Raw genomic sequence first — 70,607 nt, 5'->3', positions numbered from 1 at the left:
TGCATCAGGACAACTAGGGTTAGCGTCAGTACAACTAGGGTTAGCGTCAGGACAAGTAGTGTTTGCGTCAGGACAACTAGGGTTAGCGTCAGGTCAACTAGGGTTAGCGTCAGGACAAGTAGTGTTAGCCTCAGGACAACTAGGGTTAGCGTCAGGACAACTAGGGTTAGCGTCAGGACAAGTAGGGTTATCGTCAGGACAACTATGGTTAGCGTCAAGACAACTAGGGTTAGCGTCAGGACAACTAGAGTTAGCGTCAGGACAACTAGGGTTAGCGTCAGGACAACTAGGGTTAACGTCAGGCAACTAGGGTTAGAGTCAGGACAACTAGGGTTAGCGTCAGGACAACTAGGGTTAGCGTCAGGACAAGTAGGGTTTGCGTCAGGACAACTAGGGTTAGCGTCAGGACAAATAGGGTTAGCGTCAGGACAAGTAGGGTTAGCGTCAGGACAACTAGGGTTAGCGTCAGGACAAGTAGGGTTAGCATCAGGACAACTAGGGTTAGCGTCAGGACAACTAGGGTTAGCGTCAGGACAACTAGGGTTAGCGTCAGGAAAACTAGGGTTAGCGTCAGGACAACTAGGGTTAGCGTCAGGTCAACTAGGGTTAGCGTCAGGACAACTAGGGTTAGCGTCAGGACAACTAGGTTTAGCGTCAGGAAAACTAGGGTTAGCGTCAGGACAACTAGGGTTAGCGTCAGGACAACTAGGGTTAGCGTAAGGACAACTAGGGTTAGCGTCAGGACAACTAGGGTTAGCGTCAGGACAACTAGGGTTAGCGTCAGGACAAGTAGGGTTAGCGTCAGAACAACCAGGGTTAGCGTCAGGACAAGTAGGGTTAGCGTCAGGACATCTAGGGTTAGCGTCAGGACAACTAGGGTTAGCGTCAGGACAACTAGGGTTAGCGTCAGGACAACTAGGGTTAGCGTCAGGATAGCTAGGGTTAGCGTCAGGACAACTAGGGTTAGCATCAGGACTACTAGGGTTAGCGTCAGGACAACTAGGGTTAGCGTCAGGACAACTAGGGTTAGCGTCAGGACAAGTAGGGTTAGCGTCAGGACAACTAGGGTTAGCGTCAGGACAACTAGGGTTAGCGTCAGGACAAGTAGGGTTAGCGTCAGGACAACTAGGGTTAGCGTCAGGACAACTAGGGTTAGCGTCAGGACAAGTAGGGTTTGCGTCAGGACAACTAGGGTTAGCGTCAGGACAACTAGGGTTAGCGTCAGGACAAGTAGTGTTAGCCTCAGGACAACTAGGGTTAGGGTCAGGACAACTAGGGTTAGCGTCAGGACAAGTAGGGTTATCGACAGGACAACTAGGGTTAGCGTCAAGACAACTAGGGTTAGCGTCAGGACAACTAGAGTTAGCGTCAGGACAACTAGGGTTAGCGTCAGGACAACTAGGGTTAGCGTCAGGACAACTAGGGTTAGCGTCAGGACAACTAGGGTTAGCATCAGGATAACTAGGGTTAGCGTCAGGACAACTAGGGTTAGCGTCAGGACAACTAGGGTTAGCGTCAGGAAAACTAGGGTTAGCGTCAGGATAACTAGGGTTAGCGTCAGGACAACTAGGGTTAGCGTTAGAACAACTAGGGTTAGCGTCAGGACAACTAGGGTTAGCGTCAGGACAACTAGGGTTAGTGTCAGGACAAGTAGGGTTAGCGTCAGGACAACTAGGGTTAGCGTCAGGACAACTAGGGTTAGCGTCAGGACAAGTAGGGTTAGCGTCAGGACAACTAGGGTTAGCGTCAGGACAACTAGGGTTAGCGTCAGAACAACTAGGGTTAGCGTCAGGTCAACTAGGGTTAGCGTCAGGACAACTAGGGTTAGCTTCAGGACAACTAGGGTTAGCGTCAGGACAACTAGGGTTAGCGTCAGGACATCTAGGGTTAGCGTCAGGACAACTAGGGTTGGCTTCAGGACAACTAGGGTTAGCATCAGGACAACTAGGGTTGGTGTCAGGACAACTAGGGTTAGCATCAGGACTACTAGGGTTAGCGTCAGGACAACTAGGGTTAGCGTCAGGACAACTAGGGTTAGCGTCAGGACAAGTAGGGTTAGCGTCAGGACAACTAGGGTTAGCGTCAGGACAACTAGGGTTAACGTCAGGTCAACTAGGGTTAGCGTCAGGCAACTAGGGTTAGAGTCAGGACAACTAGGGTTAGCGTCAGGACAACTAGGGTTAGCGTCAGGACAAGTAGGGTTTGCGTCAGGACAACTAGGGTTAGCATCAGGACAAATAGGGTTAGCGTCAGGACAAGTAGGGTTAGCGTCAGGACAACTAGGGTTAGCGTCAGGACAAGTAGGGTTAGCATCAGGACAACTAGGGTTAGCGTCAGGACAACTAGGGTTAGCGTCAGGACAACTAGGGTTAGCGTCAGGAAAACTAGGGTTAGCGTCAGGACAACTAGGGTTAGCGTCAGGTCAACTAGGGTTAGCGTCAGGACAACTAGGGTTAGCGTCAGGACAACTAGGGTTAGCGTCAGGACAACTAGGGTTAGCGTCAGGACAACTAGGGTTAGCGTCAGGACAACTAGGGTTAGCGTAAGGACAACTAGGGTTAGCGTCAGCACAACTAGGGTTAGCGTCAGGACAACTAGGGTTAGCGTCAGGACAAGTAGGGTTAGCGTCAGAACAACCAGGGTTAGCGTCAGGACAAGTAGGGTTAGCGTCAGGACATCTAGGGTTAGCGTCAGGACAACTAGGGTTAGCGTCAGGACAACTAGGGTTAGCGTCAGGACAACTAGGGTTAGCGTCAGGATAGCTAGGGTTAGCGTCAGGACAACTAGGGTTAGCATCAGGACTACTAGGGTTAGCGTCAGGACAAGTAGGGTTAGCGTCAGGACAACTAGGGTTAGCGTCAGGACAAGTAGGGTTAGCGTCAGGACAACTAGGGTTAGCGTCAGGACAACTAGGGTTAGCGTCAGGACAAGTAGGGTTAGCGTCAGGACAACTAGGGTTAGCGTCAGGACAACTAGGGTTAGCGTCAGGACAAGTAGGGTTTGCGTCAGGACAACTAGGGTTAGCGTCAGGACAACTAGGGTTAGCGTCAGGACAAGTAGTGTTAGCCTCAGGACAACTAGGGTTAGGGTCAGGACAACTAGGGTTAGCGTCAGGACAAGTAGGGTTATCGACAGGACAACTAGGGTTAGCGTCAAGACAACTAGGGTTAGCGTCAGGACAACTAGAGTTAGCGTCAGGACAACTAGGGTTAGCGTCAGGACAACTAGGGTTAGCGTCAGGACAACTAGGGTTAGCGTCAGGACAACTAGGGTTAGCATCAGGATAACTAGGGTTAGCGTCAGGACAACTAGGGTTAGCGTCAGGACAACTAGGGTTAGCGTCAGGAAAACTAGGGTTAGCGTCAGGATAACTAGGGTTAGCGTCAGGACAACTAGGGTTAGCGTTAGAACAACTAGGGTTAGCGTCAGGACAACTAGGGTTAGCGTCAGGACAACTAGGGTTAGCGTCAGGACAAGTAGGGTTAGCGTCAGGACAACTAGGGTTAGCGTCAGGACAACTAGGGTTAGCGTCAGGACAAGTAGGGTTAGCGTCAGGACAACTAGGGTTAGCGTCAGGACAACTAGGGTTAGCGTCAGAACAACTAGGGTTAGCGTCAGGTCAACTAGGGTTAGCTTCAGGACAACTAGGGTTAGCGTCAAGACAACTAGGGTTAGCGTCAGGACAACTAGGGTTAGCGTCAGGACAACTAGGGTTAGCGTCAGGACAACTAGGGTTAGCGTCAGGACAACTAGGGTTAGCATCAGGATAACTAGGGTTAGCGTCAGGACAACTAGGGTTAGCGTCAGGACAACTAGGGTTAGCGTCAGGAAAACTAGGGTTAGCGTCAGGATAACTAGGGTTAGCGTCAGGACAACTAGGGTTAGCGTTAGAACAACTAGGGTTAGCGTCAGGACAACTAGGGTTAGCGTCAGGACAACTAGGGTTAGCGTCAGGACAAGTAGGGTTAGCGTCAGGACAACTAGGGTTAGCGTCAGGACAACTAGGGTTAGCGTCAGGACAAGTAGGGTTAGCGTCAGGACAACTAGGGTTAGCGTCAGGACAACTAGGGTTAGCGTCAGAACAACTAGGGTTAGCGTCAGGTCAACTAGGGTTAGCGTCAGGACAACTAGGGTTAGCTTCAGGACAACTAGGGTTAGCGTCAGGACAACTAGGGTTAGCGTCAGGACATCTAGGGTTAGCGTCAGGACAACTAGGGTTGGCTTCAGGACAACTAGGGTTAGCATCAGGACAACTAGGGTTGGTGTCAGGACAACTAGGGTTAGCATCAGGACTACTAGGGTTAGCGTCAGGACAACTAGGGTTAGCGTCAGGACAACTAGGGTTAGCGTCAGGACAAGTAGGGTTAGCGTCAGGACAACTAGGGTTAGCGTCAGGACAACTAGGGTTAGCGTCAGGACAAGTAGGGTTAGCGTCAGGACAACTAGGGTTAGCGTCAGGACAACTAGGGTTAGCGTCAAGACAAGTAAGGTTAGCGTCAGGACAACTAGGGTTAGCGTCAGGACAACTAGGGTTAGCATCAGGAAAACTAGAGTTAGCGTCAGGACAACTAGGGTTAGCGTCAGGTCAACTAGGGTTAGCGTCAGGACAACTAGGGTTAGCGTCAGGACAAGTAGGGTTAGCGTCAGGACAACTAGGGTTAGCGTCAGGACAACTAGGGTTAGCGTCAGGACAAGTAGGGTTTGCGTCAGGACAACTAGGGTTAGCGTCAGGACAACTAGGGTTAGCGTCAGGACAAGTAGGGTTAGCCTCAGGACAACTAGGGTTAGCGTCAGGACAACTAGGGTTAGCGTCAGGACAACTAGGGTTAGCGTCAGGACAACTAGGGTTAGCGTCAGGACACCTAGGGTTAGCGTCAGGTCAACTAGGGTTAGCATCAGGCAACTAGGGTTAGCGTCAGGACAACTAGGGTTAGCGTCAGGACAACTAGGGTTAGCGTCAGGACAACTAGGGTTAGCGTCAGGACAAGTAGGGTTTGCGTCAGGACAACTAGGGTTAGTGTCAGGACAACTAGGGTTAGCGTCAGGACAAGTAGGGTTAGCGTCAGGACAACTAGGGTTAGCGTCAGGACAACTAGGGTTAGCGTCAGGACAAGTAGGGTTTGCGTCAGGACAACTAGGGTTAGCGTCAGGACAACTAGGGTTAGCGTCAGGACAAGTAGGGTTTGCGTCAGGACAACTAGGGTTAGCGTCAGGACAACTAGGGTTAGCGTCAGGACAAGTAGGGTTAGCCTCAGGACAACTAGGGTTAGCGTCAGGACAACTAGGGTTAGCGTCAGGAGAAGTAGGGTTAGCGTCAGGACATCTAGGGTTAGCATCAGGACAACTAGGGTTAGCGTCAGGACAACTAGGGTTAGCGTCAGGACAACTAGGGTTAGCGTCAGGCAACTAGGGTTAGCGTCAGGACAACTAGGGTTAGCGTCAGGACAAGTAGGGTTAGCGTCAGGACAACTAGGGTTAGCGTCAGGACAAGTAGGGTTTGCGTCAGGACAACTAGGGTTAGCATCAGGACAACTAGGGTTAGCGTCAGGACAAGTAGGGTTAGCGTCAGGACAACTAGGGTTAGCGTCAGGACAACTAGGGTTAGCGTCAGGACAAGTAGGGTTAGCGTCAGGACAACTAGGGTTAGCGTCAGGACAACTAGGGTTAGCGTCAGGACAACTAGGGTTAGCGTCAGGACAACTAGGGTTAGCGTCAGGACAACTAGGGTTAGCGTCAGGACAACTAGGGTTAGCGTCAGGACAACTAGGGTTAGCGTCAGGTCAACTAGGGTTAGCATCAGGACAACTAGGGTTAGCGTCAGGACAACTAGGGTTAGCGTCAGGACAACTAGGGTTAGCGTCAGCACAAGTAGGGTTAGCGTCAGGACAAGTAGGGTTAGCGTCAGGACAACTAGGGTTAGCGTCAGCACAAGTAGGGTTAGCGTCAGCACAAGTAGGGTTAGCGTCAGGACAACTAGGGTTAGCATCAGGACAACTAGGGTTAGCGTCAGGACAAGTAGGGTTAGCGTCAGGACAACTAGGGTTGGCGTCAGGACAACTAGGGTTAGGGTCAGGACAACTAGGGTTAGCGTCAGGACAACTAGGGTTAGCGTCAGGACAACTAGGGTTAGCTTCAGGACAAGTAGGGTTAGCGTCAGGACAACTAGGGTTAGCGTAAGGACAACTAGCGTTAGCGTCAGGACAACTAGGGTTAGCGTCAGGACAAGTAGGGTTAGCGTCAGGACAATAGGGTTAGCGTCAGGACAACTAGGGTTAGCGTCAGGACAAGTATCGTTTGCGTCAGGACAACTAGGGTTAGCGTCAGGACAACTAGGGTTAGCGTCAGGACAAGTAGGGTTAGCCTCAGGACAACTAGGGTTAGCGTCAGGACAACTAGGGTTAGCGTCAGGACAAGTAGGGTTAGCGTCAGGACAACTAGGGTTAGCGTCAGGACAACTAGGGTTAGCGTCAGGACAACTAGGGTTAGCGTCAGGTCAACTAGGGTTAGCATCAGGCAACTAGGGTTAGCGTCAGGACAACTAGGGTTAGCGTCAGGACAACTAGGGTTAGCGTCAGGACAACTAGGGTTAGCGTCAGAACAAATAGGGTTTGCGTCAGGACAACTAGGGTTAGCGTCAGGACAACTAGGGTTAGCGTCAGGACAAGTAGGGTTAGCGTCAGGACAACTAGGGTTAGCATCAGGACAACTAGGGTTAGCGTCAGGACAAGTAGGGTTAGCATCAGGCAACTAGTGTTAGCGTCAGGACAAGTAGGGTTTGCGTCAGGACAACTAGGGTTAGCGTCAGGACAACTAGGGTTAGCGTCAGGACAAGTAGGGTTAGCCTCAGGACAACTAGGGTTAGCGTCAGGACAACTAGGGTTAGCGTCAGGACAAGTAGGGTTAGCGTCAGGACAACTAGGGTTAGCGTCAGGACAACTAGGGTTAGCGTCAGGTCAACTAGGGTTAGCGTCAGGCAACTAGGGTTAGCGTCAGGACAACTAGGGTTAGCGTCAGGACAACTAGGGTTAGCGTCAGGACAAGTAGGGTTTGCGTCAGGACAACTAGGGTTAGCGTCAGGACAACTAGGGTTAGCGTCAGGACAAGTAGGGTTAGCGTCAGGACAACTAGGGTTAGCGTCAGGACAACTAGGTTTAGCGTCAGGACAACTAGGGTTAGCGTCAGGACAACTAGGGTTAGCGTCAGGACAACTAGGGTTAGCGTCAGGTCAACTAGGGTTAGCATCAGGACAACTAGGGTTAGCGTCAGGACAACTAGGGTTAGCGTCAGGACAACTAGGGTTAGCGTCAGGACAACTAGGGTTAGCGTCAGGAAAACTAGGGTTAGCGTCAGGACAACTAGGGTTAGCGTCAGGACAACTAGGGTTAGCGTCAGGACAAGTAGGGTTAGCGTCAGGACAACTAGGGTTAGCATCAGGACAAGTAGGGTTAGCGTCAGGACAAGTAGGGTTAGCGTCAGGACAACTAGGGTTAGTGTCAGGACAACTAGGGTTAGCGTCAGGACAACTAGGGTTAGCGTCAGGACAAGTAGGGTTTGCGTCAGGACAACTAGGGTTAGCGTCAGGACAATTAGGGTTAGCGTCAGGACAACTAGGGTTAGCGTCAGGACAAGTAGGGTTAGCCTCAGGACAACTAGGGTTAGCGTCAGGACAACTAGGGTTAGCGTCAGGAGAAGTAGGGTTAGCGTCAGGACAACTAGGGTTAGCAACAGGACAACTAGGGTTAGCGTCAGGACAACTAGGGTTAGCGTCAGGACAACTAGGGTTAGCGTCAGGCAACTAGGGTTAGCGTCAGGACAACTAGTGTTAGCGTCAGGACAACTAGGGTTAGCGTCAGGACAACTAGGGTTAGCGTCAGGACAAGTAGGGTTTGCGTCAGGACAACTAGGGTTAGCGTCAGGACAACTAGGGATAGCGTCAGGACAACTAGGGTTAGCGTCAGGACAAGTAGGGTTAGCGTCAGGACAACTAGGGTTAGCGTCAGGACAACTAGGGTTAGCGTCAGGACAAGTAGGGTTAGCGTCAGGACAACTAGGGTTAGTGTGAGGACAACTAGGGTTAGCGTCAGGACAACTAGGGTTAGCGTCAGGACAACTAGGGTTAGCGTCAGGTCAACTAGGGTTAGCATCAGGACAACTAGGGTTAGCGTCAGGACAACTAGGGTTAGCGTCAGCACAAGTAGGGTTAGCGTCAGGACAACTAGGGTTAGCGTCAGGTCAACTAGGGTTAGCATCAGGACAAGTAGGGTTAGCGTCAGGACAACTAGGGTTAGCGTCAGCACAAGTAGGGTTAGCGTCAGGATAACTAGGGTTAGCATCAGGACAACTAGGGTTAGCGTCAGGACAAGTAGGGTTAGCGTCAGGACAACTAGGGTTGGCGTCAGGACAACTAGGGTTAGGGTCAGGACAACTAGGGTTAGCGTCAGGACAACTAGGGTTAGCGTCAGGACAACTAGGGTTAGCTTCAGGACAAGTAGGGTTAGCGTCAGGACAACTAGGGTTAGCGTCAGGACAACTAGCGTTAGCGTCAGGACAACTAGGGATAGCGTCAGGACAACTAGGGTTAGCGTCAGGACAACTAGGGTTAGCGTCAGGACAACTAGGGTTAGCGTCAGAACAAGTAGGGTTTGCGTCAGGACAACTAGGGTTAGCGTCAGGACAACTAGGGTTAGCGTCAGGACAAGTAGGGTTAGCGTCAGGACAACTAGGGTTAGCATCAGGACAACTAGGGTTAGCGTCAGGACAAGTAGGGTTAGCGTCAGGACAACTAGGGTTAGCGTCAGGACAACTAGTGTTAGCGTCAGGACAAGTAGGGTTTGCGTCAGGACAACTAGGGTTAGCGTCAGGACAACTAGGGTTAGCGTCAGGACAAGTAGGGTTAGCCTCAGGACAACTAGGGTTAGCGTCAGGACAACTAGGGTTAGCGTCAGGACAAGTAGGGTTAGCGTCAGGACAAGTAGGGTTAGCGTCAGGACAACTAGGGTTAGCGTCAGGACAACTAGGGTTAGCGTCAGGCAACTAGGGTTAGCGTCAGGACAACTAGGGTAAGCGTCAGGACAACTAGGGTTAGCGTCAGGACAACTAGGGTTAGCGTCAGGACAAGTAGGGTTTGCGTCAGGACAACTGGGGTTAGCGTCAGGACAAGTAGGGTTAGCGTCAGGACAAGTAGGGTTAGCGTCAGGAAAACTAGGGTTAGCGTCAGGACAACTAGGGTTAGCGTCAGGACAAGTAGGGTTAGCGTCAGGACAACTAGGGTTAGCGTCAGGACAACTAGGGTTAGCGTCAGGACAACTAGGGTTAGCGTCAGGTCAACTAGGGTTAGCATCAGGACAACTAGGGTTAGCGTCAGGACAACTAGGGTTAGCGTCAGGACAACTAGGGTTAGCGTCAGGACAACTAGGGTTAGCGTCAGGAAAACTAGGGTTAGCGTCAGGACAACTTGGGTTAGCGTCAGGACAACTAGGGTTAGCGTCAGGACAACTAGGGTTAGCGTCACAACAACTAGGGTTAGCGTCAGGACAACTAGGGTAAGCGTCACGACAACTAGGGTTAGCGTCAGGACAACTAGGGTTAGCGTCACGACAACTAGGGTTAGCGTCACGACAACTAGGGTTAGCGTCAGGACAACTAGGGTTAGCGTCAGGACAAGTAGGGTTTGCGTCAGGACAACTAGGGTTAGCGTCAGGACAACTAGGGTTAGCGTCAGGACAAGTAGTGTTAGCCTCAGGACAACTAGGGTTAGCGTCAGGACAACTAGGGTTAGCGTCAGGACAACTAGGGTTAGCGTCAGGACAAGTAGGGTTATCGACAGGACAACTAGGGTTAGCGTCAAGACAACTAGGGTTAGCGTCAGGACAACTAGAGTTAGCGTCAGGACAACTAGGGTTAGCGTCAGGACAACTAGGGTTAGCGTCAGGTCAACTAGCGTTAGCGTCAGGCAACTAGGGTTAGCGTCAGGACAACTAGGGTAAGCGTCAGGACAACTAGGGTTAGCGTCAGGACAAGTAGGGTTTGCGTCAGGACAACTATCGTTAGCGTCAGGACAACTAGGGTTAGCGTCAGGACAAGTAGGGTTAGTGTCAGGACAACTAGGGTTAGCGTCAGGACAACTAGGGTTAGTGTCAGGACAAGTAGGGTTAGCGTCAGGACAACTAATGTTAGCGTCAGGACAACTAGGGTTAGCGTCAGGAAAACTAGGGTTAGCGTCAGGACAACTAGGGTTAGCATCAGGACAAGTAGGGTTAGCGTCAGGACAACTAGGTTTAGCGTCAGGACAACTAGGGTTAGCGTCAGGACAACAAGGGTTAGCGTCAGGACAACTAGGGTTAGCGTCAGGACAACTAGGGTTAGCATCAGGACAAGTAGGGTTAGCGTCAGGACAACTAGGGTTAGCGTCAGGACAACTAGGGTTAGCGTCAGGACAAGTAGGGTTAGCGTCAGGACAACTAGGGTTAGCGTCAGGACAAGTAGGGTTAGCGTCAGGACAACTAGGGTTGGCGTCAGGACAACTAGGGTTAGGGTCAGGACGACTAGGGTTAGCATCAGGACAACTAGGGTTAGCGTCAGGACAACTAGGGTTAGCGTCAGGACAAGTAGGGTTAGCGTCAGGACAAGTAGGGTTAGCGTCAGGACAACTAGGGTTAGCGTCAGGACAAGTAGGGTTAGCGTCAGGACAAGTAGGGTTAGCGTCAGGACAAGTAGGGTTAGCGTCAGGACAACTAGGGTTAGCGTCAGGACAACTAGGGTTAGCGTCAGGACTACTAGGGTTAGCGTCAGGACTACTAGGGTTAGCGTCAGGACAACTAGGGTTAGCGTCCGGACAACTAGGGTTAGCGTCAGGACAACTAGGGTTAGCGTCAGGATAACTAGGGTTAGCATCAGGATAACTAGGGTTAGCATCAGGACAACTAGGGTTAGCGTCAGGACAACTAGGGTTAGCGTCAGGACAACTAGGGTTAGCGTCAGGACAACTAGGGTTAGCGTCAGGACATCTAGGGTTAGCATCAGGACAAGTAGGGTTAGCGTCAGGACAACTAGTGTTAGCGTCAGGACAACTAGGGTTAGCGTCAGGACAAGTAGGGTTAGCGTCAGGACAACTAGGGTTAGCGTCAGGACAACTAGGGTTAGCGTCAGGACAACTAGGGTTAGCGTCAGGTCAACTAGGGTTAGCGTCAGGACAACTAGGGTTAGCGTCAGGACAAGTAGGGTTAGCGTCAGGACAACTAGGGTTAGCGTCAGGACAACTAGGGTTAGCGTCAGGATAACTAGGGTTAGCGTCAGGTCAACTAGGTTTAGCGTCAGGACAACTAGGGTTAGCGTCAGGACAAGTAGGGTTAGCGTCAGGACAACTAGGGTTAGCGTCAGGACAACTAGGGTTAGCATCAGGACAACTAGGGTTAGCGTCAGGACAACTAGGGTTAGCGTCAGGTCAACTAGGGTTAGCGTCAGGCAACTAGGGTTAGCGTCAGGACAACTAGGGTTAGCGTCAGGACAACTAGGGTTAGCGTCAGGACAACTAGGGTTAGCGTCAGGACAAGTAGGGTTTGCGTCAGGACAACTAGGGTTAGCGTCAGGACAAGTAGGGTTAGCGTCAGGACAACTAGGGTTAGCGTCAGGACAACTAGGGTTAGCGTCAGGACAAGTGGGGTTAGCGTCAGGACAACTAGGGTTAGCGTCAGGACAACTAGGGTTAGCGTCAGGACAACTAGGGTTAGCGTCAGGTCAACTAGGGTTAGCGTCAGGACAACTAGGGTTAGCGTCAGGACAACTAGGGTTAGCGTCAGGACAAGTAGGGTTAGCGTCAGGACAAGTAGGGTTAGCGTCAGGACAACTAGGGTTAGCGTCAGTACAACTAGGGTTAGCGTCAGGACAACTAGGGTTAGCGTCAGGACAAGTAGGGTTAGCGTCAGGACAACTAGGGTTAGCGTCAGGACAACTAGAGTTAGCGTCAGGACAACTAGGGTTAGCCTCAGGACAAGTAGGGTTAGCGTCAGGACAACTAGGGTTAGCGTCAGGATAACTAGGGTTAGCGTCAGGACAACTAGGGTTAGCGTCAGGACAAGTAGGGTTAGCGTCAGGACAACTAGGGTTAGCGTCAGGACAACTAGGGTTAGCGTCAGGAAAACTAGGGTTAGCGTCAGGACAACTAGGGTTAGCGTCAGGACAACTAGGGTTAGCGTCAGGACATCTAGGGTTAGCGTCAGGACAACTAGGGTAACTAGGGTTGGCATCAGGACAACTAGGGTTGGCGTCAGGACAACTAGGGTAGGCGTCAGGACAACTAGGGTTGGCGTCAGGACAACTAGGATTAGCGTCAGAACAACTAGGGTTAGCGTCAGGACAACTAGGGTTAGCGTCAGGACAACTAGGTTTAGCGTCAGGACAACTAGGGTTAGCGTCAGGACAACTAGGGTTAGCGTTAGGACAACTAGGGTTAGCGTCAGGACAACTAGGGTTAGCGTCAGGACAACTAGGGTTAGCGTCAGGACAACTAGGGTTAGCGTCAGGACAACTAGGGTTAGCGTCAGGACAACTAGGGTTAGCGTCAGGACAAGTAGGGTTAGCGTCAGGACAACTAGGGTTAGCGTCAGGACAACTAGGGTTAGCGTCAGGAAAACTAGGGTTAGCGTCAGGACATCTAGGGTTAGCGTCAGGACAACTAGGGTTAGCGTCAGGTCAACTAGGGTTAGCGTCAGGCAACTAGGGTTAGCGTCAGGATAACTAGGGTTAGCGTCAGGACAACTAGGGTTAGCGTCAGGACAACTAGGGTTAGCGTCAGGACAACTAGGGTTAGCGTCAGGGCAAGTAGGGTTTGCGTCAGGACAACTAGGGTTAGCGTCAGGACAACTAGGGTTAGCGTCAGGACAAGTAGGGTTAGCGTCAGGACAACTAGGGTTAGCATCAGGACAACTAGGGTTAGCGTCAGGACAAGTAGGGTTAGCATGAGGACAACTAGGGTTAGCGTCAGGACAACTAGGGTTAGCGTCAGGACAACTAGGGTTAGCGTCAGGTCAACTAGGGTTAGCATCAGGACAACTAGGGTTAGCGTCAGGACAACTAGGGTTAGCGTCAGGACAACTAGGGTTTGCGTCAGGACAAGTAGGGTTAGCGTCAGGACAACTAGGGTTAGCGTCAGGACAACTAGGGTTAGCGTCAGGACATCTAGGGTTAGCGTCAGGACAAGTAGGGTTAGCGTCAGGACAACTAGGGTTAGCGTCAGGACAACTAGGGTTAGCGTCAGGACAAGTAGGGTTAGCGTCAGGACAACTAGGGTTAGCGTCAGGATAACTAGGGTTAGCGTCAGGACAACTAGGGTTAGCGTCAGGTCAACTAGGGTTAGCGTCAGGACAACTAGGGTTAGCGTCAGGACAACTAGGGTTAGCGTCAGGACAACTAGGGTTGGCGTCAGGACAACTAGGGTTAGGGTCAGGTCAACTAGGGTTAGCATCAGGACAACTAGGGTTAGCGTCAGGACAACTAGGGTTAGCGTCAGGACAAGTAGGGTTAGCGTCAGGACAACTAGGGTTAGCGTCAGGACAACTACGGTTAGCGTCAGGTCAACTAGGGTTAGCGTCAGGACAACTAGGGTTAGCGTCAGGACAACTAGGGTTAGCGTCAGGACAACTAGGGTTAGCGTCAGGACAAGTAGGGTTAGCGTCAGGACAACTAGGGTTGGCGTCAGGACAACTAGGGTTAGGGTCAGGACGACTAGGGTTAGCATCAGGACAACTAGGGTTAGCGTCAGGACAACTAGGGTTAGCGTCAGGACAAGTAGGGTTAGCGTCAGGACAAGTAGGGTTAGCGTCAGGACAACTAGGGTTAGCGTCAGGACAAGTAGGGTTAGCGTCAGGACAAGTAGGGTTAGCGTCAGGACAACTAGGGTTAGCGTCAGGACAAGTAGGGTTAGCGTCAGGACAACTAGGGTTAGCGTCAGGACAACTAGGGTTAGCGTCAGGACAACTAGGGTTAGCGTCAGGACAACTAGGGTTAGCGACACGACAACTAGGGTTAGCGTCAGGACAACTAGGGTTAGCGTCAGGACAACTAGGGTTAGCATCAGGACAACTAGGGTTAGCGTCAGGACAAATAGGGTTAGCGTCAGGACAACTAGGGTTAGCGTCAGGACAAGTAGGGTTAGCGTCAGGACAAGTAGGGTTAGCGTCAGGACAAGTAGGGTTAGCGTCAGGACAACTAGGGTTAGCGTCAGGACAACTAGAGTTAGCGTCAGGACAACTAGGGTTAGCGTCAGGGCAACTAGGGTTAGCGTCAGGACAACTAGGGTTAGCGTCAGGACAAGTAGGGTTAGCGTCAGGACAACTAGGGTTAGCGTCAGGATAACTAGGGTTAGCGTCAGGACAACTAGGGTTAGCGTCAGGACAAGTAGGGTTAGCGTCAGGACAAGTAGGGTTAGCGTCAGGACAACTAGGGTTGGCTTCAGGACAACTAGGGTTAGCGTCAGGACAACTAGGGTTGGCATCAGGACAACTAGGGTTGGCGTCAGGACAACTAGGGTAGGCGTCAGGACAACTAGGGTTGGCGTCAGGACAACTAGGGTTAGCATCAGAACAACTAGGGTTAGCGTCAGGACAACTAGGGTTAGCGTCAGGACAACTAGGTTTAGCGTCAGGACAACTAGGGTTAGCGTCAGGACAACTAGGGTTAGCGTCAGGACAACTAGGGTTAGCGTCAGGACAAGTAGGGTTAGCGTCAGGACAACTAGGGTTAGCGTCAGGACAACTAGGGTTAGCGTCAGGACAAGTAGGGTTAGCGTCAGGACAACTAGGGTTAGCGTCAGGACAAGTAGGGTTAGCGTCAGGACAACTAGGGTTGGCGTCAGGACAACTAGGGTTAGGGTCAGGACGACTAGGGTTAGCATCAGGACAAGTAGGGTTAGCGTCAGGACAACTAGGGTTAGCGTCAGGACAAGTAGGGTTAGCGTCAGGACAAGTAGGGTTAGCGTCAGGACAACTAGGTTTAGCGTCAGGACAAGTAGGGTTAGCGTCAGGACAACTAGGGTTAGCGTCAGGACTACTAGGGTTAGCGTCAGGACAACTAGGGTTAGCGTCCGGACAACTAGGTTTAGCGTCAGGACAACTAGGGTTAGCGTCAGGATAACTAGGTTTAGCATCAGGATAACTAGGGTTAGCGTCAGGACAACTAGGGTTAGCGTCAGGACAACTAGGGTTAGCATCAGGACAACTAGGGTTAGCGTCAGGACATCTAGGGTTAGCATCAGGACAAGTAGGGTTAGCGTCAGGACAACTAGGGTTAGAGTCAGGACAACTAGGGTTTGCGTCAGGACAAGTAGGGTTAGCATCAGGACAACTAGGGTTAGCGTCAGGACAACTAGGGTTAGCGTCAGGTCAACTAGGGTTAGCGTCAGGACAACTAGGGTTAGCGTCAGGACAACTAGGGTTAGCGTCAGGACAACTATGGTTAGCGTCAGGACAACTAGGGTTAGCATCAGGACAACTAGGGTTAGCGTCAGGACAAATAGGGTTAGCGTCTGGACAACTAGGTTTAGCGTCAGGACAACTAGGGTTAGCGTCAGGACAACTAGGGTTAGCGTCAGGACAACTAGAGTTAGCGTCAGGACAACTAGGGTTAGCGTCAGGACAAATAGGGTTAGCGTCAGGACAACTAGGGTTAGCGTCAGGACAAGTAGGGTTAGCGTCAGGACAAGTAGGGTTAGCATCAGGACAAGTAGGGTTAGCGTCAGGACAACTAGGGTTAGCGTCAGGACAACTAGAGTTAGCGTCAGGACAACTAGGGTTAGCGTCAGGACAACTAGGGTTAGTTTCAGGACAAGTAGGGTTAGCGTCAGGACAACTAGGGTTAGCGTCAGGATAACTAGGGTTAGCGTCAGGACAACTAGGGTTAGCGTCAGGACAACTAGGGTTAGCGTCAGGACAAGTAGGGTTAGCGTCAGGACAAGTAGGGTTAGCGTCAGGACATCTAGGGTTAGCGTCAGGACAACTAGGGTTAGCGTCAGGAAAACTAGGGTTAGCGTCAGGACAACTAGGGTTAGCGTCAGGACAACTTGGGTTAGCGTCAGGACAACTAGGGTTAGCGTCAGGACTACTAGGGTTAGCGTCACGACTACTAGGGTTAGCGTCAGGACAACTAGGGTTAGCGTCCGGACAACTAGGGTTAGCGTCAGGACAACTAGGGTTAGCGTCAGGATAACTAGGGTTAGCATCAGGATAACTAGGGTTAGCATCAGGACAACTAGTGTTAGCGTCAGGACAACTAGGGTTAGCGTCAGGACAACTAGGGTTAGCGTCAGGACAACTAGTGTTAGCGTCAGGACAACTAGGGTTAGCGTCAGGACATCTAGGGTTAGCATCAGGACAAGTAGGGTTTGCGTCAGGACAACTAGGGTTAGCGTCAGGACAACTAGGGTTAGCGTCAGGACAAGTAGGGTTAGCGTCAGGACAACTAGGGTTAGCGTCAGGACAAGTAGGGTTAGCGTCAGGACAACTAGGGTTAGCGTCAGGTCAACTAGGGTTAGCGTCAGGCAACTAGGGTTAGCGTCAGGACAACTAGGGTTAGCGTCAGGACAACTAGGGTTAGCGTCAGGACAACTAGGGTTAGCGCCAGGACAAGTAGGGTTTGCGTCAGGACAACTAGGGTTAGCGTCAGGACAACTAGGGTTAGCGTCAGGACAACTAGGGTTAGCGTCAGGACAACTAGGGTTAGCGTCAGGACAACTAGGGTTAGCGTCAGGACATCTAGGGTTAGCATCAGGACAAGTAGGGTTAGCGTCAGGACAACTAGGGTTAGCGTCAGGACAACTAGGGTTAGCGTCAGGACAAGTAGGGTTAGCGTCAGGACAACTAGGGTTAGCGTCAGGACAACTAGGGTTAGCGTCAGGTCAACTAGGGTTAGCGTCAGGACAACTAGGGTTAGCGTCAGGACAACTAGGGTTAGCGTCAGGACAACTAGGGTTAGCGTAAGGACAACTAGGGTTAGCGTCAGGACAACTAGGGTTAGCGTCTGGACAACTAGGTTTAGCGTCAGGACAACTAGGGTTAGCGTCAGGACAACTAGGGTTAGCGTCAGGACAACTAGAGTTAGCGTCAGGACAACTAGGGTTAGCATCAGGACAAATAGGGTTAGCGTCAGGACAACTAGGGTTAGCGTCAGGACAAGTAGGGTTAGCGTCAGGACAAGTAGGGTTAGCGTCAGGACAAGTAGGGTTAGCGTCAGGACAACTAGGGTTAGCGTCAGGACAACTAGAGTTAGCGTCAGGACAACTAGGGTTAGCGTCAGGACAACTAGGGTTAGTTTCAGGACAAGTAGGGTTAGCGTCAGGACAAGTAGGGTTAGCGTCAGGACAACTAGGGTTAGCGTCAGGACAACTAGAGTTAGCGTCAGGACAACTAGGGTTAGCGTCAGGGCAACTAGGGTTAGCGTCAGGACAACTAGGGTTAGCGTCAGGACAAGTAGGGTTAGCGTCAGGACAACTAGGGTTAGCGTCAGGATAACTAGGGTTAGCGTCAGGACAACTAGGGTTAGCGTCAGGACAAGTAGGGTTAGCGTCAGGACAAGTAGGGTTAGCGTCAGGACAACTAGGGTTGGCTTCAGGACAACTAGGGTTAGCGTCAGGACAACTAGGGTTGGCATCAGGACAACTAGGGTTGGCGTCAGGACAACTAGGGTAGGCGTCAGGACAACTAGGGTTGGCGTCAGGACAACTAGGGTTAGCATCAGAACAACTAGGGTTAGCGTCAGGACAACTAGGGTTAGCGTCAGGACAACTAGGTTTAGCGTCAGGACAACTAGGGTTAGCGTCAGGACAACTAGGGTTAGCGTCAGGACAACTAGGGTTAGCGTCAGGACAAGTAGGGTTAGCGTCAGGACAACTAGGGTTAGCGTCAGGACAACTAGGGTTAGCGTCAGGACAAGTAGGGTTAGCGTCAGGACAACTAGGGTTAGCGTCAGGACAAGTAGGGTTAGCGTCAGGACAACTAGGGTTGGCGTCAGGACAACTAGGGTTAGGGTCAGGACGACTAGGGTTAGCATCAGGACAAGTAGGGTTAGCGTCAGGACAACTAGGGTTAGCGTCAGGACAAGTAGGGTTAGCGTCAGGACAAGTAGGGTTAGCGTCAGGACAACTAGGGTTAGCGTCAGGACAAGTAGGGTTAGCGTCAGGACAACTAGGGTTAGCGTCAGGACTACTAGGGTTAGCGTCAGGACAACTAGGGTTAGCGTCCGGACAACTAGGTTTAGCGTCAGGACAACTAGGGTTAGCGTCAGGATAACTAGGTTTAGCATCAGGATAACTAGGGTTAGCGTCAGGACAACTAGGGTTAGCGTCAGGACAACTAGGGTTAGCATCAGGACAACTAGGGTTAGCGTCAGGACATCTAGGGTTAGCATCAGGACAAGTAGGGTTAGCGTCAGGACAACTAGGGTTAGAGTCAGGACAACTAGGGTTTGCGTCAGGACAAGTAGGGTTAGCATCAGGACAACTAGGGTTAGCGTCAGGACAACTAGGGTTAGCGTCAGGTCAACTAGGGTTAGCGTCAGGACAACTAGGGTTAGCGTCAGGACAACTAGGGTTAGCGTCAGGACAACTATGGTTAGCGTCAGGACAACTAGGGTTAGCATCAGGACAACTAGGGTTAGCGTCAGGACAAATAGGGTTAGCGTCTGGACAACTAGGTTTAGCGTCAGGACAACTAGGGTTAGCGTCAGGACAACTAGGGTTAGCGTCAGGACAACTAGAGTTAGCGTCAGGACAACTAGGGTTAGCGTCAGGACAAATAGGGTTAGCGTCAGGACAACTAGGGTTAGCGTCAGGACAAGTAGGGTTAGCGTCAGGACAAGTAGGGTTAGCATCAGGACAAGTAGGGTTAGCGTCAGGACAACTAGGGTTAGCGTCAGGACAACTAGAGTTAGCGTCAGGACAACTAGGGTTAGCGTCAGGACAACTAGGGTTAGTTTCAGGACAAGTAGGGTTAGCGTCAGGACAACTAGGGTTAGCGTCAGGATAACTAGGGTTAGCGTCAGGACAACTAGGGTTAGCGTCAGGACAACTAGGGTTAGCGTCAGGACAAGTAGGGTTAGCGTCAGGACAAGTAGGGTTAGCGTCAGGACATCTAGGGTTAGCGTCAGGACAACTAGGGTTAGCGTCAGGAAAACTAGGGTTAGCGTCAGGACAACTAGGGTTAGCGTCAGGACAACTTGGGTTAGCGTCAGGACAACTAGGGTTAGCGTCAGGACTACTAGGGTTAGCGTCACGACTACTAGGGTTAGCGTCAGGACAACTAGGGTTAGCGTCCGGACAACTAGGGTTAGCGTCAGGACAACTAGGGTTAGCGTCAGGATAACTAGGGTTAGCATCAGGATAACTAGGGTTAGCATCAGGACAACTAGTGTTAGCGTCAGGACAACTAGGGTTAGCGTCAGGACAACTAGGGTTAGCGTCAGGACAACTAGTGTTAGCGTCAGGACAACTAGGGTTAGCGTCAGGACATCTAGGGTTAGCATCAGGACAAGTAGGGTTTGCGTCAGGACAACTAGGGTTAGCGTCAGGACAACTAGGGTTAGCGTCAGGACAACTAGGGTTAGCGTCAGGACAACTAGGGTTAGCGTCAGGACAAGTAGGGTTAGCGTCAGGACAACTAGGGTTAGCGTCAGGTCAACTAGGGTTAGCGTCAGGCAACTAGGGTTAGCGTCAGGACAACTAGGGTTAGCGTCAGGACAACTAGGGTTAGCGTCAGGACAACTAGGGTTAGCGCCAGGACAAGTAGGGTTTGCGTCAGGACAACTAGGGTTAGCGTCAGGACAACTAGGGTTAGCGTCAGGACAACTAGGGTTAGCGTCAGGACAACTAGGGTTAGCGTCAGGACAACTAGGGTTAGCGTCAGGACATCTAGGGTTAGCATCAGGACAAGTAGGGTTAGCGTCAGGACAACTAGGGTTAGCGTCAGGACAACTAGGGTTAGCGTCAGGACAAGTAGGGTTAGCGTCAGGACAACTAGGGTTAGCGTCAGGACAACTAGGGTTAGCGTCAGGTCAACTAGGGTTAGCGTCAGGACAACTAGGGTTAGCGTCAGGACAACTAGGGTTAGCGTCAGGACAACTAGGGTTAGCGTAAGGACAACTAGGGTTAGCGTCAGGACAACTAGGGTTAGCGTCTGGACAACTAGGTTTAGCGTCAGGACAACTAGGGTTAGCGTCAGGACAACTAGGGTTAGCGTCAGGACAACTAGAGTTAGCGTCAGGACAACTAGGGTTAGCATCAGGACAAATAGGGTTAGCGTCAGGACAACTAGGGTTAGCGTCAGGACAAGTAGGGTTAGCGTCAGGACAAGTAGGGTTAGCGTCAGGACAAGTAGGGTTAGCGTCAGGACAACTAGGGTTAGCGTCAGGACAACTAGAGTTAGCGTCAGGACAACTAGGGTTAGCGTCAGGACAACTAGGGTTAGTTTCAGGACAAGTAGGGTTAGCGTCAGGACAACTAGGGTTAGCGTCAGGATAACTAGGGTTAGCGTCAGGACAACTAGGGTTAGCGTCAGGACAACTAGGGTTAGCGTCAGGACAAGTAGGGTTAGCGTCAGGACAAGTAGGGTTAGCTTCAGGACAAGTAGGGTTAGCGTCAGGACATCTAGGGTTAGCATCAGGACAACTAGGGTTAGCGTCAGGAAAACTAAGGTTAGCGTCAGGACAACTAGGGTTAGCGTCAGGACAACTTGGGTTAGCGTCAGGACAACTAGGGTTAGCGTCAGGACTACTAGGGTTAGCATCAGGACTACTAGGGTTAGCGTCAGGACAACTAGGGTTAGCGTCCGGACAACTAGGGTTAGCGTCAGGACAACTAGGGTTAGCGTCAGGATAACTAGGGTTAGCATCAGGATAACTAGGGTTAGCATCAGGACAACTAGTGTTAGCGTCAGGACAACTAGGGTTAGCGTCAGGACAACTAGGGTTAGCGTCAGGACAACTAGGGTTAGCGTCAGGACAACTAGGGTTAGCGTCAGGACAACTAGGGTTAGCGTCAGGACATCTAGGGTTAGCATCAGGACAAGTAGGGTTTGCGTCAGGACAAGTAGGGTTTGCGTCAGGACAACTAGGGTTAGCGTCAGGACAACTAGGGTTAGCGTCAGGACAACTAGGGTTAGCGTCAGGTCAACTAGGGTTAGCGTCAGGACAACTAGGGTTAGCGTCAGGACAAGTAGGGTTAGAGTCAGGACAACTAGGGTTAGCGTCAGGACAACTAGGGTTAGCGTCAGGTCAACTAGGGTTAGCGTCAGGACAACTAGGGTTAGCGTCAGGACAAGTAGGGTTAGCGTCAGGACAAGTAGGGTTAGCGTCAGGACAACTAGGGTTAGCGTCAGGACAACTAGGGTTAGCGTCAGGTCAACTAGGGTTAGCATCAGGACAACTAGGGTTAGCGTCAGGACAACTAGGGTTAGCGTCAGGACAACTAGGGTTAGCGTCAGGACAACTAGGGTTAGCGTCAGGACAACTAGGGTTAGCATCAGGTCAACTAGGGTTAGCGTCAGGCAACTAGGGTTAGCGTCAGGACAACTAGGGTTAGCGTCAGGACAACTAGGGTTAGCGTCAGGACAAGTAGGGTTAGCGTCAGGACAAGTAGGGTTAGCGTCAGGACATCTAGGGTTAGCATCAGGACAACTAGGGTTAGCGTCAGGAAAACGAGGGTTAGCGTCAGGACAACTAGGGTTAGCGTCAGGACAACTTGGGTTAGCGTCAGGACAACTAGGGTTAGCGTCAGGACTACTAGGGTTAGCGTCACGACTACTAGGGTTAGCGTCAGGACAACTAGGGTTAGCGTCCGGACAACTAGGGTTAGCGTCAGGACAACTAGGGTTAGCGTCAGGATAACTAGGGTTAGCATCAGGATAACTAGGGTTAGCATCAGGACAACTAGTGTTAGCGTCAGGACAACTAGGGTTAGCGTCAGGACAACTAGGGTTAGCGTCAGGACAACTAGTGTTAGCGTCAGGACAACTAGGGTTAGCGTCAGGACATCTAGGGTTAGCATCAGGACAAGTAGGGTTTGCGTCAGGACAACTAGGGTTAGCGTCAGGACAACTAGGGTTAGCGTCAGGACAAGTAGGGTTAGCGTCAGGACAACTAGGGTTAGCGTCAGGACAAGTAGGGTTAGCGTCAGGACAACTAGGGTTAGCGTCAGGTCAACTAGGGTTAGCGTCAGGCAACTAGGGTTAGCGTCAGGACAACTAGGGTTAGCGTCAGGACAACTAGGGTTAGCGTCAGGACAACTAGGGTTAGCGCCAGGACAAGTAGGGTTTGCGTCAGGACAACTAGGGTTAGCGTCAGGTCAACTAGGGTTAGCGTCAGGCAACTAGGGTTAGCGTCAGGCAACTAGGGTTAGCGTCAGGACAACTAGGGTTAGCGTCAGGACAACTAGGGTTAGCGTCAGGACAACTAGGGTTAGCGCCAGGACAAGTAGGGTTTGCGTCAGGACAACTAGGGTTAGCGTCAGGACAACTAGGGTTAGCGTCAGGACAACTAGGGTTAGCGTCAGGACAACTAGGGTTAGCGTCAGGACATCTAGGGTTAGCGTCAGGACAAGTAGGGTTAGCGTCAGGACAACTAGGGTTAGCGTCAGGACAACTAGGGTTAGCGTCAGGACAAGTAGGGTTAGCGTCAGGACAACTAGGGTTAGCGTCAGGACAACTAGGGTTAGCGTCAGGTCAACTAGGGTTAGCGTCAGGACAACTAGGGTTAGCGTCAGGACAACTAGGGTTAGCGTAAGGACAACTAGGGTTAGCGTCAGGACAACTAGGGTTAGCTTCTGGACAACTAGGTTTAGCGTCAGGAAAACTAGGGTTAGCGTCAGGACAACTAGGGTTAGCGTCAGGACAACTAGAGTTAGCGTCAGGACAACTAGGGTTAGCATCAGGACAAATAGGGTTAGCGTCAGGACAACTAGGGTTAGCGTCAGGACAAGTAGGGTTAGCGTCAGGACAAGTAGGGTTAGCGTCAGGACAAGTAGGGTTAGCGTCAGGACAACTAGGGTTAGCGTCAGGACAAGTAGGGTTAGCGTCAGGACAACTAGGGTTAGCGTCAGGTCAACTAGGGTTAGCGTCAGGCAACTAGGGTTAGCGTCAGGACAACTAGGGTTAGCGTCAGGACAACTAGGGTTAGCGTCAGGACAACTAGGGTTAGCGCCAGGACAAGTAGGGTTTGCGTCAGGACAACTAGGGTTAGCGTCAGGTCAACTAGGGTTAGCGTCAGGCAACTAGGGTTAGCGTCAGGCAACTAGGGTTAGCGTCAGGACAACTAGGGTTAGCGTCAGGACAACTAGGGTTAGCGTCAGGACAACTAGGGTTAGCGCCAGGACAAGTAGGGTTTGCGTCAGGACAACTAGGGTTAGCGTCAGGACAACTAGGGTTAGCGTCAGGACAACTAGGGTTAGCGTCAGGACAACTAGGGTTAGCGTCAGGACATCTAGGGTTAGCATCAGGACAAGTAGGGTTAGCGTCAGGACAACTAGGGTTAGCGTCAGGACAACTAGGGTTAGCGTCAGGACAAGTAGGGTTAGCGTCAGGACAACTAGGGTTAGCGTCAGGACAACTAGGGTTAGCGTCAGGTCAACTAGGGTTAGCGTCAGGACAACTAGGGTTAGCGTCAGGACAACTAGGGTTAGCGTAAGGACAACTAGGGTTAGCGTCAGGACAACTAGGGTTAGCTTCTGGACAACTAGGTTTAGCGTCAGGAAAACTAGGGTTAGCGTCAGGACAACTAGGGTTAGCGTCAGGACAACTAGAGTTAGCGTCAGGACAACTAGGGTTAGCATCAGGACAAATAGGGTTAGCGTCAGGACAACTAGGGTTAGCGTCAGGACAAGTAGGGTTAGCGTCAGGACAAGTAGGGTTAGCGTCAGGACAAGTAGGGTTAGCGTCAGGACAACTAGGGTTAGCGTCAGGACAACTAGAGTTAGCGTCAGGACAACTAGGGTTAGCGTCAGGACAACTAGGGTTAGTTTCAGGACAAGTAGGGTTAGCGTCAGGACAACTAGGGTTAGCGTCAGGATAACTAGGGTTAGCGTCAGGACAACTAGGGTTAGCGTCAGGACAACTAGGGTTAGCGTCAGGACAAGTAGGGTTAGCTTCAGGACAAGTAGGGTTAGCGTCAGGACATCTAGGGTTAGCATCAGGACAACTAGGGTTAGCGTCAGGAAAACTAAGGTTAGCGTCAGGACAACTAGGGTTAGCGTCAGGACAACTTGGGTTAGCGTCAGGACAACTAGGGTTAGCGTCAGGACTACTAGGGTTAGCATCAGGACTACTAGGGTTAGCGTCAGGACAACTAGGGTTAGCGTCCGGACAACTAGGGTTAGCGTCAGGACAACTAGGGTTAGCGTCAGGATAACTAGGGTTAGCATCAGGATAACTAGGGTTAGCATCAGGACAACTAGTGTTAGCGTCAGGACAACTAGGGTTAGCGTCAGGACAACTAGGGTTAGCGTCAGGACAACTAGGGTTAGCGTCAGGACAACTAGGGTTAGCGTCAGGACATCTAGGGTTAGCGTCAGGACAAGTAGGGTTTGCGTCAGGACAACTAGGGTTAGCGTCAGGACAACTAGGGTTAGCGTCAGAACAAGTAGGGTTAGCGTCAGGACAACTAGGGTTAGCGTCAGGACAACTAGGGTTAGCGTCAGGTCAACTAGGGTTAGCGTCAGGACAACTAGGGTTAGCGTCAGGACAAGTAGGGTTAGAGTCAGGACAACTAGGGTTAGCGTCAGGACAACTAGGGTTAGCGTCAGGTCAACTAGGGTTAGCGTCAGGACAACTAGGGTTAGCGTCAGGACAAGTAGGGTTAGCGTCAGGACAAGTAGGGTTAGCGTCAGGACAACTAGGGTTAGCGTCAGGACAACTAGGGTTAGCGTCAGGTCAACTAGGGTTAGCATCAGGACAACTAGGGTTAGCGTCAGGACAACTAGGGTTAGCGTCAGGACAACTAGGGTTAGCGTCAGGACAACTAGGGTTAGCGTCAGGACAACTAGGGTTAGCGTCAGGTCAACTAGGGTTAGCGTTAGGCAACTAGGGTTAGCGTCAGGACAACTAGGGTTAGCGTCAGGACAACTAGGGTTAGCGTCAGGACAAGTAGGGTTTGCGTCAGGACAACTAGGGTTAGCGTCAGGACAACTAGGGTTAGCGTCAGGACAAGTAGGGTTAGCGTCAGGACAACTAGGGTTAGCGTCAGGACAACTAGGGTTAGCGTCAGGACAAGTAGGGTTAGCGTCAGGACAACTAGGGTTAGCGTCAGGTCAACTAGGGTTAGCGTCAGGACAACTAGGGTTAGCGTCAGGACAAGTAGGGTTAGCGTCAGGACAAGTAGGGTTAGCGTCAGGACAACTAGGGTTAGCGTCAGGACAACTAGGGTTAGCGTCAGGACAAGTAGGGTTAGCGTCAGGACAAGTAGGGTTAGCGTCAGGACAAGTAGGGTTAGCTTCAGGACAACTAGAGTTAGCGTCAGGACAACTAGGGTTAGCGTCAGGACAACTAGGGTTAGCGTCAGGACAACTAGGGTTAGCGTCAGGACATCTAGGGTTAGCGTCAGGACAAGTAGGGTTAGCGTCAGGACAACTAGGGTTAGCGTCAGGACAACTAGGGTTAGCGTCAGGACAAGTAGGGTTAGCGTCAGGACAAGTAGGGTTAGCGTCAGGACAACTAGGGTTAGCGTCAGGACAACTAGGGTTAGCGTCAGGACAACTAGGGTTAGCGTCAGGACAACTAGGGTTAGCGTCAGGACAACTAGGGTTAGCGTCAGGACAACTAGAGTTAGCGTCAGGACAACTAGGGTTAGCGTCAGGACAAATAGGGTTAGCGTCAGGACAACTAGGGTTAGCGTCAGGACAACTAGGGTTAGCGTCAGGACAAGTAGGGTTAGCGTCAGGACAAGTAGGGTTAGCGTCAGGACAACTAGGGTTAGCGTCAGGACAACTAGAGTTAGCGTCAGGACAACTAGGGTTAGCGTCAGGACAACTAGGGTTAGCGTCAGGACAACTAGGGTTAGCGTCAGGACAAGTAGGGTTAGCGTCAGGACAACTAGGGTTAGCGTCAGGATAACTAGGGTTAGCATCAGGACAACTAGGGTTAGCGTCAGGACAACTAGGGTTAGCGTCAGGACAAGTAGGGTTAGCGTCAGGACAAGTAGGGTTAGCGTCAGGACAACTAGGGTTAGCGTCAGGAAAACTAGGGTTAGCGTCAGGACAACTAGGGTTAGCGTCAGGACAACTAGGGTTAGCGTCAGGACAACTAGGGTTGGCGTCAGGACAACTAGGGTTGGCGTCAGGACAACTAGGGTAGGCGTCAGGACAACTAGGGTTGGCGTCAGGACAACTAGGGTTAGCGTCAGGACAACTAGGGTTAGCGTCAGAAAAACTAGGGTTAGCGTTAGGACAACTAGGGTTAGCGTAAGGACAACTAGGGTTGGCGTCAGGACAACTAGGGTTAGCGTCAGGACAACTAGGGTTAGCGTCAGGACAACTAGGGTTAGCGTCAAGACAACTAGGGTTAGCGTCAGGACAACTAGGGTTAGCGTCAGGACAACTAGGGTTAGCGTCAGGACAAGTAGGGTTAGCGTCAGGACAACTAGGGTTAGCGTCAGGACAACTAGGGTTAGCGTCAGGACAACTAGGGTTAGCGTCAGGACAAGTAGGGTTAGCGTCAGGACAACTAGGGTTAGCGTCAGGACAACTAGGGTTAGCGTCAGGACAACTAGGGTTAGCGTCAGGACAACTAGGGTTAGCGTCAGGACAACTAGGGTTAGCGTCAGGATAACTAGGGTTAGCGTCAGGACAACTAGGGTTAGCGTCAGGACAAGTAGGGTTAGCGTCAGGACAAGTAGGGTTAGCGTCAGGACAACTAGGGTTAGCGTCAGGAAAACTAGGGTTAGCGTCAGGACAACTAGGGTTAGCGTCAGGACAACTAGGGTTAGCGTCAGGACAACTAGGGTTGGCATCAGGACAACTAGGGTTGGCGTCAGGACAACTAGGGTAGGCGTCAGGACAACTAGGGTTGGCGTCAGGACAACTAGGGTTAGCGTCAGGACAACTAGGGTTAGCGTCAGAAAAACTAGGGTTAGCGTTAGGACAACTAGGGTTAGCGTAAGGACAACTAGGGTTGGCGTCAGGACAACTAGGGTTAGCGTCAGGACAACTAGGGTTAGCGTCAGGACAACTAGGGTTAGCGTCAAGACAACTAGGGTTAGCGTAAGGACAACTAGGGTTAGCGTCAGGACAACTAGGGTTAGCGTCAGGACAAGTAGGGTTAGCGTCAGGACAACTAGGGTTAGCGTCAGGACAACTAGGGTTAGCGTCAGGACAACTAGGGTTAGCGTCAGGACAACTAGGGTTAGCGTCAGGACAAGTAGGGTTAGCGTCAGGACAACTAGGGTTAGCGTCAGGACAACTAGGGTTAGCGTCAGGACAAGTAGGGTTAGCGTCAGAACAACTAGGGTTAGCGTCAGGACAAGTAGGGTTAGCGTCAGGACAACTAGGGTTAGCGTCAGGATAACTAGGGTTAGCGTCAGGACAACTAGGGTTAGCGTCAGGACAACTAGGGTTAGCGTCAGGACAAGTAGGGTTAGCGTCAGGACAAGTAGGGTTAGCGTCAGGACAAGTAGGGTTAGCGTCAGGACAACTAGGGTTAGCGTCAGGACAACTAGGGTTAGCGTCAGGAAAACTAGGGTTAGCGTCAGGACAACTAGGGTTAGCGTCAGGACAACTAGGGTTAGCGTCAGGACAACTAGGGTTGGCGTCAGGACAACTAGGGTTGGCGTCAGGACAACTAGGGTAGGCGTCAGGACAACTAGGGTTGGCGTCAGGACAACTAGGGTTAGCGTCAGGACAACTAGGGTTAGCGTCAGAAAAACTAGGGTTAGCGTTAGGACAACTAGGGTTAGCGTAAGGACAACTAGGGTTGGCGTCAGGACAACTAGGGTTAGCGTCAGGACAACTAGGGTTAGCGTCAGGACAACTAGGGTTAGCGTCAAGACAACTAGGGTTAGCGTAAGGACAACTAGGGTTAGCGTCAGGACAACTAGGGTTAGCGTCAGGACAAGTAGGGTTAGCGTCAGGACAACTAGGGTTAGCGTCAGGACAACTAGGGTTAGCGTCAGGACAACTAGGGTTAGCGTCAGGACAACTAGGGTTAGCGTCAGGACAAGTAGGGTTAGCGTCAGGACAACTAGGGTTAACGTCAGGACAACTAGGGTTAGCGTCAGGACAAGTAGGGTTAGCGTCAGGACAACTAGGGTTAGCATTAGGATAACTAGGGTTAGCGTCAGGACAACTAGGGTTAGCGTTAGGACAACTAGGGTTAGCGTCAGGACAACTAGGGTTAGCGTCAGGACAAGTAGGGTTAGCGTCAGGACAAGTAGGGTTAGCGTCAGGACAACTAGGGTTAGCGTCAGGACAACTAGAGTTAGCGTCAGGACAACTAGGGTTAGCGTCAGGACAACTAGGGTTAGTTTCAGGACAAGTAGGGTTAGCGTCAGGACAACTAGGGTTAGCGTCAGGATAACTAGGGTTAGCGTCAGGACAACTAGGGTTAGCGTCAGGACAACTAGGGTTAGCGTCAGGACAAGTAGGGTTAGCTTCAGGACAAGTAGGGTTAGCGTCAGGACATCTAGGGTTAGCATCAGGACAACTAGGGTTAGCGTCAGGAAAACTAAGGTTAGCGTCAGGACAACTAGGGTTAGCGTCAGGACAACTTGGGTTAGCGTCAGGACAACTAGGGTTAGCGTCAGGACTACTAGGGTTAGCGTCAGGACTACTAGGGTTAGCGTCAGGACAACTAGGGTTAGCGTCCGGACAACTAGGGTTAGCGTCAGGACAACTAGGGTTAGCGTCAGGATAACTAGGGTTAGCATCAGGATAACTAGGGTTAGCATCAGGACAACTAGTGTTAGCGTCAGGACAACTAGGGTTAGCGTCAGGACAACTAGGGTTAGCGTCAGGACAACTAGGGTTAGCGTCAGGACAACTAGGGTTAGCGTCAGGACAACTAGGGTTAGCGTCAGGACATCTAGGGTTAGCATCAGGACAAGTAGGGTTTGCGTCAGGACAACTAGGGTTAGCGTCAGGACAACTAGGGTTAGCGTCAGGACAAGTAGGGTTAGCGTCAGGACAACTAGGGTTAGCGTCAGGACAACTAGGGTTAGCGTCAGGTCAACTAGGGTTAGCGTCAGGACAACTAGGGTTAGCGTCAGGACAAGTAGGGTTAGAGTCAGGACAACTAGGGTTAGCGTCAGGACAACTAGGGTTAGCGTCAGGTCAACTAGGGTTAGCGTCAGGACAACTAGGGTTAGCGTCAGGACAAGTAGGGTTAGCGTCAGGACAAGTAGGGTTAGCGTCAGGACAACTAGGGTTAGCGTCAGGACAACTAGGGTTAGCGTCAGGTCAACTAGGGTTAGCATCAGGACAACTAGGGTTAGCGTCAGGACAACTAGGGTTAGCGTCAGGACAACTAGGGTTAGCGTCAGGACAACTAGGGTTAGCGTCAGGACAACTAGGGTTAGCATCAGGTCAACTAGGGTTAGCGTCAGGCAACTAGGGTTAGCGTCAGGACAACTAGGGTTAGCGTCAGGACAACTAGGGTTAGCGTCAGGACAAGTAGGGTTTGCGTCAGGACAACTAGGGTTAGCGTCAGGACAAGTAGGGTTAGCGTCAGGACAAGTAGGGTTAGCGTCAGGACAACTAGGGTTAGCGTCAGGACAACTAGGGTTAGCGTCAGGACAAGTAGGGTTAGCGTCAGGACAACTAGGGTTAGCGTCAGGTCAACTAGGGTTAGCGTCAGGACAACTAGGGTTAGCGTCAGGACAACTAGGGTTAGCGTCAGGACAAGTAGGGTTAGCATCAGGACAAGTAGGGTTAGCGTCAGGACAACTAGGGTTAGCGTCAGGACAACTAGGGTTAGCGTCAGGACAAGTAGGGTTAGCGTCAGGACAAGTAGGGTTAGCGTCAGGACAACTAGGGTTAGCTTCAGGACAACTAGAGTTAGCGTCAGGACAACTAGGGTTAGCGTCAGGACAACTAGGGTTAGCGTCAGGACAACTAGGGTTAGCGTCAGGACATCTAGGGTTAGCATCAGGACAAGTAGGGTTAGCGTCAGGACAACTAGGGTTAGCGTCAGGACAACTAGGGTTAGCGTCAGGACAACTAGGGTTAGCGTCAGGACAAGTAGGGTTAGCGTCAGGACAAGTAGGGTTAGCGTCAGGACAACTAGGGTTAGCGTCAGGACAACTAGGGTTAGCGTCAGGACAACTAGGGTTAGCGTCAGGACAACTAGGGTTAGCGTCAGGACAACTAGAGTTAGCGTCAGGACAACTAGGGTTAGCGTCAGGACAAATAGGGTTAGCGTCAGGACAACTAGGGTTAGCGTCAGGACAACTAGGGTTAGCGTCAGGACAAGTAGGGTTAGCGTCAGGACAAGTAGGGTTAGCGACAGGACAAGTAGGGTTAGCGTCAGGACAACTAGGGTTAGCGTCAGGACAACTAGAGTTAGCGTCAGGACAACTAGGGTTAGCGTCAGGACAACTAGGGTTAGCGTCAGGACAACTAGGGTTAGCGTCAGGACAACTAGGGTTAGTGTCAGGACAAGTAGGGTTAGCGTCAGGACAACTAGGGTTAGCGTCAGGATAACTAGGGTTAGCGTCAGGACAACTAGGGTTAGCGTCAGGACAACTAGGGTTAGCGTCAGGACAAGTAGGGTTAGCATCAGGACAAGTAGGGTTAGCGTCAGGACAACTAGGGTTAGCGTCAGGAAAACTAGGGTTAGCGTCAGGACAACTAGGGTTAGCGTCAGGACAACTAGGGTTAGCGTCAGGACAACTAGGGTTGGCATCAGGACAACTAGGGTTGGCGTCAGGACAACTAGGGTAGGCGTCAGGACAACTAGGGTTGGCGTCAGGACAACTAGGGTTAGCGTCAGGACAACTAGGGTTAGCGTCAGAAAAACTAGGGTTAGCGTTAGGACAACTAGGGTTAGCGTAAGGACAACTAGGGTTGGCGTCAGGACAACTAGGGTTAGCGTCAGGACAACTAGGGTTAGCGTCAGGACAACTAGGGTTAGCGTCAAGACAACTAGGGTTAGCGTAAGGACAACTAGGGTTAGCGTCAGGACAACTAGGGTTAGCGTCAGGACAAGTAGGGTTAGCGTCAGGACAACTAGGGTTAGCGTCAGGACAACTAGGGTTAGCGTCAGGACAACTAGGGTTAGCGTCAGGACAAGTAGGGTTAGCGTCAGGACAACTAGGGTTAGCGTCAGGACAACTAGGGTTAGCGTCAGGACAACTAGGGTTAGCGTCAGGACAACTAGGGTTAGCGTCAGGACAACTAGGGTTAGCGTCAGGATAACTAGGGTTAGCGTCAGGACAACTAGGGTTAGCGTCAGGACAAGTAGGGTTAGCGTCAGGACAAGTAGGGTTAGCGTCAGGACAACTAGGGTTAGCGTCAGGAAAACTAGGGTTAGCGTCAGGACAACTAGGGTTAGCGTCAGGACAACTAGGGTTAGCGTCAGGACAACTAGGGTTGGCATCAGGACAACTAGGGTTGGCGTCAGGACAACTAGGGTAGGCGTCAGGACAACTAGGGTTGGCGTCAGGACAACTAGGGTTAGCGTCAGGACAACTAGGGTTAGCGTCAGAAAAACTAGGGTTAGCGTTAGGACAACTAGGGTTAGCGTAAGGACAACTAGGGTTGGCGTCAGGACAACTAGGGTTAGCGTCAGGACAACTAGGGTTAGCGTCAGGACAACTAGGGTTAGCGTCAAGACAACTAGGGTTAGCGTAAGGACAACTAGGGTTAGCGTCAGGACAACTAGGGTTAGCGTCAGGACAAGTAGGGTTAGCGTCAGGACAACTAGGGTTAGCGTCAGGACAACTAGGGTTAGCGTCAGGACAACTAGGGTTAGCGTCAGGACAACTAGGGTTAGCGTCAGGACAAGTAGGGTTAGCGTCAGGACAACTAGGGTTAGCGTCAGGACAACTAGGGTTAGCGTCAGGACAACTAGGGTTAGCGTCAGGACAACTAGGGTTAGTGTCAGGACAAGTAGGGTTAGCGTCAGGACAACTAGGGTTAGCGTCAGGACAACTAGGGTTAGCGTCAGGACAACTAGGGTTAGCGTCAGGATAACTAGGGTTAGCGTCAGGACAACTAGGGTTAGCGTCAGGACAAGTAGGGTTAGCGTCAGGACAACTAGGGTTAGCGTCAGGACAAGTAGGGTTAGCGTCAGGACAACTAGGGTTAGCGTCAGGACAACTAGGGTTAGCGTCAGGACAACTAGGGTTAGCGTCAGGATAACTAGGGTTAGCGTCAGGACAACTAGGGTTAGCGTCAGGACAAGTAGGGTTAGCGTCAGGACAAGTAGGGTTAGCGTCAGGACAACTAGGGTTAGCGTCAGGAAAACTAGGGTTAGCGTCAGGACAACTAGGGTTAGCGTCAGGACAACTAGGGTTAGCGTCAGGACAACTAGGGTTGGCATCAGGACAACTAGGGTTGGCGTCAGGACAACTAGGGTAGGCGTCAGGACAACTAGGGTTGGCGTCAGGACAACTAGGGTTAGCGTCAGGACAACTAGGGTTGGCATCAGGACAACTAGGGTTGGCGTCAGGACAACTAGGGTAGGCGTCAGGACAACTAGGGTTGGCGTCAGGACAACTAGGGTTAGCGTCAGGACAACTAGGGTTAGCGTCAGAAAAACTAGGGTTAGCGTCAGGACAACTAGGGTTAGCGTCAGGACAACTAGGGTTAGCGTCAGGACAACTAGGGTTAGCGTCAGGACAAGTAGGGTTAGCGTCAGGACAACTAGGGTTAACGTCAGGACAACTAGGGTTAGCGTCAGGACAAGTAGGGTTAGCGTCAGGACAACTAGGGTTAGCATTAGGATAACTAGGGTTAGCGTCAGGACAACTAGGGTTAGCGTTAGGACAACTAGGGTTAGCGTCAGGACAACTAGGGTTAGCGTCAGGACAAGTAGGGTTAGCATCAGGACAACTAGGGTTAGCGTCAGGACAACTAGGGTTAGCGTCAGGACAAGTAGGGTTAGCGTCAGGACAACTAGGGTTAGCGTCAGGACAAGTAGGGTTAGCGTCAGGACTAGTAGGGTTAGCGTCAGGACAAGTAGGGTTAGCGTCAGGACAACTAGGGTTAGCGTCAGGACAACTAGGGTTAGCATCAGGACAACTAGGGTTAGCGTCAGGACAAGTAGGGTTAGCGTCAGGACAACTAGGGTTAGCGTCAGGACAACTAGGGTTAGCATCAGGACAACTAGGGTTAGCATCAGGACAACTAGGGTTAGCGTCAGGACAACTAGGGTTAGCGTCAGGACAAGTAGGGTTAGCGTCAGGACAACTAGGGTTAGCGTCAGGACAAGTAGGGTTAGCGTCAGGACTAGTAGGGTTAGCGTCAGGACAAGTAGGGTTAGCGTCAGGACAACTAGGGTTAGCGTCAGGACAACTAGGGTTAGCATCAGGACAACTAGGGTTAGCGTCAGGACAACTAGGGTTAGCGTCAGAACAACTAGGGTTAGCGTCAGGTCAACTAGGGTTAGCGTAAGGACAACTAGGGTTAGCGTCAGGACAACTAGGGTTAGCGTCAGGACAACTAGGGTTAGCGTCAGGACAACTAGGGTTAGCGTCAGGAAAACTAGGGTTAGCGTCAGGACAACTAGGGTTAGCGTCAGGACAACTAGGGTTATCGTCAGGACAACTAGGGTTAGCGTCAGGACAAGTAGGGTTAGCGTCAGGACAACTAGGGTTAGCGTCAGGACAACTAGGGTTAGCGTCAGGACAAGTAGGGTTAGCGTCAGGAAAAGCAGGGTTAGCGTCAGGACAAGTAGGGTTAGCGTCAGGACAACTAGGGTTAGCGTCAGGACAACTAAGGTTAGCGTCAGGACAACTAGGGTTAGCGTCAGGAAAACTAGGGTTAGCGTCAGGACAACTAGGGTTAGCGTTAGGACATGTAGGGTTAGCGTCAGGACAACTAGGGTTAGCGTCAGGACAACTAGGGTTAGCGTCAGGACAAGTAGGGTTAGCGTCAGGACAACTAGGGTTAGCGTCAGGACAACTAGGGTTAGCGTCAGGACAACTAGGGTTAGCGTCAGGACAAGTAGGGTTAGCGTCAGGACAACTAGGGTTAGCGTCAGGACAACTAGGGTTAGCATTAGGACAACTAGGGTTAGCGTCAGGACAACTAGGGTTAGCGTCAGGACAAGTAGGGTTAGCATCAGGACAACTAGGGTTAGCGTCAGGATAACTAGGGTTAGCGTCAGGACAACTAGGGTTAGCGTTAGGACAACTAGGGTTAGCGTCAGGACAACTAGGGTTAGCGTCAGGACAAGTAGGGTTAGCATCAGGACAACTAGGGTTAGCGTCAGGACAACTAGGGTTAGCGTCAGGAAAACTAGGGTTAGCGTCAGGACAACTAGGGTTAGCATCAGGACAACTAGGGTTATCGTCAGGACAACTAGGGTTAGTGTCAGGACAAGTAGGGTTAGCGTCAGGACAACTAGGGTTAGCGTCAGGATAACTAGGGTTAGCGTCAGGACAACTAGGGTTAGCGTCAGGACAACTAGGGTTAGCGTCAGGACAAGTTGGGTTAGCGTCAGGACAAGTAGGGTTAGCGTCAGGACAACTAGGGTTAGCGTCAGGACAACTAGGGTTAGCGTCAGGAAAACTAGGGTTAGCGTCAGGACAACTAGGGTTAGCGTCAGGACAACTAGGGTTAGCGTCAGGACAACTAGGGTTGGCATCAGGACAACTACGGTTGGCGTCAGGACAACTAGGGTAGGCGTCAGGACAACTAGGGTTGGCGTCAGGACAACTAGGGTTAGCGTCAGGACAACTAGGGTTAGCGTCAGAAAAACTAGGGTTAGCGTTAGGACAACTAGGGTTAGCGTAAGGACAACTAGGGTTGGCGTCAGGACAACTAGGGTTAGCGTCAGGACAACTAGGGTTAGCGTCAGGACAACTAGGGTTAGCGTCAAGACAACTAGGGTTAGCGTAAGGACAACTAGGGTTAGCGTCAGGACAACTAGGGTTAGCGTCAGGACAAGTAGGGTTAGCGTCAGGACAACTATTGTTAGCGTCAGGACAACTAGGGTTAGCGTCAGGACAACTAGGGTTAGCGTCAGGACAACTAGGGTAGGCGTCAGGACAACTAGGGTTGGCGTCAGGACAACTAGGGTTAGCGTCAGGACAACTAGGGTTGGCATCAGGACAACTAGGGTTGGCGTCAGGACAACTAGGGTAGGCGTCAGGACAACTAGGGTTGGCGTCAGGACAACTAGGGTTAGCGTCAGGACAACTAGGGTTAGCGTCAGAAAAACTAGGGTTAGCGTCAGGACAACTAGGGTTAGCGTCAGGACAACTAGGGTTAGCGTCAGGACAACTAGGGTTAGCGTCAGGACAAGTAGGGTTAGCGTCAGGACAACTAGGGTTAACGTCAGGACAACTAGGGTTAGCGTCAGGACAAGTAGGGTTAGCGTCAGGACAACTAGGGTTAGCATTAGGATAACTAGGGTTAGCGTCAGGACAACTAGGGTTAGCGTTAGGACAACTAGGGTTAGCGTCAGGACAACTAGGGTTAGCGTCAGGACAACTAGGGTTAGCGTCAGGACAAGTAGGGTTAGCATCAGGACAACTAGGGTTAGCGTCAGGACAACTAGGGTTAGCGTCAGGATAAGTAGGGTTAGCGTCAGGACAACTAGGGTTAGCGTCAGGACAAGTAGGGTTAGCGTCAGGACTAGTAGGGTTAGCGTCAGGACAAGTAGGGTTAGCGTCAGGACAACTAGGGTTAGCGTCAGGACAACTAGGGTTAGCATCAGGACAACTAGGGTTAGCGTCAGGACAAGTAGGGTTAGCGTCAGGACAACTAGGGTTAGCGTCAGGACAACTAGGGTTAGCATCAGGACAACTAGGGTTAGCATCAGGACAACTAGGGTTAGCGTCAGGACAACTAGGGTTAGCGTCAGGACAAGTAGGGTTAGCGTCAGGACAACTAGGGTTAGCGTCAGGACAAGTAGGGTTAGCGTCAGGACTAGTAGGGTTAGCGTCAGGACAAGTAGGGTTAGCGTCAGGACAACTAGGGTTAGCGTCAGGACAACTAGGGTTAGCATCAGGACAACTAGGGTTAGCGTCAGGACAACTAGGGTTAGCGTCAGAACAACTAGGGTTAGCGTCAGGTCAACTAGGGTTAGCGTAAGGACAACTAGGGTTAGCGTCAGGACAACTAGGGTTAGCGTCAGGACAACTAGGGTTAGCGTCAGGACAACTAGGGTTAGCGTCAGGAAAACTAGGGTTAGCGTCAGGACAACTAGGGTTAGCGTCAGGACAACTAGGGTTATCGTCAGGACAACTAGGGTTAGCGTCAGGACAAGTAGGGTTAGCGTCAGGACAACTAGGGTTAGCGTCAGGACAACTAGGGTTAGCGTCAGGACAAGTAGGGTTAGCGTCAGGAAAAGCAGGGTTAGCGTCAGGACAAGTAGGGTTAGCGTCAGGACAACTAGGGTTAGCGTCAGGACAACTAAGGTTAGCGTCAGGACAACTAGGGTTAGCGTCAGGAAAACTAGGGTTAGCGTCAGGACAACTAGGGTTAGCGTTAGGACATGTAGGGTTAGCGTCAGGACAACTAGGGTTAGCGTCAGGACAACTAGGGTTAGCGTCAGGACAAGTAGGGTTAGCGTCAGGACAACTAGGGTTAGCGTCAGGACAACTAGGGTTAGCGTCAGGACAACTAGGGTTAGCGTCAGGACAAGTAGGGTTAGCGTCAGGACAACTAGGGTTAGCGTCAGGACAACTAGGGTTAGCATTAGGACAACTAGGGTTAGCGTCAGGACAACTAGGGTTAGCGTCAGGACAAGTAGGGTTAGCATCAGGACAACTAGGGTTAGCGTCAGGATAACTAGGGTTAGCGTCAGGACAACTAGGGTTAGCGTTAGGACAACTAGGGTTAGCGTCAGGACAACTAGGGTTAGCGTCAGGACAAGTAGGGTTAGCATCAGGACAACTAGGGTTAGCGTCAGGACAACTAGGGTTAGCGTCAGGAAAACTAGGGTTAGCGTCAGGACAACTAGGGTTAGCATCAGGACAACTAGGGTTATCGTCAGGACAACTAGGGTTAGTGTCAGGACAAGTAGGGTTAGCGTCAGGACAACTAGGGTTAGCGTCAGGATAACTAGGGTTAGCGTCAGGACAACTAGGGTTAGCGTCAGGACAACTAGGGTTAGCGTCAGGACAAGTAGGGTTAGCGTCAGGACAAGTAGGGTTAGCGTCAGGACAACTAGGGTTAGCATCAGGACAACTAGGGTTAGCGTCAGGACAAGTAGGGTTAGCGTCAGGACAACTAGGGTTAGCATCAGGACAACTAGGGTTAGCGTCAGGAAAACTAGGGTTAGCGTCAGGACAACTAGGGTTAGCGTCAGGACAACTAGGGTTAGCGTCAGGACAACTAGGGTTGGCATCAGGACAACTACGGTTGGCGTCAGGACAACTAGGGTAGGCGTCAGGACAACTAGGGTTGGCGTCAGGACAACTAGGGTTAGCGTCAGGACAACTAGGGTTAGCGTCAGAAAAACTAGGGTTCCTCGTTGTTGTTGTTGAGAGAGTTCTCTCTCTTTTCCTCCTTCCTCCCGTTTGTTGTTGAGAGAGATTCAGGACAACTAGGGTTAGCGTCAGGAACAACTAGGGTTAGCGTCAAGACAACTAGGGTTAGCGTAAGGACAACTAGGTTAGCGTAGGACAACTAGGGTTAGCGTCAGGACAAGTAGGGTTAGCGTCAGGACAACTATTGTTAGCGTCAGGACAACTAGGGTTAGCGTCAGGACAACTAGGGTTAGCGTCAGGACAACTAGGGTTAGCGTCAGGACAAGTAGGGTTAGCGTCAGGACAACTAGGGTTAGCGTCAGGACAACTAGGGTTAGCGTCAGGACAAGTAGGGTTAGCGTCAGGACAACTAGGGTTAGCGTCAGGACAAGTAGGGTTAGCGTCAGGACAACTAGGGTTAGCGTCAGGATAACTAGGGTTAGCGTCAGGACAACTAGGGTTAGCGTCAGGACAACTAGGGTTAGCGTCAGGACAAGTAGGGTTAGCGTCAGGACAAGTAGGGTTAGCGTCAGGACAACTAGGGTTAGCATCAGGACAACTAGGGTTAGCGTCAGGAAAACTAGGGTTAGCGTCAGGACAACTAGGGTTAGCGTCAGGACAACTAGGGTTAGCGTCAGGACAACTAGGGTTGGCATCAGGACAACTAGGGTTGGCGTCAGGACAACTAGGGTAGGCGTCAGGACAACTAGGGTTGGCGTCAGGACAACTAGGGTTAGCGTCAGGACAACTAGGGTTAGCGTCAGAAAAACTAGGGTTAGCGTTAGGACAACTAGGGTTAGCGTAAGGACAACTAGGGTTGGCGTCAGGACAACTAGGGTTAGCGTCAGGACAACTAGGGTTAGCGTCAGGACAACTAGGGTTAGCATCAAGACAACTAGGGTTAGCGTCAGGACAACTAGGGTTAGCGTCAGGACAAGTAGGGTTAGCGTCAGGACAAGTAGGGTTAGCGTCAGGACAAGTAGGGTTAGCGTCAGGACAACTAGGGTTAGCGTCAGGACAAGTAGGGTTAGCGTCAGGACAAGTAGGGTTAGCGTCAGGACAACTAGGGTTAGCGTCAGGACAACTAGGGTTAGCGTCAGGACAACTAGGGTTAGCGTCAGGACAAGTAGGGTTAGCGTCAGGACAACTAGGGTTAGCGTCAGGAAAACTAGGGTTAGCGTCAGGACAACTAGGGTTAGCGTCAGGACAACTAGGGTTATCGTCAGGACAACTAGGGTTAGCGTCAGGACAAGTAGGGTTAGCGTCAGGACAACTAGGGTTAGCGTCAGGACAAGTAGGGTTAGCGTCAGGAAAAGCAGGGTTAGCGTCAGGACAAGTAGGGTTAGCGTCAGGACAACTAGGGTTAGCGTCAGGACAACTAAGGTTAGAGTCAGGACAACTAGGGTTAGCGTCAGGAAAACTAGGGTTAGCGTCAGGACAACTAGGGTTAGCGTTAGGACATGTAGGGTTAGCGTCAGGACAACTAGGGTTAGCGTCAGGACAAGTAGGGTTAGCGTCAGGACAAGTAGGGTTAGCGTCAGGACAACTAGGGTTAGCGTCAGGACAACTAGGGTTAGCGTCAGGACAACTAGGGTTAGCGTCAGGACAAGTAGGGTTAGCATCAGGACAACTAGGGTTAGCGTCAGGACAACTAGGGTTAGCAGTAGGACAACTAGGGTTAGCGTCAGGACAACTAGGGTTAGCGTCAGGACAAGTAGGGTTAGCGTCAGGACAACTAGGGTTAGCGTCAGGATAACTAGGGTTAGCGTCAGGACAACTAGGGTTAGCGTTAGGACAACTAGGGTTAGCGTCAGGACAACTAGGGTTAGCGTCAGGACAACTAGGGTTAGCGTCAGGACAAGTAGGGTTAGCATCAGGACAACTAGGGTTAGCGTCAGGACAACTAGGGTTAGCGTCAGGACAAGTAGGGTTAGCGTCAGGACAACTAGGGTTAGCGTCAGGACAAGTAGGGTTAGTGTCAGGACAAGTAGGGTTAGCGTCAGGACAAGTAGGGTTAGCGTCAGGACAACTAGGGTTATCGTCAGGACAACTAGGGTTAGCATCAGGACAACTAGGGTTAGCGTCAGGACAACTAGGGTTAGCGTCAGAACAACTAGGGTTAGCGTCAGGTCAACTAGGGTTAGCGTAAGGACAACTAGGGTTAGCGTCAGGACAACTAGGGTTAGCGTCAGGACAACTAGGGTTAGCGTCAGGACAACTAGGGTTAGCGTCAGGAAAACTAGGGTTAGCGTCAGGACAACTAGGGTTAGCGTCAGGACAACTAGGGTTATCGTCAGGAAAACTAGGGTTAGCGTCAGGACAAGTAGGGTTAGCGTCAGGACAACTAGGGTTAGCGTCAGGACAACTAGGGTTAGCGTCAGGACAAGTAGGGTTAGCGTCAGGAAAAGCAGGGTTAGCGTCAGGACAAGTAGGGTTAGCGTCAGGACAACTAGGGTTAGCGTCAGGACAACTAAGGTTAGCGTCAGGACAACTAGGGTTAGCGTCAGGAAAACTAGGGTTAGCGTCAGGACAACTAGGGTTAGCGTTAGGACATGTAGGGTTAGCGTCAGGACAACTAGGGTTAGCGTCAGGACAACTAGGGTTAGCGTCAGGACAAGTAGGGTTAGCGTCAGGACAACTAGGGTTAGCGTCAGGACAACTAGGGTTAGCGTCAGGACAACTAGGGTTAGCGTCAGGACAAGTAGGGTTAGCGTCAGGACAACTAGGGTTAGCGTCAGGACAACTAGGGTTAGCATTAGGACAACTAGGGTTAGCGTCAGGACAACTAGGGTTAGCATCAGGACAACTAGGGTTAGCATCAGGAAAACTAGGGTTAGCGTCAGGACAACTAGGGTTAGCGTCAGGACAACTAGGGTTAGCGTCAGGACAACTAGGGTTAGCGTCAGGACAACTAGAGTTAGCGTCAGGACAACTAGGGTTAGCGTCAGGACAACTAGAGTTAGCGTCAGGACAAGTAGGGTTAGCGTCAGGACAAGTAGGGTTAGCGTCAGGACAAGTAGGGTTAGCGTCAGGACAACTAGGGTTAGCGTCAGGACAACTAGGGTTAGCATCAGGACAAGTAGGGTTAGCGTCAGGACAAGTAGGGTTAGCGTCAGGACAACTAGGGTTAGAGTCAGGACAACTAGGGTTAGCGTCAGGACAACTAGGGTTAGCGTAAGGACAACTAGGGTTAGCGTCAGGAAAACTAGGGTTAGCGTCAGGACAACTAGGGTTAGCGTCAGGACAACTAGGGTTAGCGTCAGGACAACTAGGTTTAGCGTCAGGACAACTAGGGTTAGCATCAGGACAACTAGGGTTAGCGTCAGGACAACTAGAGTTAGCGTCAGGACAACTAGGGTTAGCGTCAGGACAAATAGGGTTAGCGTCAGGACAACTAGGGTTAGCGTCAGGACAACTAGGGTTAGCGTCAGGACAACTAGAGTTAGCGTCAGGACAACTAGGGCGTCAGGACAACTAGGGTTAGCGTTAGGACAACTAGGGTTAGCGTCAGGACAACTAGGGTTAGCGTCAGGTCAACTAGGGTTAGCGTAAGGACAACTAGGGTTAGCGTCAGGACAACTAGGGTTAGCGTCAGGACAACTAGGGTTAGCGTCAGGACAACTAGGGTTAGCGTCAGGAAAACTAGGGTTAGCGTCAGGACAACTAGGGTTAGCGTCAGGACAACTAGGGTTATCGTCAGGACAACTAGGGTTAGCGTCAGGACAAGTAGGGTTAGCGTCAGGACAACTAGGGTTAGCGTCAGGACAAGTAGGGTTAGCGTCAGGACAAGTAGGGTTAGCGTCAGGACAAGCAGGGTTAGCTTCAGGACAAGTAGGGTTAGCGTCAGGACAACTAGGGTTAGCGTCAGGACAACTAAGGTTAGCGTCAGGACAACTAGGGTTAGCGTCAGGAAAACTAGGGTTAGCGTCAGGACAACTAGGGTTAGCGTCAGGAAAACTAGGGTAGGCGTCAGGACAACTAGGGTTGGCGTCAGGACAACTAGGGTTAGCGTCAGGACAAGCAGGGTTAGCGTCAGGACAACTAGGGTAGGCGTCAGGACAACTAGGGTTGGCGTCAGGACAACTAGGGTTAGCGTCAGGACAACTAGGGTTAGCGTCAGAACAACTAGGGTTAGCGTCAGGACAACTAGGGTTAGCGTAAGGACAACTAGGGTTGGCGTCAGGACAACTAGGGTTAGCGTCAGGACAACTAGGGTTAGCGTCAAGACAACTAGGGTTAGCGTCAGGACAACTAGGGTTAGCGTCAGGACAACTAGGGTTAGCGTCAGGACAAGTAGGGTTAGCGTCAGGACAACTAGGGTTAGCGTCAGGACAAGTAGGGTTAGCGTCAGGACAACTAGGGTTAGCGTCAGGACAACTAGGGTTAGCGTCAGGACAAGTAGGGTTAGCGTCAGGACAACTAGGGTTAGCGTCAGGATAACTAGGGTTAGCGTCAGGACAACTAGGGTTAGCGTTAGGACAACTAGGGTTAGCGTCAGGACAACTAGGGTTAGCGTCAGGACAAGTAGGGTTAGCGTCAGGACAACTAGGGTTAGCGTCAGGACAACTAGGGTTAGCGTCAGGACAAGTAGGGTTAGCGTCAGGACAACTAGGGTTAGCGTCAGGACAAGTAGGGTTAGCGGCAGGACAAGTAGGGTTAGCGTCAGGACAAGTAGGGTTAGCGTCAGGACAAGTAGGGTTAGCGTCAGGACAAGTAGGGTTAGCGTCAGGACAACTAGGGTTAGCATCAGGACAACTAGGGTTAGCGTCAGGACAACTAGGGTTAGCGTCAGAACAACTAGGGTTAGCGTCAGGTCAACTAGGGTTAGCGTAAGGACAACTAGGGTTAGCGTCAGGACAACTATGGTTAGCGTCAGGACAACTAGGGTTAGCGTCAGGACAACTAGGGTTAGCGTCAGGAAAACTAGGGTTAGCGTCAGGACAACTAGGGTTAGCGTCAGGACAACTAAGATTATCGTCAGGACAACTAGGGTTAGCGTCAGGACAAGTAGGGTTAGCGTCAGGACAACTAGGGTTAGCGTCAGGACAACTAGGGTTAGCGTCAGGACAAGTAGGGTTAGCGTCAGGACAAGCAGGGTTAGCGTCAGGACAAGTAGGGTTAGCGTCAGAACAACTAGGGTTAGCGTCAGGAAAACTAGGGTTAGCGTCAGGACAACTAGGGTTAGCGTAAGGACAACTAGGGTTAGCGTCAGGAAAACAAGGGTTAGCGTCAGGACAACTAGGGTTAGCGTCAGGACAACTAGGGTTAGCGTCAGGACAACTAGGTTTAGCGTCAGGACAACTAGGGTTAGCGTCAGAACAACTAGGGTTAGCGTCAGGACAACTAGGGTTAGCGTCAGGACAACTAGGGTTAGCGTCAGGACAATTAGGGTTAGCGTCAGGACAATTAGGGTTAGCGTCAGGACAACTAGGGATAGCGTCAGGACAACTAGAGTTAGCGTCAGGACAACTAGGGTTAGCGTCAGAACAACTAGGGTTAGCGTCAGGACAACTAGGGTTAGCGTCAGGACAACTAGGGTTAGCGTCAGAACAACCAGGGTTAGCGTCAGGACAAGTAGGGTTAGCGTCAGAACAACCAGGGTTAGCGTCAGGATAGCTAGGGTTAGCGTCAGGACAACTAGGGTTAGCATCAGGACTACTAGGGTTAGCGTCAGGACAACTAGGGTTAGCGTCAGGACAACTAGGGTTAGCGTCAGGACAAGTAGGGTTAGCGTCAGGACAACTAGGGTTAGCGTCAGGACAACTAGGGTTAGCATCAGGTCAACTAGGGTTAGCGTCAGGACAACTAGGGTTAGCATCAGGACAACTAGGGTTAGCGTCAGGACAACTAGGGTTAGCGTCAAGACAACTAGGGTTAGCGTAAGGACAACTAGGGTTAGCGTCAGGACAACTAGGGTTAGCGTCAGGACAAGTAGGGTTAGCGTCAGGACAACTAGGGTTAGCGTCAGGACAAGTAGGGTTAGCGTCAGGACAACTAGGGTTAGCGTCAGGACAACTAGGGTTAGCGTCAGGACAAGTAGGGTTAGCGTCAGGACAAGTAGGGTTAGCGTCAGGACAAGTAGGGTTAGCGTCAGGACAAGTAGGGTTAGCGTCAGGACAACTAGGGTTAGCGTCAGGACAACTAGGGTTAGCATCAGGACAACTAGGGTTAGCGTCAGGACAACTAGGGTTAGCGTCAGGACAACTAGGGTTAGCGTCAAGACAACTAGGGTTAGCGTAAGGACAACTAGGGTTAGCGTCAGGACAACTAGGGTTAGCGTCAGGACAAGTAGGGTTAGCGTCAGGACAACTAGGGTTAGCGTCAGGACAAGTAGGGTTAGCGTCAGGACAACTAGGGTTAGCGTCAGGACAACTAGGGTTAGCGTCAGGACAAGTAGGGTTAGCGTCAGGACAAGTAGGGTTAGCGTCAGGACAAGTAGGGTTAGCGTCAGGACAAGTAGGGTTAGCGTCAGGACAACTAGGGTTAGCGTCAGGACAACTAGGGTTAGCATCAGGACAACTAGGGTTAGCGTCAGGACAACTAGGGTTAGCGTCAGAACAACTAGGGTTAGCGTCAGGTCAACTAGGGTTAGCGTAAGGACAACTAGGGTTAGCGTCAGGACAACTATGGTTAGCGTCAGGACAACTAGGGTTAGCGTCAGGACAACTAGGGTTAGCGTCAGGAAAACTAGGGTTAGCGTCAGGACAACTAGGGTTAGCGTCAGGACAACTAAGGTTATCGTCAGGACAACTAGGGTTAGCGTCAGGACAAGTAGGGTTAGCGTCAGGACAACTAGGGTTAGCGTCAGGACAACTAGGGTTAGCGTCAGGACAAGTAGGGTTAGCGTCAGGACAAGCAGGGTTAGCGTCAGGACAAGTAGGGTTAGCGTCAGAACAACTAGGGTTAGCGTCAGGAAAACTAGGGTTAGCGTCAGGACAACTAGGGTTAGCGTAAGGACAACTAGGGTTAGCGTCAGGAAAACAAGGGTTAGCGTCAGGACAACTAGGGTTAGCGTCAGGACAACTAGGGTTAGCGTCAGGACAACTAGGTTTAGCGTCAGGACAACTAGGGTTAGCGTCAGAACAACTAGGGTTAGCGTCAGGACAACTAGGGTTAGCGTCAGGACAACTAGGGTTAGCGTCAGGACAATTAGGGTTAGCGTCAGGACAATTAGGGTTAGCGTCAGGACAACTAGGGATAGCGTCAGGACAACTAGAGTTAGCGTCAGGACAACTAGGGTTAGCGTCAGAACAACTAGGGTTAGCGTCAGGACAACTAGGGTTAGCGTCAGGACAACTAGGGTTAGCGTCAGAACAACCAGGGTTAGCGTCAGGACAAGTAGGGTTAGCGTCAGAACAACCAGGGTTAGCGTCAGGATAGCTAGGGTTAGCGTCAGGACAACTAGGGTTAGCATCAGGACTACTAGGGTTAGCGTCAGGACAACTAGGGTTAGCGTCAGGACAACTAGGGTTAGCGTCAGGACAAGTAGGGTTAGCGTCAGGACAACTAGGGTTAGCGTCAGGACAACTAGGGTTAGCATCAGGTCAACTAGGGTTAGCGTCAGGACAACTAGGGTTAGCATCAGGACAACTAGGGTTAGCGTCAGGACAACTAGGGTTAGCGTCAGAACAACTAGGGTTAGCGTCAGGACAACTAGGGTTAGCGTCAGGACAACTAGGGTTAGCGTCAGGACAACTAGGGTTAGCGTCAGGACAAGTAGGGTTAGCGTCAGAACAACCAGGGTTAGCGTCAGGACAAGTAGGGTTAGCGTCAGGACATCTAGGGTTAGCGTCAGGACAACTAGGGTTAGCGTCAGTACAACTAGGGTTAGCATCAGGACAACTAGGGTTAGCGTCAGGATAGCTAGGGTTAGCGTCAGGACAACTAGGGTTAGCATCAGGACTACTAGGGTTAGCGTCAGGACAACTAGGGTTAGCGTCAGGACAACTAGGGTTAGCGTCAGGACAAGTACAGTTAGCGTCAGGACAACTAGGGTTAGCGTCAGGACAAGTAGGGTTTGCATCAGGACAACTAGGGTTAGCGTCAGTACAACTAGGGTTAGCGTCAGGACAAGTAGTGTTTGCGTCAGGACAACTAGGGTTAGCGTCAGGTCAACTAGGGTTAGCGTCAGGACAAGTAGTGTTAGCCTCAGGACAACTAGGGTTAGCGTCAGGACAACTAGGGTTAGCGTCAGGACAAGTAGGGTTATCGTCAGGACAACTAGGGTTAGCGTCAAGACAACTAGGGTTAGCGTCAGGACAACTAGAGTTAGCGTCAGGACAACTAGGGTTAGCGTCAGGACAAGTAGGGTTAGCGTCAGGACAAGCAGGGTTAGCGTCAGGACAAGTAGGGTTAGCGTCAGAACAACTAGGTTAGCGTCAGGAAAACTAGGGTTAGCGTCAGGACAACTAGGGTTAGCGTAAGGACAACTAGGGTTAGCGTCAGGAAAACAAGGTTTAGCGTCAGGACAACTAGGGTTAGCGTCAGGACAACGAGGGTTAGCGTCAGGACAACTAGGTTTAGCGTCAGGACAACTAGGGTTAGCGTCAGAACAACTAGGGTTAGCGTCAGGACAACTAGGGTTAGCGTCAGGACAACTAGGGTTAGCGTCAGGACAATTAGGGTTAGCGTCAGGACAACTAGGGATAGCGTCAGGACAACTAGAGTTAGCGTCAGGACAACTAGGGTTAGCATCAGAACAACTAGGGTTAGCGTCAGGACAACTAGGGTTAGCGTCAGGACAACTAGGGTTAGCGTCAGAACAACCAGGGTTAGCGTCAGGACAAGTAGGGTTAGCGTCAGGACATCTAGGGTTAGCGTCAGGACAACTAGGGTTAGCGTCAGGACAACTAGGGTTAGCATCAGGACAACTAGGGTTAGCGTCAGGATAGCTAGGGTTAGCGTCAGGACAACTAGGGTTAGCATCAGGACTACTAGGGTTAGCGTCAGGACAACTAGGGTTAGCGTCAGGACAACTAGGGTTAGCGTCAGGACAAGTAGAGTTAGCGTCAGGACAACTAGGGTTAGCGTCAGGACAAGTAGGGTTTGCATCAGGACAACTAGGGTTAGCGTCAGTACAACTAGGGTTAGCGTCAGGACAAGTAGTGTTTGCGTCAGGACAACTAGGGTTAGCGTCAGGTCAACTAGGGTTAGCGTCAGGACAAGTAGTGTTAGCCTCAGGACAACTAGGGTTAGCGTCAGGACAACTAGGGTTAGCGTCAGGACAAGTAGGGTTATCGTCAGGACAACTAGGGTTAGCGTCAAGACAACTAGGGTTAGCGTCAGGACAACTAGAGTTAGCGTCAGGACAACTAGGGTTAGCGTCAGGACAACTAGGGTTAACGTCAGGTCAACTAGGGTTAGCGTCAGGCAACTAGGGTTAGAGTCAGGACAACTAGGGTTAGCGTCAGGACAACTAGGGTTAGCATCAGGACAAGTAGGGTTTGCGTCAGGACAACTAGGGTTAGCGTCAGGACAAATAGGGTTAGCGTCAGGACAAGTAGGGTTAGCGTCAGGACAACTAGGGTTAGCGTCAGGACAAGTAGGGTTAGCATCAGGACAACTAGGATTAGCGTCAGGACAACTAGGGTTAGCGTCAGGACAACTAGGGTTAGCGTCAGGAAAACTAGGGTTAGCGTCAGGACAACTAGGGTTAGCGTCAGGTCAACTAGGGTTAGCGTCAGGACAACTAGGGTTAGCGTCAGGACAACTAGGGTTAGCGTCAGGACAACTAGGGTTAGCGTCAGGACAACTAGGGTTAGCGTCAGGACAACTAGGGTTAGCGTAAGGACAACTAGGGTTAGCGTCAGGACAACTAGGGTTAGCGTCAGGACAACTAGGGTTAGCGTCAGGACAAGTAGGGTTAGCGTCAGAACAACCAGGGTTAGCGTCAGGACAAGTAGGGTTAGCGTCAGGACATCTAGGGTTAGCGTCAGGACAACTAGGGTTAGCGTCAGGACAACTAGGGTTAGCGTCAGGACAACTAGGGTTAGCGTCAGGATAGCTAGGGTTAGCGTCAGGACAACTAGGGTTAGCATCAGGACTACTAGGGTTAGCGTCAGGACAACTAGGGTTAGCGTCAGGACAACTAGGGTTAGCGTCAGGACAAGTAGGGTTAGCGTCAGGACAACTAGGGTTAGCGTCAGGACAACTAGGGTTAGCGTCAGGACAACTAGGGTTACCGTCAGGACAAGTAGGGTTAGCGTCAGGACAACTAGGGTTAGCGTCAGGACAACTAGGGTTAGCGTCAGGACAAGTAGGGTTTGCGTCAGGACAACTAGGGTTAGCGTCAGGACAACTAGGGTTAGCGTCAGGACAAGTAGTGTTAGCCTCAGGACAACTAGGGTTAGGGTCAGGACAACTAGGGTTAGCGTCAGGACAAGTAGGGTTATCGACAGGACAACTAGGGTTAGCGTCAAGACAACTAGGGTTAGCGTCAGGACAACTAGAGTTAGCGTCAGGACAACTAGGGTTAGCGTCAGGACAACTAGGGTTAGCGTCAGGACAACTAGGGTTAGCGTCAGGACAACTAGGGTTAGCATCAGGATAACTAGGGTTAGCGTCAGGACAACTAGGGTTAGCGTCAGGACAACTAGGGTTAGCGTCAGGAAAACTAGGGTTAGCGTCAGGATAACTAGGGTTAGCGTCAGGACAACTAGGGTTAGCGTTAGAACAACTAGGGTTAGCGTCAGGACAACTAGGGTTAGCGTCAGGACAACTAGGGTTAGTGTCAGGACAAGTAGGGTTAGCGTCAGGACAACTAGGGTTAGCGTCAGGACAACTAGGGTTAGCGTCAGGACAAGTAGGGTTAGCGTCAGGACAACTAGGGTTAGCGTCAGAACAACTAGGGTTAGCGTCAGGTCAACTAGGGTTAGCGTCAGGACAACTAGGGTTAGCTTCAGGACAACTAGGGTTAGCGTCAGGACAACTAGGGTTAGCGTCAGGACATCTAGGGTTAGCGTCAGGACAACTAGGGTTGGCTTCAGGACAACTAGGGTTAGCATCAGGACAACTAGGGTTGGTGTCAGGACAACTAGGGTTAGCATCAGGACTACTAGGGTTAGCGTCAGGACAACTAGGGTTAGCGTCAGGACAACTAGGGTTAGCGTCAGGACAAGTAGGGTTAGCGTCAGGACAACTAGGGTTAGCGTCAGGACAACTAGGGTTAGCGTCAGGACAAGTAGGGTTAGCGTCAGGACAACTAGAGTTAGCGTCAGGACAAGTAGGGTTAGCGTCAGGACAACTAGGGTTAGCGTCAGGACAAGTAGGGTTAGCGTCAGGACAACTAGGGTTAGCGTCAGGACAACTAGGGTTAGCGTCAGGACAAGTAAGGTTAGCGTCAGGACAACTAGGGTTAGCGTCAGGACAACTAGGGTTAGCATCAGGAAAACTAGAGTTAGCGTCAGGACAACTAGGGTTAGCGTCAGGTCAACTAGGGTTAGCGTCAGGCAACTAGGGTTAGCGTCAGGACAACTAGGGTTAGCGTCAGGACAACTAGGGTTAGCGTCAGGACAACTAGGGTTAGCGTCAGGACAAGTAGGGTTTGCGTCAGGACAACTAGGGTTAGTGTCAGGACAACTAGGGTTAGCGTCAGGACAAGTAGGGTTAGCGTCAGGACAACTAGGGTTAGTGTCAGGACAACTAGGGTTAGCGTCAGGACAAGTAGGGTTAGCGTCAGGACAACTAGGGTTAGCGTCAGGACAACTAGGGTTAGCGTCAGGACAAGTAGGGTTAGCGTCAGGACAACTAGGGTTAGCGTCAGGACAACTAGGGTTAGCGTCAGGAGAAGTAGGGTTAGCGTCAGGACATCTAGGGTTAGCGTCAGGACAACTAGGGTTAGCGTCAGGACAACTAGGGTTAGCGTCAGGACAACTAGGGTTAGCGTCAGAACAAATAGGGTTTGCGTCAGGACAACTAGGGTTAGCGTCAGGACAACTAGGGTTAGCGTCAGGACAAGTAGGGTTAGTGTCAGGACAACTAGGGTTAGCGTCAGGACAACTAGGGTTAGCGTCAGGACAACTAGGGTTAGTGTCAGGACAACTAGGGTTAGCGTCAGGACAACTAGGGTTAGCGTCAGGACAACTAGGGTTAGCGTCAGGTCAACTAGGGTTAGCATCAGGACAACTAGGGTTAGCGTCAGGACAACTAGGGTTAGCGTCAGGACAACTAGGGTTAGCGTCAGGACAACTAGGGTTAGCGTCAGGACAACTAGGGTTAGCGTCAGGACAACTAGGGTTAGCGTCAGGACAACTAGGGTTAGCGTCAGGACAACTAGGGTTAGCGTCAGGACAACTAGGGTTAGCGTCAGGACAACTAGGGTTAGCGTCAGGACAACTAGGGTTAGTGTCAGGACAACTAGGGTTAGCGTCAGGACAACTAGGGTTAGCGTCAGGACAACTAGGGTTAGCGTCAGGTCAACTAGGGTTAGCATCAGGACAACTAGGGTTAGCGTCAGGACAACTAGGGTTAGCATCAGGACAACTAGGGTTTGCGTCAGGACAACTAGGGTTAGCGTCAGGACAACTAGGGTTAGCGTCAGGACAACTAGGGTTAGTGTCAGGACAACTAGGGTTAGCGTCAGGACAACTAGGGTTAGCGTCAGGACAACTAGGGTTAGCGTCAGGTCAACTAGGGTTAGCATCAGGACAACTAGGGTTAGCGTCAGGACAACTAGGGTTAGCGTCAGCACAAGTAGGGTTAGCGTCAGGACAAGTAGGGTTAGCGTCAGGACAACTAGGGTTAGCGTCAGCACAAGTAGGGTTAGCGTCAGCACAAGTAGGGTTAGCGTCAGGACAACTAGGGTTAGCGTCAGGACAACTAGGGTTAGCATCAGGACAAGTAGGGTTAGCGTTAGGACAACTAGGGTTGGCGTCAGGACAACTAGGGTTAGGGTCAGGACAACTAGGGTTAGCGTCAGGACAACTAGGGTTAGCGTCAGGACAACTAGGGTTAGCTTCAGGACAAGTAGGGTTAGCGTCAGGACAACTAGGGTTAGCGTAAGGACAACTAGCGTTAGCGTCAGGACAACTAGGGTTAGCGTCAGGACAAGTAGGGTTAGCGTCAGGACAACTAGGGTTAGCGTCAGGACAACTAGGGTTAGCGTCAGGACAAGTAGGGTTTGCGTCAGGACAACTAGGGTTAGCGTCAGGACAACTAGGGTTAGCGTCAGGACAAGTAGGGTTAGCCTCAGGACAACTAGGGTTAGCGTCAGGACAACTAGGGTTAGCGTCAGGACAAGTAGGGTTAGCGTCAGGACAACTAGGGTTAGCGTCAGGACAACTAGGGTTAGCGTCAGGACAACTAGGGTTAGCGTCAGGTCAACTAGGGTTAGCGTCAGGCAACTAGGGTTAGCGTCAGGACAACTAGGGTTAGCGTCAGGACAACTAGGGTTAGCGTCAGGACAACTAGGGTTAGCGTCAGAACAAATAGGGTTTGCGTCAGGACAACTAGGGTTAGCGTCAGGACAACTAGGGTTAGCGTCAGGACAAGTAGGGTTAGCGTCAGGACAACTAGGGTTAGCATCAGGACAACTAGGGTTAGCGTCAGGACAAATAGGGTTAGCGTCAGGACAACTAGGGTTAGCGTCAGGACAACTAGTGTTAGCGTCAGGACAAGTAGGGTTTGCGTCAGGACAACTAGGGTTAGCGTCAGGACAACTAGGGTTAGCGTCAGGACAAGTAGGGTTAGCCTCAGGACAACTAGGGTTAGCGTCAGGACAACTAGGGTTAGCGTCAGGACAAGTAGGGTTAGCGTCAGGACAACTAGGGTTAGCGTCAGGACAACTAGGGTTAGCGTCAGGTCAACTAGGGTTAGCGTCAGGCAACTAGGGTTAGCGTCAGGACAACTAGGGTTAGCGTCAGGACAACTAGGGTTAGCGTCAGGACAAGTAGGGTTTGCGTCAGGACAACTAGGGTTAGCGTCAGGACAACTAGGGTTAGCGTCAGGACAAGTAGGGTTAGCGTCAGGACAACTAGGGTTAGCGTCAGGACAACTAGGTTTAGCGTCAGGACAACTAGGGTTAGCGTCAGGACAACTAGGGTTAGCGTCAGGACAACTAGGGTTAGCGTCAGGTCAACTAGGGTTAGCGTCAGGACAACTAGGGTTAGCGTCAGGACAACTAGGGTTAGCGTCAGGACAACTAGGGTTAGCGTCAGGAAAACTAGGGTTAGCGTCAGGACAACTAGGGTTAGCGTCAGGACAACTAGGGTTAGCGTCAGGACAAGTAGGGTTAGCGTCAGGACAACTAGGGTTAGCATCAGGACAAGTAGGGTTAGCGTCAGGACAAGTAGGGTTAGCGTCAGGACAACTAGGGTTAGCGTCAGGACAACTAGGGTTAGCGTCAGGACAACTAGGGTTAGCGTCAGGACAAGTAGGGTTTGCGTCAGGACAATTAGGGTTAGCGTCAGGACAACTAGGGTTAGCGTCAGAACAAGTAGGGTTAGCCTCAGGACAACTAGGGTTAGCGTCAGGACAACTAGGGTTAGCGTCAGGAGAAGTAGGGTTAGCGTCAGGACAACTAGGGTTAGCATCAGGACAACTAGGGTTAGCGTCAGGACAACTAGGGTTAGCGTCAGGACAACTAGGGTTAGCGTCAGGCAACTAGGGTTAGCGTCAGGACAACTAGTGTTAGCGTCAGGACAACTAGGGTTAGCGTCAGGACAACTAGGGTTAGCGTCAGGACAAGTAGGGTTTGCGTCAGGACAACTAGGGTTAGCGTCAGGACAACTAGGGTTAGCGTCAGGACAACTAGGGTTAGCGTCAGGACAAGTAGGGTTAGCGTCAGGACAACTAGGGTTAGCGTCAGGACAACTAGGGTTAGCGTCAGGACAAGTAGGGTTAGCGTCAGGACAACTAGGGTTAGTGTGAGGACAACTAGGGTTAGCGTCAGGACAACTAGGGTTAGCGTCAGGACAACTAGGGTTAGCGTCAGGTCAACTAGGGTTAGCATCAGGACAACTAGGGTTAGCGTCAGCACAAGTAGGGTTAGCGTCAGGACAACTAGGGTTAGCATCAGGACAACTAGGGTTAGCGTCAGGTCAACTAGGGTTAGCGTCAGGACAAGTAGGGTTAGCGTCAGGACAACTAGGGTTAGCGTCAGCACAAGTAGGGTTAGCGTCAGGACAACTAGGGTTAGCATCAGGACAACTAGGGTTAGCGTCAGGACAAGTAGGGTTAGCGTCAGGACAACTAGGGTTGGCGTCAGGACAACTAGGGTTAGGGTCAGGACAACTAGGGTTAGCGTCAGGACAACTAGAGTTAGCGTCAGGACAACTAGGGTTAGCTTCAGGACAAGTAGGGTTAGCGTCAGGACAACTAGGGTTAGCGTCAGGACAACTAGCGTTAGCGTCAGGACAACTAGGGATAGCGTCAGGACAAGTAGGGTTAGCGTCAGGACAACTAGGGTTAGCGTCAGGACAACTAGGGTTAGCGTCAGGACAAGTAGGGTTTGCGTCAGGACAACTACGGTTAGCGTCAGGACAACTAGGGTTAGCGTCAGGACAAGTAGGGTTAGCCTCAGGACAACTAGGGTTAGCGTCAGGACAACTAGGGTTAGCGTCAGGACAAGTAGGGTTAGCGTCAGGACAACTAGGGTTAACGTCAATACAACTAGGGTTAGCGTCAGGTCAACTAGGGTTAGCGTCAGGCAACTAGGGTTAGCGTCAGGACAACTAGGGTTAGCGTCAGGACAACTAGGGTTAGCGTCAGGACAACTAGGGTTAGCGTCAGAACAAGTAGGGTTTGCGTCAGGACAACTAGGGTTAGCGTCAGGACAACTAGGGTTAGCGTCAGGACAAGTAGGGTTAGCGTCAGGACAACTAGGGTTAGCATCAGGACAACTAGGGTTAGCGTCAGGACAAGTAGGGTTAGCGTCAGGACAACTAGGGTTAGCGTCAGGACAACTAGTGTTAGCGTCAGGACAAGTAGGGTTTGCGTCAGGACAACTAGGGTTAGCGTCAGGACAACTAGGGTTAGCGTCAGGACAAGTAGGGTTAGCCTCAGGACAACTAGGGTTAGCGTCAGGACAACTAGGGTTAGCGTCAGGACAAGTAGGGTTAGCGTCAGGACAACTAGGGTTAGCGTCAGGACAACTAGGGTTAGCGTCAGGACAACTAGGGTTAGCGTCAGGCAACTTGGGTTAGCGTCAGGACAACTAGGGTAAGCGTCAGGACAACTAGGGTTAGCGTCAGGACAACTAGGGTTAGCGTCAGGACAAGTAGGGTTTGCGTCAGGACAACTGGGGTTAGCGTCAGGACAAGTAGGGTTAGCGTCAGGACAAGTAGGGTTAGCGTCAGGAAAACTAGGGTTAGCGTCAGGACAACTAGGGTTAGCGTCAGGACAAGTAGGGTTAGCGTCAGGACAACTAGGGTTAGCGTCAGGACAACTAGGGTTAGCGTCAGGACAACTAGGGTTAGCGTCAGGTCAACTAGGGTTAGCATCAGGACAACTAGGGTTAGCGTCAGGACAACTAGGGTTAGCGTCAGGACAACTAGGGTTAGCGTCAGGACAACTAGGGTTAGCATCAGGAAAACTAGGGTTAGCGTCAGGACAACTTGGGTTAGCGTCAGGACAACTAGGGTTAGCGTCAGGACAACTAGGGTTAGCGTCACAACAACTAGGGTTAGCGTCAGGACAACTAGGGTAAGCGTCACGACAACTAGGGTTAGCGTCAGGACAACTAGGGTTAGCGTCATGACAACTAGGGTTAGCGTCACGACAACTAGGGTTAGCGTCAGGACAACTAGGGTTAGCATCAGGACAACTAGGGTTAGCATCAGGACTACTAGGGTTAGCGTCAGGACAACTAGGGTTAGCGTCAGGACAACTAGGGTTAGCGTCAGGACAAGTAGGGTTAGCGTCAGGACAACTAGGGTTAGCGTCAGGACAACTAGGGTTAGCGTCAGGACAAGTAGGGTTAGCGTCAGGACAACTAGGGTTAGCGTCAGGACAACTAGGGTTAGCGTCAGGACAAGTAGGGTTTGCGTCAGGACAACTAGGGTTAGCGTCAGGACAACTAGGGTTAGCGTCAGGACAAGTAGTGTTAGCCTCAGGACAACTAGGGTTAGCGTCAGGACAACTAGGGTTAGCGTCAGGACAACTAGGGTTAGCGTCAGGACAAGTAGGGTTATCGACAGGACAACTAGGGTTAGCGTCAAGACAACTAGGGTTAGCGTCAGGACAACTAGAGTTAGCGTCAGGACAACTAGGGTTAGCGTCAGGACAACTAGGGTTAGCGTCAGGTCAACTAGCGTTAGCGTCAGGCAACTAGGGTTAGCGTCAGGACAACTAGGGTAAGCGTCAGGACAACTAGGGTTAGCGTCAGGACAAGTAGGGTTTGCGTCAGGACAACTAGGGTTAGCGTCAGGACAACTAGGGTTAGCGTCAGGACAAGTAGGGTTAGTGTCAGGACAACTAGGGTTAGCGTCAGGACAACTAGGGTTAGTGTCAGGACAAGTAGGGTTAGCGTCAGGACAACTAATGTTAGCGTCAGGACAACTAGGGTTAGCGTCAGGAAAACTAGGGTTAGCGTCAGGACAACTAGGGTTAGCATCAGGACAAGTAGGGTTAGCGTCAGGACAACTAGGTTTAGCGTCAGGACAACTAGGGTTAGCGTCAGGACAACAAGGGTTAGCGTCAGGACAACTAGGGTTAGCGTCAGGACAACTAGGGTTAGCATCAGGACAAGTAGGGTTAGCGTCAGGACAACTAGGGTTAGCGTCAGGACAACTAGGGTTAGCGTCAGGACAAGTAGGGTTAGCGTCAGGACAACTAGGGTTAGCGTCAGGACAAGTAGGGTTAGCGTCAGGACAACTAGGGTTGGCGTCAGGACAACTAGGGTTAGGGTCAGGACGACTAGGGTTAGCATCAGGACAACTAGGGTTAGCGTCAGGACAACTAGGGTTAGCGTCAGGACAAGTAGGGTTAGCGTCAGGACAAGTAGGGTTAGCGTCAGGACAACTAGGGTTAGCGTCAGGACAAGTAGGGTTAGCGTCAGGACAAGTAGGGTTAGCATCAGGACAACTAGGGTTAGCGTCAGGACAAGTAGGGTTAGCGTCAGGACAACTAGGGTTAGCGTCAGGACAACTAGGGTTAGCGTCAGGACTACTAGGGTTAGCGTCAGGACTACTAGGGTTAGCGTCAGGACAACTAGGGTTAGCGTCCGGACAACTAGGGTTAGCGTCAGGACAACTAGGGTTAGCATCAGGATAACTAGGGTTAGCATCAGGATAACTAGGGTTAGCATCAGGACAACTAGGGTTAGCGTCAGGACAACTAGGGTTAGCGTCAGGACAACTAGGGTTAGCGTCAGGACAACTAGGGTTAGCGTCAGGACATCTAGGGTTAGCATCAGGACAAGTAGGGTTAGCGTCAGGACAACTAGGGTTAGCGTCAGGACAACTAGGGTTAGCGTCAGGACAAGTAGGGTTAGCGTCAGGACAACTAGGGTTAGCGTCAGGACAACTAGGGTTAGCGTCAGGTCAACTAGGTTTAGCGTCAGGACAACTAGGGTTAGCGTCAGGACAAGTAGGGTTAGCGTCAGGACAACTAGGGTTAGCGTCAGGACAACTAGGGTTAGCATCAGGACAACTAGGGTTAGCGTCAGGACAACTAGGGTTAGCGTCAGGTCAACTAGGGTTAGCGTCAGGCAACTAGGGTTAGCGTCAGGACAACTAGGGTTAGCGTCAGGACAACTAGGGTTAGCGTCAGGACAACAAGGGTTAGCGTCAGGACAACTAGGGTTAGCGTCAGGACAAGTAGGGTTAGCGTCAGGACAACGAGGGTTAGCGTCAGGATAACTAGGGTTAGCGTCAGGACAACTAGGGTTAGCGTCAGGACAACTATTGTTAGCGTCAGGACAAGTAGGGTTAGCGTCAGGACAACTAGGGTTGGCGTCAGGACAACTAGGGTTAGGGTCAGGTCAACTAGGGTTAGCATCAGGACAACTAGGGTTAGCGTCAGGACAACTAGGGTTAGCGTCAGGACAACTAGGGTTAGCGTCAGGACAAGTAGGGTTAGCGTCAGGACAACTAGGGTTAGCGTCAGGACAACTAGGGTTAGCGTCAGGTCAACTAGGGTTAGCGTCAGGACAACTAGGGTTAGCGTCAGGACAACTAGGGTTAGCGTCAGGACAACTAGGGTTAGCGTCAGGGCAAGTAGGGTTAGCGTCAGGACAACTAGGGTTGGCGTCAGGACAACTAGGGTTAGGGTCAGGACGACTAGGGTTAGCATCAGGACAACTAGGGTTAGCGTCAGGACAACTAGGGTTAGCGTCAGGACAACTAGGGTTAGCGTCAGGACAAGTAGGGTTAGCGTCAGGACAACTAGGGTTAGCGTCAGGACAACTAGGGTTAGCGTCAGGACAACTAGGGTTAGCGTCAGGACAACTAGGGTTAGCGTCAGGACAACTATTGTTAGCGTCAGGACAAGTAGGGTTAGCGTCAGGACAACTAGGGTTGGCGTCAGGACAACTAGGGTTAGGGTCAGGTCAACTAGGGTTAGCATCAGGACAACTAGGGTTAGCGTCAGGACAACTAGGGTTAGCGTCAGGACAACTAGGGTTAGCGTCAGGACAAGTAGGGTTAGCGTCAGGACAACTAGGGTTAGCGTCAGGACAACTAGGGTTAGCGTCAGGTCAACTAGGGTTAGCGTCAGGACAACTAGGGTTAGCGTCAGGACAACTAGGGTTAGCGTCAGGACAACTAGGGTTAGCGTCAGGGCAAGTAGGGTTAGCGTCAGGACAACTAGGGTTGGCGTCAGGACAACTAGGGTTAGGGTCAGGACGACTAGGGTTAGCATCAGGACAACTAGGGTTAGCGTCAGGACAACTAGGGTTAGCGTCAGGACAAGTAGGGTTAGCGTCAGGACAACTAGGGTTAGCGTCAGGACAACTAGGGTTAGCGTCAGGACTACTAGGGTTAGCGTCAGGACAACTAGGGTTAGCGTCAGGACAAGTAGGGTTTGCGTCAGGACAACTAGGGTTAGCGTCAGGACAACTAGGGTTAGCGTCAGGACAAGTAGGGTTAGCGTCAGGACAACTAGGGTTAGCGTCAGGACAACTAGGGTTAGCATCAGGACAACTAGGGTTAGCATCAGGACAACTAGGGTTAGCGTCAGAACAACTAGGGTTAGCGTCAGGACAAGTAGGGTTAGCTTCAGGACAACTAGGGTTAGCGTCAGGACAAGTAGGGTTAGCGTCAGAACAACTAGGGTTAGCGTCAGGACAACTAGGGTTAGCGTCAGGACGACTAGGGTTAGCGTCAGGACGACTAGGTTTAGCGTCAGGACAACTAGGGTTAGCGTCAGGACAACTAGGGTTAGCGTCAGGACAAGTAGGGTTAGCGTCAGGACAAGTAGGGTTAGCGTCAGGACAAGTAGGGTTAGCATCAGGACAACTAGGGTTAGCATCAGGACAACTAGGGTTAGCATTAGGACAACTAGGGTTGGCGTCAGGACAACTAGGGTAGGCGTCAGGACAACTAGGGTTAGCGTCAGGACAACTAGGGTTAGCGTCAGGACAACTAGGGTTAGCGTCAGGACAACTAGGGTTAGCGTCAGGACAAGTAGTGTTAGCGTCAGGACAACTAGGGTTAGCGTCAGGACAACTAGGGTTAGCATCAGGACAAGTAGGGTTAGCGTCAGGACAAGTAGGGTTAGCGTCAGGACAACTAGGGTTAGCGTCAGGACAACTAGGGTTACCGTCAGGACAACTAGGGTTAGCGTCAGGACAAGTAGCGTTAGCGTCAGGACAAGTAGGGTTAGCGTCAGGACAACTAGGGTTAGCGTCAGGACAACTAGGGTTAGCGTCAGGACAACTAGGGTTAGCGTCAGGACAACTAGGGTTAGCGTCAGGAAAACTAGGGTTAGCATCAGGACAACTAGGGTTAGCGTCAGGACGACTAAGGTTAGCGTCAGGACAACTAGGGTTAGCGTCAGGACGACTAGGGTTAACGTCAGGACAAATAGGGTTAGCGTCAGGACAACTAGGGTTAGCGTCAGGATGACTAGGGTTAGCGTCAGGACAAGTAGGGTTAGCGTCAGGACAACTAGGGTTAGCGTCAGGACGACTAGGGTTAGCGTCAGGACAACTAGGGTTAGCGTCAGAACAACTAGGGTTAGCGTCAGGACAACTAGGGTTAGCATCAGGACAACTAGGGTTAGCGTCAGGACAACTAGGGTTAGCATCAGGACAACTAGGGTTAGCGTCAGAACAACTAGGGTTAGCGTCAGGACAAGTAGGGTTAGCTTCAGGACAACTAGGGTTAGCGTCAGGACAAGTAGGGTTAGCGTCAGAACAACTAGGGTTAGCATCAGGACAACTAGGGTTAGCATCAGGACAACTAGGGTTAGCATTAGGACAACTAGGGTTGGCGTCAGGACAACTAGGGTTAGCGTCAGGACAACTAGGGTTAGCGTCAGGACAACTAGGGTTAGCGTCAGGACAACTAGGGTTAGCGTCAGGACAAGTAGTGTTAGCGTCAGGACAACTAGGGTTAGTGTCAGGACAACTAGGGTTAGCATCAGGACAAGTAGGGTTAGCGTCAGGACAAGTAGGGTTAGCGTCAGGACAACTAGGGTTAGCGTCAGGACAACTAGGGTTACCGTCAGGACAACTAGGGTTAGCGTCAGGACAAGTAGCGTTAGCGTCAGGACAAGTAGGGTTAGCGTCAGGACAACTAGGGTTAGCGTCAGGACAACTAGGGTTAGCGTCAGGACAACTAGGGTTAGCGTCAGGACAACTAGGGTTAGCGTCAGGAAAACTAGGGTTAGCATCAGGACAACTAGGGTTAGCGTCAGGACGACTAAGGTTAGCGTCAGGACAACTAGGGTTAGCGTCAGGACGACTAGGGTTAACGTCAGGACAAATAGGGTTAGCGTCAGGACAACTAGGGTTAGCGTCAGGATGACTAGGGTTAGCGTCAGGACAAGTAGGGTTAGCGTCAGGACAACTAGGGTTAGCGTCAGGACGACTAGGGTTAGCGTCAGGACAACTAGGGTTAGCGTCAGGACGACTAGGGTTAGCGTCAGGACAACTAGGGTTAGCGTCAAGACAACTAGGGTTAGCGTCAGGACAACTAGGGTAAGCGTCAGGACAACTAGGGTTAGCGTCAGGACAACTAGGGTTAGCGTCAGGACAAGTAGGGTTAGCGTCAGGACAACTAGGGTTAGCGTCAGGACAAGTAGTGTAAGCGTCAGGACAACTAGGGTTAGCATCAGGACAACTAGGGTTAGCGTCAGGACAACTAGAGTTAGCGTCAGGACAAGTAGGGTTAGCGTCAGGACAAGTAGGGTTAGCGTCAGGACAAGTAGGGTTAGCGTCAGGACAACTAGGGTTAGCGTCAGGACAAGTAGGGTTAGCGTCAGGACAAGTAGGGTTAGCGTCAGGACAAGTAGGGTTAGCGTCAGGACAACTAGGGTTAGCGTCAGGACAACTAGGGTAAGCGTCAGTACAACTAGGGTTAGCGTCAGGACAACTAGGGTTAGCGTCAGTACAAGTAGGGTTAGCGTCAGGACAAGTAGGGTTAGCGTCAGGACAACTAGGGTTAGCGTCAGGACAACTAGGGTTAGCGTCAGGACAAGTAGTGTAAGCGTCAGGACAACTAGGGTTAGCATCAGGACAACTAGGGTTAGCGTCAGGACAACTAGAGTTAGCGTCAGGACAAGTAGGGTTAGCGTCAGGACAAGTAGGGTTAGCGTCAGGACAAGTAGGGTTAGCGTCAGGACAACTAGGGTTAGCGTCAGGACAAGTAGGGTTAGCGTCAGGACAACTAGGGTTAGCGTCAGGACAAGTAGGGTTAGCGTCAGGACAAGTAGGGTTAGCGTCAGGACAACTAGGGTTAGCGTCAGGACACATAGGGTTAGCGTCAGGACAACTAGGGTTAGCGTCAGGACAACTAGGGTTGGCGCCAGGACAACTAGGGTTAGCGTCAGGACAACTAGGGTTAGCGTCAGGACAATTAGTGTAAGCGTCAGCACAACTAGGGTTAGCGTCAGGACCACTAGGGTTAGCGTCAGGACAACTAGAGTTAGCGTCAGGACAACTAGGGTTAGCGTCAGGACAAGTAGGGTTAGCGTCAGGACAAGTAGGGTTAGCGTCAGGACAACTCGGGTTAGCGTCAGGACAACTAGGGTTAGCGTCAGGACAAGTAGGGTTAGCGTCAAGACAACTAGGGTTAGCGTCAGGACAACTAGGGTTAGCGTCAGGACAAGTAGGGTTAGCGTCAGGACAACTAGGGTTAGCGTCAGGACAACTAGGGTTAGCGTCAGGACAACTAGGGTTGGCGTCAGGACAACTAGGGTTGGCGTCAGGACAACTAGGGTTAGCGTCAGGACAACTAGGGTTGGAGTCAGGACAACTAGGGTTGGCATCAGGACAACTAGGGTAGGCTTCAGGACAACTAGGGTTAGCGTCAGGACAACTAGGGTTAGCGTCAGGACAACTAGGGTTAGCGTCAGGACAAGTAGTGTTAGCGTCAGGACAACTAGGGTTAGCGTCAGGACATCTAGGGTTAGCATCAGGACAACTAGGGTTAACGTCAGGACAACTAGGGTTAGCGTCAGAACAACTAGGGTTAGCATCAGGACAACTAGGGTTAGCATCAGGACAACTAGGGTTAGCGTCAGGACAACTAGGGTTAGCATCAGGACAACTAGGGTTAGCGTCAGAACAACTAGGGTTAGCGTCAGGACAAGTAGGGTTAGCTTCAGGACAACTAGGGTTAGCGTCAGGACAAGTAGGGTTAGCGTCAGGACAACTAGGGTTAGCGTCAGGACAACTAGGGTTAGCGTCAGGACGACTAGGGTTAGCGTCAGGACGACTAGGTTTAGCGTCAGGACGACTAGGGTTAGCGTCAGGACAACTAGGGTTAGCGTCAGGACAAGTAGGGTTAGCGTCAGGACAAGTAGGGTTAGCGTCAGGACAAGTAGTGTTAGCGTCAGGACAACTAGGGTTAGCGTCAGGACAAGTAGGGTTAGCATCAGGACAAGTAGGGTTAGCGTCAGGACAAGTAGGGTTAGCGTCAGGACAACTAGGGTTAGCGTCAGGACAACTAGGGTTACCGTCAGGACAACTAGGGTTAGCGTCAGGACAAGTAGCGTTAGCGTCAGGACAAGTAGGGTTAGCGTCAGGACAACTAGGGTTAGCGTCAGGACAACTAGGGTTAGCGTCAGGACAACTAGGGTTAGCGTCAGGACAACTAGGGTTAGCGTCAGGAAAACTAGGGTTAGCATCAGGACAACTAGGGTTAGCGTCAGGACGACTAAGGTTAGCGTCAGGACGACTAGGGTTAGCGTCAGGACGACTAGGGTTAACGTCAGGACAAATAGGGTTAGCGTCAGGACAACTAGGGTTAGCGTCAGGATGACTAGGGTTAGCGTCAGGACAAGTAGGGTTAGCGTCAGGACAACTAGGGTTAGCGTCAGGACGACTAGGGTTAGCGTCAGGACGACTAGGGTTAGCGTCAGGACGACTAGGGTTAGCGTCAGGACAACTAGGGTTAGCGTCAAGACAACTAGGGTTAGCGTCAGGACAACTAGGGTAAGCGTCAGGACAACTAGGGTTAGCGTCAGGACAACTAGGGTTAGCGTCAGGACAAGTAGGGTTAGCGTCAGGACAACTAGGGTTAGCGTCAGGACAACTAGGGTTAGCGTCAGGACAAGTAGTGTAAGCGTCAGGACAACTAGGGTTAGCATCAGGACAACTAGGGTTAGCGTCAGGACAACTAGAGTTAGCGTCAGGACAAGTAGGGTTAGCGTCAGGACAAGTAGGGTTAGCGTCAGGACAAGTAGGGTTAGCGTCAGGACAAGTAGGGTTAGCGTCAGGACAACTAGGGTTAGCGTCAGGACAAGTAGGGTTAGCGTCAGGACAAGTAGGGTTAGCGTCAGGACAAGTAGGGTTAGCGTCAGGACAACTAGGGTAAGCGTCAGGACAACTAGGGTTAGCGTCAGGACAACTAGGGTTAGCGTCAGTACAAGTAGGGTTAGCGTCAGGACAAGTAGGGTTAGCGTCAGGACAACTAGGGTTAGCGTCAGGACAACTAGGGTTAGCGTCAGGACAAGTAGTGTAAGCGTCAGGACAACTAGGGTTAGCATCAGAACAACTAGGGTTAGCGTCAGGACAACTAGAGTTAGCGTCAGGACAAGTAGGGTTAGCGTCAGGACAAGTAGGGTTAGCGTCAGGACAAGTAGAGTTAGCGTCAGGACAACTAGGGTTAGCGTCAGGACAAGTAGGGTTAGCGTCAGGACAACTAGGGTTAGCGTCAGGACAAGTAGGGTTAGCGTCAGGACAAGTAGGGTTAGCGTCAGGACAACTAGGGTTAGCGTCAGGACAACTAGGGTTAGCGTCAGGACAACTAGGGTTAGCGTCAGGACAACTAGGGTTGGCGCCAGGACAACTAGGGTTAGCGTCAGGACAAGTAGGGTTAGCGTCAGGACAACTAGGGTTAGCGTCAGGACAACTAGGGTTAGCGTCAGGACAACTAGGGTTAGCGTCAGGACAACTAGGGTTAGCGTCAGGACAACTAGGGTTGGCGCCAGGACAACTAGGGTTAGCATCAGGACAACTAGGGTTAGCGTCAGGACAATTAGTGTAAGCGTCAGCACAACTAGGGTTAGCGTCAGGACCACTAGGGTTAGCGTCAGGACAACTAGAGTTAGCGTCAGGACAACTAGGGTTAGCGTCAGGACAAGTAGGGTTAGCGTCAGGACAAGTAGGGTTAGCGTCAGGACAACTCGGGTTAGCGTCAGGACAACTAGGGTTAGCGTCAGGACAAGTAGGGTTAGCGTCAGGACAACTAGGGTTAGCGTCAGGACAACTAGGGTTAGCGTCAGGACAAGTAGGGTTAGCGTCAGGACAACTAGGGTTAGCGTCAGGACAACTAGGGTTAGCGTCAGGACAACTAGGGTTAGCGTCAGGACAACTAGGGTTGGCGTCAGGACAACTAGGGTTGGCGTCAGGACAACTAGGGTTGGCGTCAGGACAACTAGGGTTGGCGTCAGGACAACTAGGGTTGGCATCAGGACAACTAGGGTAGGCTTCAGGACAAGTAGGGTTAGCGTCAGGACATCTAGGGTTAGCATCAGGACAACTAGGGTTAACGTCAGGACAACTAGGGTTAGCGTCAGGACAACTAGGGTTAGCGTCAGGACAAGTAGGGTTAGCATCAGTTCAAGTAGGGTTAGCGTCAGGACAAGTAGGGTTAGCGTCAGGACAACTAGGGTTAGCGTCAGGACAAGTAGCGTTAGGGTCAGGACAAGTAGGGTTAGCATCAGGACAACTAGGGTTAGCGTCAGGACAACTAGGGTTAGCGTCAGGACAAGTAGGGTTAGCGTCAGGACAACTAGGGTTAGCGTCAGGACAACTAGGGTTAGCGTTAGGACAACTAGGGTTAGCATCAGGACAACTAGGGTTAGCGTCAGGACAACTAGGGTTAGCGTCAGGAAAACTAGGGTTAGCGTCACGACAACTAGGGTTAGCGTCAGGACAACTAGGGTTAGCCTCAGGACAAGTAGGGTTAGCGTCAGGACAAGTAGGGTTAGCGTCAGGACAAGTAGGGTTAGCGTCAGGACAAGTAGGGTTAGCGTCAGGACAAGTAGGGTTAGCGTCAGGAAAAGTAGGGTTAGCGTCAGGACAACTAGGGTTAGCGTCAGGACAAGTAGGGTTAGCGTCAGGACAACTAGGGTTAGCGTCAGGACAAGTAGGGTTAGCGTCAGGACAAGTAGGGTTAGCGTCAGAACAACTAGGGTTAGCGTCAGGACAGCTAGGTTAAGCGTCAGGACAACTAGGGTTAGCGTCAGGACAACTAGGGTTAGCGTCAGGACAAGTAGGGTTAGCGTCAGGACAAGTAGGGTTAGCGTCAGGACAACTAGGGTTAGCGTCAGGACAACTAGGGTTAGCGTCAGGACAAGTAGTGTAAGCGTCAGGACAACTAGGGTTAGCATCAGGACAACTAGGGTTTGCGTCAGGACAACTAGAGTTAGCGTCAGGACAAGTAGGGTTAGCGTCAGGACAAGTAGGTTTAGCGTCAGGACAAGTAGGGTTAGCGTCAGGACAACTAGGGTTAGCGTCAGGACAACTAGGGTTAGCGTCAGGACAAGTAGGGTTAGCGTCAGGACAACTAGGGTTAGCGTCAGGACAAGTAGGGTTAGCGTCAGGACAACTAGGGTTAGCGTCAGGACAACTAGGGTTAGCGTCAGGACAACTAGGGTTAGCGTCAGGACAACTTGGGTTTGCGTCAGGACAACTAGGGTTGGCGTCAGGACAACTAGGGTTAGCGTCAGGACAACTAGGGTTAGCGTCAGGACAAGTAGTGTAAGCGTCAGCACAACTAGGGTTAGCGTCAGGACCACTAGGGTTAGCGTCAGGACAACTAGAGTTAGCGTCAGGACAAGTAGGGTTAGAGTCAGGACAAGTAGGGTTAGCGTCAGGACAAGTAGGGTTAGCGTCAGGACAACTAGGGTTAGCGTCAGGACAACTAGGGTTAGCGTCAGGACAAGTAGGGTTAGCGTCAGGACAACTAGGGTTAGCGTCAGGACAACTAGGGTTAGCGTCAGGACAAGTAGGGTTAGCGTCAGGACAACTAGGGTTAGCGTCAGGACAAGTAGGGTTAGCGTCAGGACAAGTAGGGTTAGCGTCAGGACAACTAGGGTTAGCGTTAGGACAACTAGGGTTAGCGTCAGGACAACTAGGGTTAGCCTCAGGACAACTAGGGTTAGCGTCAGGAAAACTAGGGTTAGCGTCAGGACAACTAGGGTTAGCGTCAGGACAACTAGGGTTAGCGTCAGGACAACTAGAGTTAGCGTCAGGACAACTAGGGTTAGCGTCAGGACAACTAGGGTTAGCCTCAGGACAAGTAGGGTTAGCGTCAGGACAAGTAGGGTTAGCGTCAGGACAAGTAGGGTTAGCGTCAGGACAAGTAGGGTTAGCGTCAGGACAACTAGGGTTAGCGTCAGGACAACTAGGGTTAGCGTCAGGACAACTAGGGTTAGCGTCAGGACAACTAGGGTTAGCGTCAGGACAACTAGGGTTAGCATCAGGACAACTAGGTTTAGCATCAGGACAACTAGGGTTAGCGTCAGGACAAGTAGGGTTAGCGTCAGCACAACTAGGGTTAGCGTCAGGACAAGTAGTGTAAGCGTCAGGACAACTAGGGTTAGCGTCAGGACAACTAGCGTTAGCGTCAGGACAAGTAGGGTTAGCGTCAGGACAAGTAGGGTTAGCGTCAGGACAAGTAGGGTTAGCGTCAGGACAAGTAGGGTTAGCGTCAGGACAACTACGGTTAGCGTCAGGACAACTAGGGTTAGCGTCAGGACAAGTAGGGTTAGCGTCAGGACAACTAGGGTTAGCGTCAGGACAACTAGGGTTAGCGTCAGGACAAGTAGGGTTAGCGTCAGGACAACTAGGGTTAGCGTCAGGACAACTAGGGTTAGCGTCAGGACAACTAGGGTTGGCGTCAGGACAACTAGGGTTGGCGTCAGGACAACTAGGGTTAGCGTCAGGACAACTAGGGTTGGCGTCAGGACAACTAGGGTTGACGTCAGGACAACTAGGGTAGGCATCAGGACAACTAGGGTCAGCGTCAGGACAACTAGGGTTAGCGTCAGGACAACTAAGGTTAGCGTCAGGACAAGTAGTGTTAGCATCAGGACAACTAGGGTTAGCGTCAGGACAACTAGGGTTAGCGTCAGGACAACTAGGGTTAACGTCAGGACAACTAGGGTTAGCATCAGGACAACTAGGGTTAGCGTCAGGACAAGTAGGGTTAGCATCAGGACAAGTAGGGTTAGCGTCAGGACAAGTAGGGTTAGCGTCAGGACAACTAGGGTTAGCGTCAGGACAAGTAGGGTTAGCGTCAGGACATGTAGGGTTAGCGTCAGGACAAGTAGGGTTAGCGTCAGGACAACTAGGGTTAGCGTCAGGACAACTAGGATTAGTGTCAGGACAACTAGGGTTAACGTCAGGACAACTAGGGGTAGCGTCAGGACAACTAGGGTTAGCGTCAGGACAAGTAGGGTTAGCATCAGGACAAGTAGGGTTAGCGTCAGGACAACTAGGGTTAGCGTCAGGACAAGTAGGGTTAGCGTCAGGACAACTAGGGTTAGCATCAGGACAACTAGGTTTAGCATCAGGACAACTAGGGTTAGCGTCAGGACAAGTAGGGTTAGCGTCAGCACAACTAGGGTTAGCGTCAGGACAAGTAGTGTAAGCGTCAGGACAACTAGGGTTAGCGTCAGGACAACTAGCGTTAGCGTCAGGACAACTAGGGTTAGCGTCAGGACAAGTAGGGTTAGCGTCAGGACAAGTAGGGTTAGCGTCAGGACAACTAGGGTTAGCGTCAGGACAAGTAGGGTTAGCGTCAGGACAACTACGGTTAGCGTCAGGACAACTAGGGTTAGCGTCAGGACAAGTAGGGTTAGCGTCAGGACAACTAGGGTTAGCGTCAGGACAACTAGGGTTAGCGTCAGGACAAGTAGGGTTAGCGTCAGGACAACTAGGGTTAGCGTCAGGACAACTAGGGTTAGCGTCAGGACAACTAGGGTTGGCGTCAGGACAACTAGGGTTGGCGTCAGGACAACTAGGGTTAGCGTCAGGACAACTAGGGTTGGCGTCAGGACAACTAGGGTTGACGTCAGGACAACTAGGGTAGGCATCAGGACAACTAGGGTTAGCGTCAGGACAACTAGGGTTAGCGTCAGGACAACTAGGGTTAGCGTCAGGACAAGTAGTGTTAGCGTCAGGACAACTAGGGTTAGCGTCAGGACAACTAGGGTTAGCGTCAGGACAACTAGGGTTAACGTCAGGACAACTAGGGTTAGCATCAGGACAACTAGGGTTAGCGTCAGGACAAGTAGGGTTAGCATCAGGACAAGTAGGGTTAGCGTCAGGACAAGTAGGGTTAGCGTCAGGACAACAAGGGTTAGCGTCAGGACAAGTAGGGTTAGCGTCAGGACATGTAGGGTTAGCGTCAGGACAAGTAGGGTTAGCGTCAGGACAACTAGGGTTAGCGTCAGGACAACTAGGGTTAGTGTCAGGACAACTAGGGTTAACGTCAGGAAAACTAGGGGTAGCGTCAGGACAACTAGGGTTAGCGTCAGGACAAGTAGGGTTAGCATCAGGACAAGTAGGGTTAGCGTCAGGACAACTAGGGTTAGCGTCAGGACAAGTAGGGTTAGCGTCAGGACAACAAGGGTTAGCGTCAGGACAAGTAGGGTTAGCGTCAGGACAACTAGGGTTAGCGTCAGGACAACTAGGGTTAGCGTTAGGACAACTAGGGTTAGCGTCAGGACAACTAGGGTTAGCCTCAGGACAACTAGGGTTAGCGTCAGGAAAACTAGGGTTAGCGTCAGGACAACTAGGGTTAGCGTCAGGACAACTAGGGTTAGCGTCAGGACAACTAGAGTTAGCGTCAGGACAACTAGGGTTAGCGTCAGGACAACTAGGGTTAGCCTCAGGACAAGTAGGGTTAGCGTCAGGACAAGTAGGGTTAGCGTCAGGACAAGTAGGGTTAGCGTCAGGACAAGTAGGGTTAGCGTCAGGACAACTAGGGTTAGCGTCAGGACAACTAGGGTTAGCGTCAGGACAACTAGGGTTAGCGTCAGGACGACTAAAGTTAGCGTCAGGACAATTAGGGTTAGCGTCAGGACGACTAGGGTTAGCGTCAGGACAACTAGGGTTAGCGTCAGGACAACTAGGGTTAGCATCAGGACAACTAGGTTTAGCATCAGGACAACTAGGGTTAGCGTCAGGACAAGTAGGGTTAGCGTCAGCACAACTAGGGTTAGCGTCAGGACAAGTAGTGTAAGCGTCAGGACGACTAGGGTTAGCGTCAGGACAACTAGCGTTAGCGTCAGGACAACTAGGGTTAGCGTCAGGACAAGTAGGGTTAGCGTCAGGACAAGTAGGGTTAGCGTCAGGACAACTAGGGTTAGCGTCAGGACAAGTAGGGTTAGCGTCAGGACAACTACGGTTAGCGTCAGGACAACTAGGGTTAGCGTCAGGACAAGTAGGGTTAGCGTCAGGACAACTAGGGTTAGCGTCAGGACAACTAGGGTTAGCGTCAGGACAAGTAGGGTTAGCGTCAGGACAACTAGGGTTAGCGTCAGGACAACTAGGGTTAGCGTCAGGACAACTAGGGTTGGCGTCAGGACAACTAGGGTTGGCGTCAGGACAACTAGGGTTAGCGTCAGGACAACTAGGGTTGGCGTCAGGACAACTAGGGTTGACGTCAGGACAACTAGGGTAGGCATCAGGACAACTAGGGTTAGCGTCAGGACAACTAGGGTTAGCGTCAGGACAACTAGGGTTAGCGTCAGGACAAGTAGTGTTAGCGTCAGGACAACTAGGGTTAGCGTCAGGACAACTAGGGTTAGCGTCAGGACAACTAGGGTTAATGTCAGGACAACTAGGGTTAGCATCAGGACAACTAGGGTTAGCGTCAGGACAAGTAGGGTTAGCATCAGGACAAGTAGGGTTTTGTCAGGACAAGTAGGGTTAGCGTCAGGACAACTAGGGTTAGCGTCAGGACAAGTAGGGTTAGCGTCAGGACATGTAGGGTTAGCGTCAGGACAAGTAGGGTTAGCGTCAGGACAACTAGGGTTAGCGTCAGGACAACTAGGGTTAGTGTCAGGACAACTAGGGTTAACGTCAGGACAACTAGGGGTAGCGTCAGGACAACTAGGGTTAGCGTCAGGACAAGTAGGGTTAGCATCAGGACAAGTAGGGTTAGCGTCAGGACAACTAGGGTTAGCGTCAGGACAACTAGGGTTAGCATCAGGACACGTAGCGTTAGCGTCAGGACAAGTAGGGGTAGCGTCAGGACAACTAGGGTTAGCGTCAGGACAACAAGGGTTAGCGTCAGGACAAGTAGGGTTAGCGTCAGGACAAGTAGGTTTAGCGTCAGGACAACTAGGGTTAGCGTCAGGACAACTAGGGTTAGCGTCAGGACAAGTAGGGTTAGCGTCAGGACAACTAGGGTTAGCGTCAGGACAAGTAGGGTTATCGTCAGGACAAGTAGGGTTAGCGTCAGGACAACTAGGGTTAGCGTCAGGACAACTAGGGTTGGCGTCAGGACAACTAGGGTTGGCGTCAGGACAACTAGGGTTGGCGTCAGGACAACTAGGGTTGGCGTCAGGACAACTAGGGTAGGCATCAGGACAACTAGGGTTAGCGTCAGGACAACTAGGGTTAGCGTCAGGACAACTAGGGTTAGCGTCCGGACAAGTAGTGTTAGCGTCAGGACAACTAGGGTTAGCGTCAGGACAACTAGGGTTAGCGTCAGGACAACTAGGGTTAACATCAGGACAACTAGGGTTAGCGTCAGGACAACTAGGGTTAGCGTCAGGACAAGTAGGGTTAGCATCAGGACAAGTAGGGTTAGCGTCAGGACAAGTAGGGTTAGCGCCAGGACAACTAGGGTTAGCGTCAGGACAACTAAGGTTAGCGTCAGGACAACTAGGGTTAGCGTCAGGACACGTAGCGTTAGCGTCAGGACAAGTAGGGTTAGCGTCAGCACAACTAGGGTTAGTGTCAGGACAACTGGGGTTAGCGTCAGGACAAGTAGGGTTAGCGTCAGGACAACTAGGGTTAGCGTCAGGACAAGTAGGGTTAGCGTCAGGACAAGTAGGGTTAGCGTCAGGACAAGTAGGGTTAGCGTCAGGACAACTAGGGTTAGCGTCAGGACAAGTAGGGTTAGCGTCAGGACAAGTAGGGTTAGCGTCAGGACAAGTAGGGTTAGCGTCAGGACAACTAGGGTTAGCGTCAGGACAAGTAGGGTTAGCGTCAGGACAACTAGGGTTAGCGTCAGGACAACTAGGGTTAGCGTCATTACAACTAGGGTTAGCGTCAGGACAACTAGGGTTAGCGTCAGGACAACTAGGGTTAGCGTCAGGACAACTAGGGTTAGCGTCAGGACAACTAGGTTTCGCGTCTAGACAACTAGGGTTGGCGTCAGGACAACTAGGGTTAGCGTCAGGACAACTAGGGTTGGCGTCAGGACAACTAGGGTAGGCGTCAGGACAAC

Source organism: Phyllobates terribilis, unplaced genomic scaffold, assembly GCF_046119375.1.
Source record: "Phyllobates terribilis strain yellow unplaced genomic scaffold, ASM4611937v1 Scaffold_3__8_contigs__length_932513732, whole genome shotgun sequence".
NCBI classification, from domain to species: Eukaryota; Metazoa; Chordata; class Amphibia; order Anura; family Dendrobatidae; genus Phyllobates; species Phyllobates terribilis.
Note: the sequence above shows the minus strand (reverse complement) of the source record.